The 72,089-nt window shown below is 39.1% G+C and overlaps 1 protein-coding gene and 1 pseudogene across 4 annotated transcripts in view; one reads left to right on the top strand and one right to left on the bottom strand.

The window, feature by feature from the left end:
• Nucleotides 1–7,753, top strand: part of LOC308627596 (DNA polymerase subunit gamma-1-like) — a 16,742-nt pseudogene extending 8,989 nt beyond the window's left edge. Inside the window, exon 2 of the transcript in view lies at nucleotides 5,397–7,753. The product of the transcript in view is annotated as a DNA polymerase subunit gamma-1-like (transcript). The remainder of the gene's footprint in view (nucleotides 1–5,396) is intronic.
• Nucleotides 7,754–11,442: 3,689 nt separating this feature from the next.
• ATL2 (atlastin GTPase 2) lies at nucleotides 11,443–67,612 on the bottom strand. Of its 3 annotated transcripts, XM_081253521.1 has the most exons (14): nucleotides 67,481–67,612; nucleotides 42,831–43,075; nucleotides 28,204–28,338; nucleotides 27,847–27,951; nucleotides 24,426–24,476; nucleotides 24,070–24,126; nucleotides 22,506–22,598; nucleotides 20,312–20,450; nucleotides 19,403–19,530; nucleotides 17,758–17,814; nucleotides 16,764–16,835; nucleotides 15,650–16,081; nucleotides 13,868–13,882; nucleotides 13,288–13,770 (listed from the first exon to the last, which is right to left on the bottom strand). In XM_081253521.1, exons 1-14 carry the CDS (start codon nucleotides 67,596–67,598, stop codon nucleotides 13,663–13,665), a joined length of 1,755 nt encoding a protein of 584 aa, XP_081109647.1. In that variant the 5' UTR covers nucleotides 67,599–67,612; the 3' UTR covers nucleotides 13,288–13,662. The 3 variants fall into 3 exon arrangements, with proteins under 3 accessions (XP_081109645.1, XP_081109646.1, XP_081109647.1); XM_081253519.1 differs by lacking the exons at nucleotides 13,288–13,770; nucleotides 13,868–13,882 and adding an exon at nucleotides 11,443–13,281; XM_081253520.1 differs by lacking the exons at nucleotides 13,288–13,770; nucleotides 13,868–13,882; nucleotides 15,650–16,081 and adding an exon at nucleotides 11,443–13,281.
• Nucleotides 67,613–72,089: the final 4,477 nt, after the last annotated feature.

Genomic DNA, 72,089 nt, shown 5'->3' with positions numbered 1-72,089 from the left:
AAATTCGCTGTGTTCTCTCTTTCATCCCTTTCTCCAGAGACCCCTCCTGCTACCAGCCCACTAGTCATTATCCATATATCTCTCAAACACTAGTGAAGGCAAGGACAAAAATAATAGGCGTCTTCCTTAGTTGGGGGTGGATTTATTGAATACGAAAGAAGTCACGTTAGGGCTAAGATTTAGACATTTGATATACCTCCATACCTACCCTGAAGGTTAGGCTTCTCCGGTGACTCAAAAAATCAGTGTATGCAGAACAATTCTAAAAGGAAGATAATTAAGTGCCAATGGATGTGATATAGAAGATGTCAAAAGAGAAATGTTTCCACCAGGGGAATCTTTCTACCAGTTGAGACTGGCACTTGGCCATTTCAGGTTCCTTGCACCACGCCACTAAATCAGCAAATAAGATGGGGTGCAGTGGGGAGTGCTGACTATTTCAGCTGAGGTCGTTGATCTTGGGTGTTAGGGAAAATAGCAGTGCTTCCTTAGGCCGGAGCCATGTTCACAAACTGAGGGGTCCTCCTTGTACCTCCCCACGGAATGCTGCAAGTTAGCAGGACTAGAGCAACCTTAGAGAAGTAGAGGGCCACCAAGAACTCAGATGCTCAGGAATAAAGGTTAGGGTCACTCCACCAGGTAAAGGCAGACCAAGTTGTGGCTGAGGGCAAAGGTAACATGGAGTGGGTAAATATCAACTATAGCCTTATATTTCCCCTTGCAGGTGAGTTATGTTATATAAGAATAGATGTTAAATTTTCCCCCTCTCCCTTCCCCACATATATCGTGTATATAGCCTCTGTGGATTTATTTTACAATTTATCCATGGCTAACAGGGCATTAAGAAAAGAGTGTGTTTAAATTAGAAGAATGAACATCAGAATTCTGAATATGGAGCTGAATGCAATCAACTGAAATTTGGGGCTTCCCCTTCTGAGGAGAGAGTAGCATATTTTGTATAAGGGATTGTTGCATTGTGCTCTGCAGGCTAGAGATTTAAGGATGGAGGGAGGGTGTACATTGATGTTGGGCCCCCAGAGGGTGACTGCGGTGGACATCTGTCCCTACCCTGAATCTTTTAAACAGCTTCTTCTCACTTGGATAATTCTCCAAGTATAAATCCTACCTCCCTCATCTGGAATAACTTTTTAAAAATACATTGAAATTTTGAAATTAACACAACAGGTGTGTTAGAGTCTACCAATCAGATATACATGTGTAAGACTTTGTTTTGAAAGTGAATTTTCTGAGAAAACAGAGAAGGTCCAGGCCAGCAAAGGCAGCCAGTTCTGAAGTCAAGTGGTGACGGGACTGTCTCCACCATCCACAGCAGAGTCCAAGTGTTTTGGCTGGGTTCCGTTACATGGTCAAATCTGAGGTGTGGTTCTGAGAGTTGTTCCTAGAAGCTCAACCTAGCTTCTCCAGAAATTCCACAAATTTCTAATCGCCTTTGCGAATCCCTTCCCAAGTAGACTAGCTAGAGAGGATTCTATTGTTAGAACTAAGACGTCTGATTAGAATAGAAAAAGTTAGTAGCTATGTGCCCAAGGCAGTTTGCTTTGCCTCTCTCAGCCTCAGCTTTGTCATCCTTGAAAACTTTCAAGCACTGTTGTAAAGACCAGAAATAATACAAAATGTCTTATATCTAAAAAAAACCCTATGGAGAACAGTATGGAGGTTTCTTTAAAAACTAAAAATAGAACTACCATGTGACCCAGCAATCCCACTCCCGGGCTTAATTCAAAAAGACACATGCACTCCAATGTTCATTGCAGCACTATTTACAATAGCCAGGACATGGAAGCAACCTAAATGCCCATGAACAGAGGAATGGATAAAGAAGATGTGGCACATATATAAATGGAATATTACTCATCCATAAAAAGAAACGAAATTGAGTTATTTGTGGTGAGGTGGATGGACCTAGAGTCTGTCATACAGAGTGAAGTCAGAAAGAGAAAAACAAATACCATATGCTAACACATATATATGGAATCTAAAAAAAAAAAAAAAAAAGTTCTGAAGAACCTAGGGGCAGGACAGGAATAAAGACGCAGACGTAGAGAATGGACTTGAGGACACGGGGAGGGGAAAGGGTAAGCTGGGACGAAGTGAGAGAGTAGCAGCTGCATAGCACAGGGAGATCAGCTGGTGCTTTGTGACCACCTAGAGGGGTGGGATAGGGAGGGTGGGAGGGAGACACAAGAGGGAGGGGATATGGGGATATATGTATACGTATAGCTGACTCACTTTGTTATACAGCAGAAACTAACACAACATTGTAAAGCAATTATACTCCAATAAAGATGTTAAAAAAAGAGAAAAAGAAAATGGGGTTGGTTAGACTAGGTAGTGGTTCTCAGTCCTAAGTGCACAATAGAATCACCTGGGGAACTTTTAGAAAATGGATAACCAACAAGGACCTACTGTATAGCACAGGGAACTCTTCTCAATGTTATGTGGCAGCCTGAATGGGAGGGGAGTTTGGGGGTGAATGGATACATGTGTATGTATGGCTGAGTCCCTTTGCTGTGCACCTGAAACTATCACAACATTGTTAAGCAGCGATACTCCAATATAAAATTAAAAGTTGTAAAAAAAAAGGAAGAAGGTATCAGTGTTTATCTCCAACAAGTTCAAAGTATTCAAGATAATTGGTTTTTATATTTTCTAAATTTCTTGCATTTTATAATGAAAGGAAAAAAAGATGTTTTTATTTGGGGGGATTGTTTAAAGAAATGAGTTTACAATATAGTCCCAATTCCCACTGTTCACACGTGGAATTTGGTCTGTCTGACCCAGTCTGTTTCTGGTGACAGGAGCATGACATAGGCCTTGAAGTATTAAGAAAAATCATCCAAAACTTGGAAATAACCAAAAGACAGTTACAGCATGTCCTTTCAAGGTCATACTGGTACATTGTTTAACATGCCTGCCAGGATATTTCTTAATCTAGGGCAGTGGTTCTCAAAATGTAATCTAAGGACCCCTGAGGGTTCCCAAGACACTTTAGGGATTTTGCAAGGTCCTCCCTTTCCAACTACATAACTGTGTGAGGCCAAATTTTCCTCATATACTTCAACCAAAACAACATATTGCAACATATGAATGCAGAAATTGATATAAGGCTTCAGCTGTCTTCTGATAAGCCAATTAAGTGTTCTATTTGCAAAAGTGTAAAACAATGCCTTTTTTCTCAAAATACATCTGAAGTTATTTTCCATTAAAAAATGTTAACATATAGTGGACTTGTTATTTTTATTTTTAAAATACAGTTGACCCTTGAACACACGGGTTTGAACTGCGCAGGTCAACTTATAAACGGATATTTTTCCTTAGATACCAACTGCTGTGCTACATGATCCATGGTTGGTTGAACCTAGAGATGTAGAACCCAAGACAAAGGGTGGACTGTAAAGCTATTCCTGGATTTTTGACTGTGGGAAGGGTGGGTAACCCTAACCCTCACCTTGTTCAAGGGCCCACTATAACTAATACTTAAACATTTGTGTTTTAGTTTCTAATAAAGTTAATATTGATAAATCATTGGGATCCTCAGTTTTTAAGAGTATTAAGGGATACTGAGAACAAAAGTTTGAGACTCGCTGAGCTACATGCTTGACTTTGCTATTCACTTTGGAGGGCTCAGATCACTCAGCACACTCATTTCAAAACACCCTTCCTGGTAGACTGCATAATTCCTGTTCCTCCGATTCTGCTTCAAACCAGCTTTGCCATCTTATCAGTTTCCTCATTAAGGAGGTGAATAAATTTGACTAATACTCATTATATATGTATGACAGTCAAGTTTGATCTTTTGAAGATGATACTTTGATAGGAGGTGTAATCTCTGCTGATTCATAAAGACATTTACGATTTAGCCCTGGAGTTCTTTTCTTTGCATTCAAATGTGGATGAAGCAAGGAACACTATGAAAATCTCTTACTCTTAAACATTTCCCTAATGAAATGAAATAAGACAACTGCGATGATCAGCTGTGCCTAAAACTACTTTGTTCCTCGAGGAAAGTATTTAAGACAGAACCAGTCCAAAGCTTGGGAAGCAGAGCGGCAGGGTTTTTTTGGTTTTACATTTTATTTATTTATTTATGGCTGTGTTGGGTCTTCGTTTCTGTGCGAGGGCTTTCTCTAGTTGCGGCAAGTGGGGGCCACTCTTCATCGCGGTGCGTGGGCCTCTCACTATCGCGGCCTCTCTTGTTGCGGAGCACAGGCTCCAGACGCGCAGGCTCAGTAATTGTGGCTCACGGGCCTAGTTGCTCCACGGCATGTGGGATCTTCCCAGACCAGGGCTCAAACCTGTGTCCCCTGCATTGGCAGGCAGATTCTCAACCACTGCGCCACCAGGGAAGCCCAGAGCGGCAGTTTTAAAAGAACACCTAAGGTTAAAAATGGGTCTATAATTTGGGAGAGACGATATTCACTTTAATATGGAAGAATATACTTTTTAAAAAAATTTTCTTCTATTTTTGGCTGTGTTGGGTCTTTGTTGCTGTGCGTGGGCTTTCTCTAGTTGCAGTGAGCGAGGCTACTCTTCATTGCGGTGCACGGCTTTCTCATTGCGGTGGCTTCTCTTGTTGTGGAGCACGGGCTCTCAGTACGCGTGCTTCAGTAGTTGTGGCTCGTGGGCTCTAGAGCGCGGGCTCCATAGTTGTGGCGCACGGGCTTAGTTGCTCCGCAGCATGTGGGATCTTCCCGGACCAGGGCTCAAACCCGTGTCCCCTACATTGGCAGGCAGATTCTTAACCACTGCGCCACCAGGGAAGCCCTGCAAGAATATACTTTTAATCTACTGTTAATAGCTGTCCTTTCCAACACAGGCTCCACCTCCCTCTCAGGTAAACAACATAAGAACATAATTTCAGCTGTCTGCAGAAAACTTTCCTAGTCAGTATAAAATCAGCAGAAATTGATCACCCTACTACCCATTAGGAAACACCTCTCAAATCCTTCAGCTCCAGTGCGCATCAGAATGATCTGAGAGGCCTATTAGACATACAGATTTGAGTTCATTGTACAGTGTGGGGCGGGGCAATACTGTGCATTTAAAACAAGCACTCCGGGTGATTGATTTAAAAATACATAAAACCACACTTTGAGAAATTATCTAGACAATTAAAACCTGCTGATCTCTTCCATTTTTCTAAGAATCACCGTGTATGCTTAACATCTACATGCCAAGTCTGTCTACGGGGTCCGTAAGGCACTTCACAATCTGACTGGTGTCTCACAACTTCCTCTCCCACCACTCCACCCATCTCTCCCCTACAACCCCCTCCCATCCTGGAGCCCAACTGGCCTACTGCTGCAGTCCTCCTTGCTGTTGACCTCTTTCCCTCTCCCTTCCCCTGCCTGTGCAGGACTGTTTATTTTTCACAGCAGTGCAATAGCGTGGACAGTTCCTGGCTCTTTGGACTCTAAAGCCAGTAGACCTGGCTTCCAATCCCAGAACCCTTTGGTAAAAGTGGCCGACCCTGGGGGGGCCTGCCCCTACATAGCCACCGAGTCCCTGTACAGGAAGCACTGTCTTGAACAGGGGAAGCAGCAGCTGGAGTCGCAGGAGGCAGACCTGGCTGAGGAGTTCCTGCTCACTGACAGCAGCGCCATGTGGCAGACGGTGGGAGAAATGGGCTGCTTAGAAGTGGAGGCCGAGGCCAGGATGGAGAACTTGTGAGTGGCAGTTCCAGGTCAGCCCCCCAGCTCTGACTGCTGCTGGGGGCCCAAAAGCCAGCCAGCCAGCTTATCACCACGGCAACGGACCCTACAATGATGTGGATATCCCTGGCTGCTGGTTCTTCAAGCTGCCTCACAAGGATGGTAACAGCTGCAATGCTGGCAGCCCCTTTGCCAAAGACTTCCTGCCCAAGACGGAGGACGGCACCCTGCAGGCTGGCCCAGGAGGTGCCAGTGGGCACCGTGCCTTGGAAATCAACAAAATGATTTTTTTGGAGGAATGCCCATAAACGTTATCAGGTCCCAGATGGTGGTGTGGCTGCCCAGGTCAGCTCTGCCCAGTGCTGTGACCAGGCACCCAAATTATGATGAGGAAGGCCGCTATGGGGCCATCCTGCCCCAGGGGGTGACCGCTGGCACCATCACCATCTACAGCCCATCACGTGGGCTGTAGAGCCCACGTGGCTCATTGCCAGCAGCGCCCGACCTGACCGAGTAGGCAGTGAGTTGAAGGCCCTGGTGCAGGCCCCACCCGGCTACGCCCTCGTGGGTGCTGACGTGGGCTCACAGCGGCTGTGGATTGCAGCTGTGCTTGGAGACGCCCACTTTGCTGGCACGCATGGCTGCACAGCCTTTGGGTGGATGACACTGCAGGGCAGGAAGAGCAAGGGCACCAATCTACACAGCAAGAGAGCTGCCCCAGTGGGCATCAGCCGTGAGCACACCAAGGTCTTCAACTATGGCTGCATCTATGGGGCGGGGCAGCCCTTCGCCGAGCGCCTCCTAATGCAGTTCAACCACTGGCTCACGCGGCAGGAGGCAGCTGAGAAAGCCCGACGGATGTATGCGGTCACCAAGGGCCTCCGCAGGTATCAGCTGTGAGATGAGGGCGAGTGGCTGGTGAGGGAGTTGGACCTCCCTGTGGACAGGCTGGAGGACGGCTTGGGTTCCCTGCAGGATCTACGCAAGATCCAGAGAGAAGCTTCTAGGCAATCACAATGGAAGAAGTGGGAGGAGGTTGCTGAATAAGCCTGGACGGGGGACAGAGAGTCAGCAATGTTCAAAAAGCTGGAGAGCACTGCGATGTCTGACACACCACGTACCCCGGTGCTGGGCCGCTGCATCAGCCGGGCCTGGAGCCCTCTGCTGTCCAGGGGGAGTTTATGAGCAGCTGTGTGAATTGAGCAGTGCAAAGCTCCACTGCGGACTACTTACACCTCATGCTTGTGGCCATGATGAAGCGGCTGTTGGAGGTGTTCGCCATCGATGGGCGCTTCTGCATCAGCATCCATGATGAGGTTCGCTACCTGGTGCGGGAGGACTGCTACGTGCTGCCCTCGCCCTGCAGATCGCCAGCCTCTCGACCAGGTGCATGTTTGCCTACAAGCTGGGTCTGAACGACTTGCCCCCAGTCAGTCCCCTTTTTCAGTACAGCCGATATTGACCAGTGCCTCAGGAAGGAAGTGACCATGGATCGTAAAACCCCTTTCAACCCAACTGGGATGGAAAGCAGAGACAGGATTCCCGAGGGTGAAGCACTGGATATTTACCAGATAATTGAACTCACCAAAGGCTCCCTGGAAAAATGAAGCCAGCCTGGATGGTAGCTCTGCCTGGAGGCTCTGTATTTGCTCCCGTGGAGTTTCATCGGGGCGATGCAGGCTCCTAAACTCAGGCTTTCAGCCGTGCTTTTTGCAAAAGGGCTTGCCTAAGCCCAGCCGTTTTTCAGTAGCAGGACCTGCCAAGAATGATTGCCTCTAATTGACGGTGCAATTGAGTTCAGAACCAAGATGCCAACGTTGGTGCAGGCTGTAGGACAAGGGGGCATTGTTGCTTGTTGGGGAAAAAGAAAGCAGAAGCCCCAAAGTTCCCATTAACTCAGGCATTTCACTTCTTTTTCCTTTTCTTCTTGGCTGGTTCTTTGCTCTGTCCCTCATGCTCTGATGCAGTGCCCTAGAAGGGGAGAGAAGTAACGCTCTAAATGGGGTAAGCCTGCTCGGAGGCAGTGGAAATAAAAACAAAGATCCTTTATCTTCTCACCAAAAAAAAAAGTGGGCAACCTCTGTGAGCCTCAGATGACTCCTCTATCAAAACGGAGGTTAAAATACCCACCCCAAGGTTATTATTACACCAGCACTGGCGGTATTTCGTTTAGATGCTAAATGTGTTCGTTTGGGGGTTTTGCCTCCTGTTAAACCTTCAATCCTCCCTGGAAGAACTAACTGCTCTCTCCTCTGTTCTAAGCAGTGCTAGCATTCCTAGAGATACTCGATGTATATAAAAACCCTTATCTCCTTACTGCACAGCTCTGTAAACCCAATTCTGTTAAGGACTTAAGAGCAGATACCTAAGAAGCTGCATTAGATCAAATCAGTATACTAAAGATAATCCAAATCCTTAAGGGTAACCTAACCTCACTCTCCCCCAAAGTTATTATACCAGATACTTCTTACTTAATGATCATGTTCCTTCGCATTTGGAGGCCAAGGGGAAATAATGCAAAACACTGGTACTTTCGGGCCCATAGCTGCCACGTAACCACCTCGCTCATGTATAGCGGACGGTATATGTTTAAATACAGAAGGTGGGTGAAGGGGATGAAGTTGAACAGTCCAGCCCATGTTAAAATACTCTGAGGGCTTCCCTGGTGGCGCAGTGGTTGGGAATTTGCCTGCCAACGCAGTGGACACGGGTTCGAGCCCTGGTCTGGTAAGATCCCACATGCCATGGAGCAACTGGGCCCGTGAGCCACAACTACTGATCCTGCGCATCTGGAGCTCGTGCTCCGCAACGGGAGAGGCCGCGACAGTGAGAGGCCCGCGCACCGCGATGAGGAGTGGCCCCGGCTCGCCGCAACTAGAGAAAGCCCTCGCACAGAAACGAAGACCCAACACAGCCAAAAAGAAAGAAAGAAAGAAACTTTCATTAAAAAAAAAAAAAAATACTGAGCATTTACCATATACAAAAATACTAGATAATATGAAAGATTAAAAGATGCATGAAGTATGGTTTCTTCTTTCCAAGGAGCTTAATCCAGTTGAGGAATAAAGAACTCACTGATACTGCTTTTCTCCACAGACAAAAAAACAATGACCACCACCCTCCAAGATTCATCATGTTTTTTCTCTTCAGGGAGCAGAGGGTGTAACATTAAGCGTAGGTATGGTTTGGAAGGATAGATGCACGTGTCACAAACGTCATCCCCAGAAAAGGGATTCAGAAGAATGTCTACCAGGATTTTGATACATGTTCTCGTCTCATCCTCCTCACAACCCTGAGAGGTAGGTATTATCTCCATTTTATAGATGAAGAAGGTGAGGCTCAGCTGTTACCTAAGTGTTTGCCCAAGTTCACAAAGCTTGGAAGTGGTGGTGCTGGGAACAAAGCTCTGTTTTTAACTCCAAGGTCCATCTCCTTTTCCTGGAGTTGAAATTCAAGTATTCATCCAGTTCTAGGTTACATAAGTGTTTAGGGAGTCTTCACACTTTGAGTTTGGGAAATCTGAACTATGCCATTTTAGACGACCTTTCTTGCTTGCTCTGTCAGTAGCTATAGACCCATTTTCCTCCACAATGATTATGTTGTTTGCCATATAAACGTATTTGTCAGAAAGCTTAAAATTAACTGTTATTTAAACAACAGCCCAAATTACTCCCATGCCCCACCAAAAAAAAAAACCATTATGGACAAGCTTCAGGAAGTCGTTACCAGCAGATGGAGACTTAAGACAAGCAAAACTGAGTACAAATTTTCTATGCTACCTGCTTCTTTTCATATTTGATTCTCTCACCAATCCTGTGAGGGCAGGAATTGTCATAAAAAGTAAGGAAACTGTTAGCAGAGATCCAAGGTCTAGTGCTCTCTCCTTAAAACCCCACTTACCCTCAGAAGGGTCAAAGCAACCATGTGAGCATTAAAGAATTACTTAATGGCCTACAATGTCAGTTATATGAAAAAAAATATATCATGTACAGGGTAATTCTATTTTTGTGTAAAATAAAAATTGAGTATGTTTTATGCAATATAGCGACGTGTCAACAAGCACAGGGAAAGATTTCCACAGCACACACACCAAATATATGGTTACCTCTGGGGTGTATCAAAAGGACCAGAAGATTTTCACTTCTTGCCTCATGTGACTTGTTTTTTTAATATAGTATTACGGGTAATTTTCACCTTGTTTCAGTATTAACAGAATCTTTTTTCTCCACATTTAGTACTTTTCAGAATGCAGCTAAGACAGAGCTTTGAGTTAGGAATGTTACTCATCTGTGTCTGAAACCTTCCACTGACTCAAACCCTTGGAGGTGTGGAGTTGCAGAATCCTGGTTTGCAAGCCTGAGATACCCGAGACACCTTTTTTGATAAAGTGGTTTCCTACCACAGGACTGTTGTACAAAAAGTGCTAATGTATATTTAAGTGCTTGATTGAGCTATGCAAAGGCTATAATCCCGTCTTCTCCTAAGCTTTTTTACACTCTTTAGGCACTTTTGACCTGGTCAACTGCTAGCTTTGGCACTGAAGAATCGAAAAAGTCACAAACCTAAAGAGAACATAATAGGAGCTGTATCACACTCAAGTATGTCAAGGGTAGATCAATTCTTCAGCCTAAATTCCAGCAAACTGCAAACCTGGAGAGAAAAATTCCTAGGATCTGATAGAAGACTTAGGTAGAGAAGGTGGCATTTCTCTGTCCTGCTTGGGAAAGCTCTAATGTAGCTTTGTTTGCCCAAAAGCCAAGTGGAAGGATTCTCTCTGACAGAGGCTCCAGACTGAATCCAAGTAAGACAGTCATTTGATTAGTAAACTCTGGCCAAGTAAGATGGCTGCCTGAAACAGCTGCCAGCTCTCCAAGCTGATTCTCACCATCACCCCACAATTAGGACATAAACGGAAAAACATTTAGGTGCACAGATCAATTATGGTCAAAGTATGGGAAAATTCAAGCCAGGAATGAAGCTGCTGAAACCTAAAAGTGTGTGCAACAGACCCAAGCAACCCGCACTAGCAGAACAGCAGCTCATCAGAAAGCTTTCCGTAAGGCCGTTTGACCTCAGTGGACCACTAGCAGCAACGTCAGTGTTTTCTGAAATTTCATGGTATATTTTAATAGGTTCTTAACCAAGTTAAGACCAAAAAAAATTTTTTAATCCCACAATAATGAAACAATGTAACTAACACCAGCAGCACTCACACCTACAGCAAGGGTCAAGTCCCTAGCTAGCCCAATTCTGGAAGTAAAATAACTAAAGGAAGCCCTGCTCCAAGTTCACTGAAAATATAAACCCTCAGAAATTAAATACTGCTCTTCAGCTTCACAAGTAGAATATGTTCAGTGAAGCAAGGATGACTAACTATCTTCATGAGAGACATACAAGGCATACTCAATAGCAGGGTCACAAATGATTGTCCCTTCCACAAAAGTAAATTATTTATGTCTTAATTAGGAAGATAGACTGTTTATTATTGTTTCTTTTTTAAAAACCTACCTTATAAATTACTAAAAAATTATACCACAGAAAATATACTAACACAAAACTTATTTCAGCAAACAGTTTTGAGTTTGTCTTTATTCCCTTTTATTGCTTCTTGCTTAGCAATGTCCAGAGTCTTCCAGCTGAAACCAAAGTACTTTCTTAGAATCCTTTATAGAATTGTATCTTTGGGGAAAACACTCTTTCCAACAAGAAATACTAAGAAATCCAATGGTTTAGATTTCACAACACTTTTGCTTAAAAATAAATAAATAAATAAATAACCAACCTGTCTTTAATTTCAGAAGAATCGCTATTATACAACAAACTTTTTATTTTTTCCATTCATAAAAACAGTCTACAGCATTCATAAAATAGGGTGGTAAAAGACATAAAGAGAGACACATTTCAGGTGGATTCTGTGTAAGAACAGATGAGTTGGTAGCAGTTTCATACAGATGGAAACAAATACAATCCGTATAAAAACAGGATTTGAAGCAGGAGGCAGATATATCAACCAAAGTAAATTGAGAGCTTTCGGCCATGCAACTCAACATCTGAGTTCTCTTCACTTAAAAACCAAACTAGACGCTTTAATAGGTGTTCATAGAAAGGGCTACAAAAGTATTACAGCATGTTAGCCTTACATACACCACAAAAGAGAGAGAAACAAAATTAATAAATCCCCTAGGCTAATCACAAGTTTTCCCTAACAGAGACAGACACAGAAAAATAACTTTTTACAAGCTTAGATTCGAGGTATGAGGTACGATACCTTACAGCTCTCACTTGGGTGTTTCCCACTCATGCTCTTTTCAGTATAAACAAATAGGTTTATGTAATGGAATACATATTTGAAGAATTCCTTAAAAAAAAATCACAAGTTCCATTTTATATATACAAATTTTTAATTATGTACTGAAAATAAATTACAGGAAGGAACTTTAAAATGCAACAGAGGACAAAGTCACGATAAACATTCCCATTGAATTCCCTTGGGGGGAGGGGGTGGGGGGAGGGTGGTGAGATTGCAGTGCTCAAGATAAATATCACAAATATATCAAAAACTTCAAATTGTCTATGCATTCACACACTGACATGAGCCACAAACATTCCTTCACAGGGACTGTACTCATTAGCCTACCACAGAACCAGATTTTGTCATAAACTACAAAACTTTTAATACAAAATCGTATTTATATATTTATAATTCATATACATGCCCTACCTGTGATTTTAGAAAATAAAAGCTACACACTGTATAGACACTCTTAACTCATAGCTGTAGGCAACATTTTTGGATGGAATTTCTCCCCCAATAAATTAACGGCATATTTTATGTACATGAAGGCTAAACTGCATAAAGACAGTTCAGTTTCCCAGATATGCATCTCCTTTTAGGGCAGGTTTATAAATTTAAAAAGGCAAGACAAATGTACACCTCAGAATCACTTTCTTAGCTATAAGATTTGTCATGTAATTTCTGTGAAGTTTCTGATACATGCATTTATGTAATACTGGTATTGAAGGCAGTAAAGCAATATATACTTTTAATGTCGTGGCTCAATAAAGGCTTCATTGTCATTCCAATCTGATTCTTGATACAGTGATTCATAACTTCTCTAAAAATTAAAATTTCAATGGGACACTGTGTTAAAGAGACTCTAAATAGACTTCTTAAAATATTTCCCTGAAATATCCTTTACATAAGACAAATTTCACTAACATTAGATTAAGTAAAAAGGGAAAAAAAAGAATTAAACATGGTACAAGTGTGCATGAAAACTAATGCTCCTCAGCCAGTCTTCATGTCTTAGGAGCCATGAACAGAATGCTTAAAACCAACGAACAACTTCACACTCTGTGGCAGCCATCTGTGAAGCCAGTTATACTAAACTACTTCTACAGTTGATTGTAAACTTTGGTTTATCTTTTGAGTTCTCATTGTACAGCAAGCATGAAAAAAAGAAAGAGGAGTCCATGAGGAGATGAACTGTCAGTCTGTCTTTAATCTGGCATGATGAGACACCTGGTCAGTCAGGCCTGCTTTGATAGAGTTTGTTACAGACTGCCTTATGTTTTCCTCCATCAAATTATCACCCAGGGGCTTCAATACCTGTGGTATGAGAAATGTGCAAAACAAATAAAAACATGAGGTAAAAAAAGAGTTACATATAAAAATAGATATAAAAATTCAATTCAAAGCAATGAAGAAAATAACCAGGAATGTGGGAAATAAAAAGGTGCTTCTCCCAAAAAAAGTTATGATGCTACAAATAATGCAGTTAGACATTTTATAATGCAACAAAAATTACTTTCCTCCTATTCAAACCATTTACAATTCCTATGAGATGGATGTGCAATTCCATACCCTATATGCAGCATCAAATCTGGTATGTATACAGCATTTATGCAGACCGGCCCAGACGGTCCTGCTTATTGTCCTACATGTGTAAGTGTGAACACTTCGGATAGAGAAAAAAGTTTAAAATACTGTCTAATTTTTCTTCTTGTTATTGTTGGATGACAGTCTCTGTCGCTGTGCTGATGAAAGAGCACGATGAACCATTCGACGTCTAGTAACTTCAAACAGTTTGGAAAACACCTAAAACATGGAGTGATTCGTTAGGAGAATGACTCAGAGTGCCTTGAAGTTAAAGAACTTAAGACTACAAGAAATTGAGACTTTGTAGGTTTCTCACCTTCCTGGGACTCCTCTGAAGCAAAAGAAAAGAGAAATGCAAAAAAATTTAGACAAGTGTTGACACAGCACAGATCTTCTGACTAGTGATCATCTTACCTCAACTATACTGAAAATAATTTTACACACTTTAGATTCTTCCATTTACATGTTTTGTAATAATGGCACCTCTAAAATCCTAGAATCAATGCTGTACGGGAGATGAGTGGTTTTCAAAAGAAGACAATGTACAACTATTGAAATTCATATTGCAGAAAATTAGTAATGGTCCAACATTTTTAAAGTAGGTAATATTTTTTTTTTTTTTTTTTCTTTTTGCGGTATGTGGGCCTCTCACTGCTGTGGCCTCTCCCGTTGCGGAGCACAGGCTCTAGACGCGCAGGCCCAGCGGCCACGGCTCACGGGCCCAGCCGCTCCGCGGCATGTGGGATCCTCCCAGACCGGGGCACGAACCCGTATCCCCTGCATCGGCAGGCGGACTCTCAACCACTGCGCCACCAGGGAGGCCCAGTAGGTAATATTTTAAGTGACATTGTGATAGCTTTTTTTTTTGAGGTTGTGATAGCTTTTAATCCATCTTCTGTCAGAAGATATCAAAGGAATATAAAGAATGAGATTATTTTTAAGATATAAAAATTTAAATTTTACAAACATCCAGACACAAGCTTCCAAATCAGATCTGAATAGAGCATTTCTATAAAGAAGAAATATAAAATCCAAATTAATATAGTGGGTCACTGTATAAAATAATAATGACATTATTAATAGAAAAGTCAACATCCAATCAACTTCTTCAGTCTTTGAGTTTAAAGCCAAAAGCAACATGGACCTGAATATCTTAGATCTTCAAATAAGTCCAATACTTCATCAGCCCAGAAATGGTATCTGAAAACACCTTTTCTAACTGTCCATCAGTAATAACTGTAGTTTTCATTCTGGTCCTTGACATGATGCTCAAGTATTTCACGATGATCATTTTAATGACAACATCCTTAAATGAAATTTTCTGAACACAGGCAATTCCAGACAACAGTTGGCTGATATACAACAAGGCTTTCCTTAGTAGATACTTGTCAGGCACAACTGTGAATTCTGGTTTGAGGTAAAAAATCATGATTTGAATTCTGGTTGAGATAATGGATTATGATTAAGAAAAGCTGGTTCTCTGTTTGTGGTGCTTTGCTTTGTTCATTAATATTTCCATAGTATAGAGGTCAAACAAAGTTTCTTTGATGTAAGAATTCCCTATAAGATTGTTCCTTGTAGTACATCAGTAAATCACTACTAACTTCATGGAAGGCAATGAAGACCCAATATTTTTCCTGGAATATAAGCATGCCTTGGTTCTTGCCAATATTAGTAAGAAACTTCTTTTGCTTTTCTAAAGCAAAAGAATTACACTTCCAAACTTCTTTCCTTACCTTCATAACTCTTGCACTAATTATATTTTCTTTTCTTAAAAAAAAAAAAATCCTTAAAGACTCTGGTCCTGCCCACTTGTCTGGTATAATCAGGCCTATGACTAAGAATCTATCCAAAGGATATTACAGATGTAAGCCAACCAAAGCACACTATAATTACAACTTTAAAGGGGAAAAAAAACAGTTCATACTTTATATTCAAATTATGCATCTAAACAAAAAGGAAAATATCCTTTCACCATTCTCCATATAAAGGAAAAGTAGGTGTGCAAATACTTGGGGTGGGGAATGGGGCACTGGAAGGAGGGGTAGGGAGTCACAGGGATAAGATTAGTCACTGAAAAACCAAAAGAGATACCAACCTGTTCCCACAGTGTTTCAGCAATCTGATCAATCACTGTTCCAATTTCTCTGAACTCCCCAGAGTATTTAACATATGCCCAAGTACAAAGAGACGTCAGTGCTAACCCCATGACAAGGTTACACAAGACGGCTATAGAGTTTAGGCCAACGAAGCCAGTCAGTCCTGAGATTATATACATAGCAAACATGACTGCAAATAGTGTGGCAGGGGTACGAGCAGCATAGAAGATATTTTTGCCATCATTGTGCTTTATAAAATTTGCATAGGTTTCTTCTATTTCAGCCTCAAGCTGGTCCTGATAACGACGGCAGAATTCATCTCCACCCATTTTTTTTACTGAACGAAACTGTTTAATCGCCACTTCCTTGAAATCCAGGTGTCTTCGCTCCAGATCTGAAGGTGCAATGTAAGGCTTGTCCCCACCACATACCTGTACAGGCAGGGTTACATTAGGACAGATTACATGCTGGAAATAATTCACACTTGAAAGCAATTCCCTGATCATAATTTTTAATCTCAAAAAGTCAAACCACCTACATGGTTTAGTTTTAAATCTGTTCATAATACTTTACCCATTATCATAACCTACTTATTTCTTATATGTTTAACTGACTCAAGCAAAATAAACTTTCCAAAATTAATTATATTGGTATTAATTATATACCAATAAAGACAAAAAGAATTATACTGCAATCTGTACCTGACTTCACCTGGCCCAGCAATACACCAAAAGAGTACAAAAGATTGCTGGCAAGAAAGTGGGTAAAAGATAACATAAAAAAGGTACTTTAATGTTTGAGTTAGCAAGCTTAGCAAAGAAATTGCTATTGCCCTTAAGCTGATGTTGCTTGCATCAGAAGCTACTAATAACAGCACTCTGAATCATGTGTCAGAAAATATTTCAGTGTGGTCTATGTAATAACTTACTACCCATATCCTGCACTCTAACCATGGAAATTATATTTTTAGTTTACTTCCAGCAGAGATGATAAAGGGAAATTTGGGAATGATGTAACATGACAATGTATAAGGAGCACAAATTGGTTCAATTATTTTAAATATAAAAATCTTCTATCTTACTCTAGTGTAAAATTTAAATTTTAGTTACAAACCTGCTCCATACTTTTGCAATAGATCTCTCTTGCTCCTGCTACTGCAGCAAGATTATTAGCTTCAGCTGTTGCCTGAGAAATAAAATAAAATGTGCCAATTTTATGTGAAATACCTGATAACTATAAATTCTGATTAAGACAATAAATTATGTACAATGACCAAGTCTGAAAATGAATCAGAGAAAATATTATCAACTTCCAGTTTTCCTTTCTAATTGAAGGAAACACCAGTATAAAGGATATAATAATTGCTTCTAATAGGACTACCTGCTTAATTTTGTTTTGCTTAGGTTAAAGTGGGTTTGTAGAAAATACCATATATGCCCAGGAAATTATAGAGAATTAAACAGCTACAACCCTAAAATGTGTCAAGTCCCCAGGTGCAAAGAATCAAGAATTACTCATATGGTCCTCTCTCTCGTAATCAGTATTACACACAACATACATTTTAAAATCCACAAAACTGCTTATTGTACGGGTTTTATGAAAAAACAGTTTAATCCACTATAAAACTGAGAAACTGCCCAAAGCAGCAAATTTTTTAAAAAATGAATTAGGTTAAAGTAACATTGTCCCTAAAGAACACCTTTTTTAAAAAAAGAAAAACAAAATCTATATTCACTAGAACCAGACGCGAATCATTATTATCAAGAGAAAATAAGCCTTATTTCAAACAACATTCATTGTCAAAGACTCAGAAAGCAGAAGCAAGGCTCTTGGTTTGGCAAGGCCCATATGAAGCTATCTTCTGAAGCAGAAATTCTCCTACACTTTTTGAGCAACTGAAGAGAAGGCACCGAGGACCCTCATTTCTGGTGTGCAAGGTGTGCAACCTGTAGTTACAAAAACTCATTAAAACTTCAGGACCCATGCCTTAAGTATCTAAAATGTATTTGCATGGAAAGAAACACTACCCCATTTCCAACATCTATCTCTAAAGCAAAGATTTTTTTTTCTCCTTCGTAAATAAATGTATGTACAACACACACACTACCTGAAGCATGGACTTTGGATGTGGAAGTTCCTCTCCTTGATAAATTTTAATGTAAGCCTAAAAATACAGAAGACTCATTATATTCATAGGTTATGCAATTTGGCTCCACATTCCCAAAGAAAGAAAAATCATTAAATAGAAAAATGATTCACACTATTATAAGGAAAGTCTAGGCTTTAAAAATCATACACTCTCATTCCAACAGAGTTAACCCTATTCTCAACATTATTGTGTATGTTGCTAAATAATATCCTAGAGAAATGTCTCTAAATATAACTCCAACTTGGCATAAAAGTTATGTCTCATATTTAAAAGTTATATATAAAATGCCATCTACTTTATGAAAAGAAATCCATAATTCTCCCCTAATGCCAACATTTCAAATAAATATGTAAGAAAATATTTTAACTCAGTATTTTACTTTGACCAGCTTAAAGTATACTTCAGTTCAAGGGAAAAAAAATTACTGAATTTGTGGTTTAAGAGTAAGAAAGAAAGATGAAAAATTTCGGGGTTTGGGTTTTTTTTTTGTTTTTTTGCAGTACGCGGGCCTCTCACTGCTGTGGCCTCTTCCGCTGTGGAGCACAGGCTCTGGATGCACAGGCTCAGCAGCCATGGCTCATGGGCCCAGCCGCTCCACGGCATTTGGGATCTTCCCGGACCGGGGCACGAACCTGTGTCCCCTGCTTCGGCAGGCGGACTCTCAACCACTGTGCCACCAAGGAAGCCCAAGATGAAAGTTTTAAAGTAAGTTCCATATAGGAATCTTTCACCTCAACTTTCTACTGACTCTAAATTCATAACTGAACAAAGATAGTATGAAAGTGATCAACTGTCCATTAAATAATACAAAAATACACTCTTAGTTAACTGTATTTCCCTTCCGTCTATTTACAACTACAATGAATAAATACAAACCTCTACAATAGTCTTGCTCTGGCAAGCAAGCTATAAAGACTAGAGAACAGGGCTTCCCTGGTGGCGCAGTGGTTGAGAGTCCGCCTGCCGATGCAGGGGACACGGGTTCGTGCCCCGGTCCGCGAAGATCCCACGTGCCGTGGAGCGGCTGGGCCCGTGAGCCATGGCCGCTGGGCCTGCGCGTCCAGAGCCTGTGCTCCGCAGCGGGAGAGGCCACAACAGTGACAGGCCCGCGTACCGCAAACAAACAAACAAACAAACAAACAAAACGACTAGAGAACAGCAGAGGGGGAAAAAAAATCTATGCATAGTTTACTTGAGCTCAAACCCAGTCTGGATACTTTCAGCTGCTCTTATCAAGTCCCAGACTCCGAGAGAAGGCTTTTGTGAGAACTCAGGATACAGAATTATGCTCCCAATACCTATTATCATCCTCAAATGATAGAGTGGTATTATAATATTATGGTGAATGGTTCTTCTTTCCATATCAGAGTTGGAGAAAAAGTAGGCTAACTCTACAAAGAATAAAATCACTGTCTAGAAGATACATGTTGTCTGCTACAATCTTAAATATTCTTAAATACTGATACATCCAATTCAAGGCAAAAAAAATATAAATTTTACTTTTTTGCTTTAAAATAAAGAAATTTCTTGTACATACAGATGAGTTTTAAGTCAGCTATATTTCTAACTTAGACAAAGCCATTTAATGTAAGAATTTTCCTACCTTAAAGTATTCTACAAGATCTCTACAAGTGACTTTAGATCCACTTATCTCTTTTTCTACCAAATTTTCTGGGGCAAGCAGCAATGGAACCAGATTTCGAAGCTCTCGTTTAAACTCTTCATCAATATCTAGTGGACACGAAATTAGTCAACATGTTAGTAAAAAAAAAAAAAAAAAAAAAAGTAAAGTCCCCATTGGTAAGAGTTAATAAAATTCTATTTCATAAAATAAAAATATGCTACTTAAGCATAGATTCATTTCAAAAAACTCATCCAAACACGTCACACTGTCACATCTCCTAGGAAAAAATATAACCACCCCCCCACTCTACTACCCCACTTCCCTCATCTCCCAATAATTCTTTCAGCCCAAATAATAAATAAAACTGTGGCCTACCAGAACAAATTCCATATCAAGTATTTTAACTAAACTATCCTTTCCAAATGCCAAGCAATTCATGAAATTGTATTAAATTTTAATACTAAATTTTGTTTCTCCAGACATACTGTTAAAAGTTTAGTCAATCCTCAAGCCTTTTGCCATCATGCTCAAAATAATCCTAAAACATACGCAAAAAATTACACCATCACCCCCAAACAGACTTAAATCTAATTACATCAATATAATATATTGGTAATGCTTTTTAGCAGACTGCAATCAGATGAAATACTGAAATGTTCTTAGCCTTCAGTATTTTTAGGACATCAGTGCTGAGCAGCAGACCACCTTATAAAATGTTAATCAATATGCCAGGTGTTTGCAACAAACCAATACATTACAATCACACCATTAATAATGCATCAAAATGTCCTCCAGTATAAAAGAAAAAATTTAAGGAACCATGTATTTTTTTTAACTTTCAGCCTCTAAAACTTAAGTTCTGATTTTAGCAAGAATGGGAATTCCCACCTTTCAATCTCCCATCAAAACTAGGATTAGTTGCAACTTTAAGACCAGGATGTGGCAAAAGGAAGCAACCAAGATTTGAGAAACAATTGTGAATGTGCTTCCTTACATTCTGTAGCTCTTCATGTTGATTTTGTTTTACCTGGGGACAGAAGGGGCAAGGTGAAGGTGCAAACAAGAGAAAAACACATTTTTTTAAGAAAACACACATACGTACTCACATGCATGCACACTAACTCAGATGCTAGTCTAGATGTGTGTTTCTTGACAATAAAGTTTACTAAAGACCTATTTCTAACCATTTGATAAGACCCCACTCTGTCTTAAACCAAAAAAGATTTTTCCCCATGTTAGCTGCCAAGGATGTGAATAAATACAAATAATAATTAATCATAATATCTAACACCAGAACAACAGGTGTGGTTGTGATTTATAAACCAGTAAATAAATTAAGAATTTGCCTTTAAAGTACTTATAATGGCAAAGAGAAAAACGAAGTACTAATTTGCCTACAAATAAAAAGGTCAGCCCCTGAGCAAAACAACAGATAAGGCGAAAAGCTCCAATGCAGTCCAAAGAGACTTAAGAATTTATTAGGATTTCGGCACTCACTCCAAATGATTATTTATGATTTATGCTAGTTTATCAGTGTTTTGCAGAAGAGAGACTGCTATGTATTTCTGGAAGGAAATCCTAATGTTAGATTTTTAATAACTACTTATCCCAATATAACTCACATATTCTCCCAAACTCTTCTCAAAAACCATTCTAAAAAACATGCACCATTCGTAATCAACAAAATCTGGAAACTACCTAAATCTCCATCAAGAGGAGAATGGAAAACCTGTTGCCTGTTCATACAATGGAATACTGCATAGCAATGAGAATAAGTGAACTAAACTACATGCAACAATATGGATTCATCTCAGAAATATAAGACTGGGCAAAAGAAGCTCGACACAAAAGAATACATACTGTATATGATTCCTTTCATAAAAAGTCCAAAAACAAAGCCTGTTGGAGGTCAAAAGAGTAATGAAGGGTTTGGGGTGGGGGGGCAGGAGTTAGTGGATACAGGCAGTTGCTTCTGGGTGGTTACATGGCTATGTTCAATTTGTACAACTCCTCAAGCTGCACACTTATGATCTGAGTACTTTTCTGTATCGCTTCAATAATATATTTTAAAACCTCCTTATCTTTGAAGTACATAATTCTGAATTTAGTTAGTATGCCTGATGTGCTGTGGGTTAATTTCTTCTGCACAAACCAGGGAAAACGCTGATGAATGAAATTATCTCTGACAAGTCTAGAAATGCCTTTCAAATAATCCAAGAAATGAGGAGTTGGTTTTGATCTCATTTTAGGATTAAGAAAAATTACATTATACCCTAAGTCTTTGAATGTGGCTGCGAAATTAAATGCATTTTTCCATAGGAAACAAACAAAATTTTATTACCCCAAAGAGCTAAACCTCCTACTTATGAATAAAGGTATTTTTATGTATCTTTTGTGGACGTCAGTAGGTAGGTAGTATCTGACCTGAGGGTTTCCCAAAGTACTTCCATGTTATTTTCCAGGAATGACTTGGTGTGGCATTTTGCATAGGCCAGGCCAGGGGTTTGGGTATTTGGGTCCTACTCCCAGTTATCAATGATTAGTTAAGTGACCAAAGGCAAGTCACTTTTCGCGCGCGCGCGCGTGCGTGCGTGCGTGTGTGTGTGTGTGTGTGTGTGTGTATAAAGCCTATACTAGATACTGTTTAAGATCCCTCCTTGGAAAGAGAGTCTCACATCATCTGTGTTCAATGCATCCACACTAGATTATCCAGCCTGTCCCAAATGCTCAGAAGCTCAGCTGGGCCAGAAAGAGAAATGCATGCAACCTGAGCAGATCAAAAAGTTAGTCTACTTCAAACTTTTATCCTTTGAATATTGATTTATTGAAGGGGCAGTTGGCTCTGGAGAGAAATATCCAGTCCTTAACTTCTACTTGAGGGCATTTCTATTGTGCTCTTTCACAGGAGTGCTACCAATTTACTTCTCATCAATTATGTATGCAGTTATCTGGGTTAACTTGGGATACTCAATTTGTTCCAATGACACTTAGAGGTTGGTAGTCTAAGCAGCAGTCCAGACAGTCCACACCTTCACCTGGCGCTTGGTGCTTATGCTCTCCTCTCTAAGAAATGGGGGCTTACCTGCAATCTCTTTTCAAGGAATTGTTTTCCACCTTCCAAACCATATGAATGTTCATAAGGGTAACTCCAGTCTCGAATCAAAAACATGAGTGTCTACAGAAAGGGAAAAAAATTGAAATCATTTCTTATAAAATTTTACCAAAAATTACTACTTTAATAACTGAAGCACCCCTTACTCCCTAAAAACAATCCTTATCAAAAGTTATAGTAACCAAATGGCTTAATACTACTCATAGTTTTATCAAGAGCCTACATAAGCCAACAATACTCCCAGCTCCTATACCAAGAAACTACCTCCATTTCAGAATCTCACTGTGTATAAAGAGTCACCACAAGCAATAATACAGGATATTTTAAAAAGAAACAAAAGACATATCAGGGTATACAGATCATAATTTGAAGTCAAGATTGTGTAACTAGAAGACCAACTAACCTAATTCTAGACCAGTTAGTTCTTTTCACAGAATTTTTTATTCCTATATGCTTAAGTTCCTCAACTCAGCACTACTGACACTTTGGGTCAGATAATTCTTAGTTGTGTACGGCTGTCCTACATTTTGTAGGATGTTGAACAGCATGTCTGGCTTCTATAAACTAGATGCCAATGGCATGAACTTCCTCCCCAAAACTGTGACAACAAAAAATGTCTCCAGACACTGGCAAATGCCCTCTGGGTGGCAAAATTACCCCAGTTCAGAAAAACTGATAGAGGCCAAATAGAGTATATTTCATCATATACACAAAATGACATCATAACCTGCCCAAATATTTCATAAAAGTGATCACCTGAGTCAGACAAGACTGAGGCAGAATAGAATCAATGTAACCCACTCACAGAATCACCAGGGATGCTATCACACAGGAAGGACTTCACACACTGATGAGCAAACAGGGTGGAGTCATTCTCACCTACTATAACACAACTAACCAAATAGTACGATGTCTACTTACAAATTACACTTATTTCAAAAAAGAATCTATCTGAAATTAACTCTGCTTTTTTAAAAAATCTCTAACGATAAGACTCCACAGAAGCAAGCAGAGCATATGCTTCTCAAACCAAGGTTAATTTCTGACTTAATACTATGTACCTAGCATTTAAAAGTAATGAAAAAACACATGGGGGAGAGATATAATAAATTCTGAAACTTTTCTATTTGAAACAAAAATAAAGAATAACAGGTCTAACCTCAACTTGTAATATACCACACACACACACACACACACATGCACATGTACAACCAATAACATTTTCTAGTAGTTTATCACATATAAAAGAAATTTACATGACTGTCTCAAGTTTTGGAAGTAATATCCAGTTAAGAGAAATGTTATTAACCTCTTTAAGTAAAAGTATTAAGAACCAGTCTATATTCATTTGTTCTATTTCCTACCCTGTAAGCTGCTACTGATAAGATGGTGATGACATTACCATAAATTAGTTTCAATTCCACTAGATCTGTTGCTAAAAATGAGTTTCACATAATGTCCTCATATCTCCAGAGATACAAGATGATAGCTTTTCATAGATAAATTTTTTTTTAATGATAAAATATTTATTTACCTGAAATGGCTTCTGGTAGATTTCTTCCATTGCAAGTCTGCCGTATTCTGTAAATAACTATTAAATCAAATTATTTAAAATAATGCCCCCGAAGAGGTTGAAAGAAGACCTGTGTAAAGCTATTCTATATCAGACGACTAGATGTCAGAGCCTTTAAAATCATTTGAAAGCCAAGCATTTAATTTTTTAAGACTGCGTATACTTTAAAATTTCTTCTAGTTAAGAAGTCGTACATCTGTTTAAAACCATATAATGGTCAATCTTCTTACAATATTACAGGTTCTTGGTGTAAAGTCACAACAAAGTGGGAATTAAATTTTCAATACTTTGGCACATATTCTTTGAGACATACATACTTGCAAGTGTTGAAGATCATCTTCTTGAATATTTTGAGACAAATTATACACCTGTTAAAACAAATTTTTGTTTTTATTAGTGTTTTACTTTGAATACCCAGCCGTGTATAACTTTACTTGTGGAAACGAAGGCTATTTTACACCTGAGCACAAATGAATGACTCAGTCACTATCTTAACCAGTGGTCCATGAAAAGAATTTTCTTTTTTCTTAACAGTCAGGATAAAACATTAAGGGGGAAGCAGTGGTGGTAAACTATGTAAAAATCATGAATATACGCATATGGGGCCAAGAAGGCAGCAAACATTTTTTTAAAAAAAAAGTATATTACATAGTAAGTTTCTTTAATGTTACGACATGATTTTTTTTTTTTTTAAGTGAAGAGTTTCCCCAACTACCCAACTGTTTTTCTAAGTCAATGAATGTGAAGGGCATAGTTCTCTTGGTTTGGCCAGAAAGTTCGTTCGGATTTTTCTCTGTAAGATGTTACAGAAATCCCAAACGAACTTTTTGGCCAACCCAATACAAAGATAAATTCCTCCCTGGAGCATTCATAGCATATAGTTTATGGTTTATTCAGTGGGTGCCTCAACTAACTTGACTCTAATATTACGGTTATCGTTTTACTTAAGCAAACTCAGTCTAAATAACTTAACATGCAAATTTTACCAGACTGTGGCAGCTAAAACACACACACACACACACACACACCCACACACCACCACCACCACCACCCGCCCCCGTAGGTAGCACTCTTCCACTTTCCAAGGCCCATAAGACCAGAGCTGATAACGGAAACTTAAGTACTCTCAAGAAACAGCAACTGGAGAAAAGATTCACTAGGTCCAATCCTTCCGAGTCAGGTCTTTAAAAGATGACCTAGACCACCAAAGGAGAAAAGTGGATGTCCACAGTGGTCACCTCTGCTAGGAAATAACTTATATCTAAGAAAATAGGGTTACTCCAAATATAGAACAATTTGTTCTAACAGCATATAAGTGATAATCTACCTTCATCACTTGGAGGTCAAGAATATAAACAGCCAATATAGCCCGGCAAACCTAAAATGATATTCTCAGTTGACTAATTCCAAACAGGTTCTTAAAAAGTAATTAATGATGAGGTGATTAAACTCTAGATTTAAACTTAAAAACTGAAAGAATAACCAACCTATTCTCACCCATATGGGCCTTAGCTTTTAGAAAATAGGACCAGATCCCTTCATTGTCAGGGCCAGGTTGTAAATAGCAAACAGAAAAGAAGATTTGTTTATTGTAGATCATTAGTACTTAGCATATTGTGTTGTACTTAATAGATGCTCAGTAATTATTTTTTGAAAGAATAAATGACAAAGGGATCAATTTGTCATTGATCTATCAGCCAGATAACTTATGTAAGGAAGGAGAGAAATCTAGCCTCAAGAATCAGGAAAGAAGCAATAATAAAAACTAATTTTAGGGACTTCCCTGGTGGTCCAGTGGTTAAGACTCTGCACTCCTGGGACTTCCCTGGTGGTGCAGTGGTTAAGAATCCGCCTGCCAATGCAGGGGACACAGGTTTGAGCCCTGGTCCAGGAAGATCCCACATGCCACGGAGCAACTAAGCCTGTGCGCCACAACTACTGAGCCTGCGCTCTAGAGCCCGTGCTCTGCAACAAGAAGCCACCGCAATGAGAAGCCCGCGCACCACAATGAAGAATAGCCCCCACTCGCCGCAACTAGAGAAAAGCCCATGCACAGCAACACAGCCATACATACATACATACATACATACATACATACATAAATAAATAAAAAGACTCCGCGCTTCCAATGCATGCGGGCACGGGTTCCATCCCTGGCTGGGAAACTAAGATCCCATACGCCGCAAGGTGCGGCCTTAAAAAAGAAAAAAAAATTAATCTTCTTGATTATTTAGTTTACAAACCGCTTTCTTATGCATTATCTCATTTGGATCTCATTTCTGACTGCCCACAAAACCACATGTGAGATAGGCAAGATGGGCAAAATCTTTGTTTTACGATAAGAACGTGGTTGAATGGCTTTACGTGTTTGTCCAAAACCAGTTCTCTTGCTATCATAAAGTTGAATAAACAAGAAAACACCATGGTATAAGTTTTAGGACAGAGAACTTATAATTTAATGCAAGCCACAGAGCCAGCTAATCTGAAGGGCTATAATGCGATAATATAAACACAAAGATGTGGCTTCTGCTCGCCTCAAGAAAATGGCAGTTGTGCTGCCCTGCAAGATCAGAGAAAAAGAGGTAGGACAAACTGAAAAAAAGAGACTCTGAGGGTCCCCAATAACATCACTTAGTTTGTAGTGACATATTCCCATCCCTATAATAAAAAGAAGCCACTTCTCTTTTATCTCATAATAATTCCAAAACTTGTTTCCACTCTGACAGCTAGATACACTTCAAATTGAGGAAGAAAGGAAATGGGAACTTTAATAGAAACTGGTCATACATTCCAGATATTAATGGAAAGCACAAAAATTCCAAGACACTGTGATGGTATCACCTATAATCTACCATCCATAAGAAATATTTATCTCAGGAGAAGCACATACTTTTTAAAATATCTGCAAATATACATCTTGATACATCACCAGCTGGACCTAACCACCATACTTCAATAATTCATTTTTCAGCCAGAGAAGTATCAACCACAGATGAGCTCAGGAAACAGAAAGTAAAGAAATAAAAAATGACCTGTGGTGGTTTAATTCAGTGCAATTAGTCTAAATTATACAGAAAAGAGATGGCCTAGCTTGAAGAGACTAGAACTTGACAGAACCCAAACATAACTCTAGGGTACAGTGTAAGTGAAAAAAACAGAAAGGATTTTACCCCTTTCTAAATGAAACAGGTGCTCTAAGTCCTTAGTTTATTATATAAACATCATTAAGGTTTCCTAAATACGAATTATTATGCCTCTACCTCCATTAGTTCAAATAATCATGTACTAGTTGTCATACATATCGAGTAGAAAACTAAATTTAATTACTTGGTTTTGTTGTTTGTTTGGTTGGTTTAGCCAAAAAATAAAGAAACACTATATTTTACTGTATATGACTGAATTCAATTGAATTCAATATCAACTGAATATCCTTGAATTCAATTAAGGATAACATGCAATAATATATATTCCTTTAAAAAGAAAAAAGCATAGATGCTATGATGAAATACCAAAGGGATTGGCTATTGGTTCACTGCTTCCCTGGTAAGCACTAAAAGTATGAAATTTCACATTGTAAGCCAGAACAGCAAGCATAGAAATGTAAATGACCAATACTAAATGTAAATAGTTTCTCTAATTTTAATCCTTTTTTTTCCTTCAATCAAAAGGCATTTTGAGGAAGAGCAAAGGTATTAGGATTGTCTGACCTGATCATACCACAGCATCTCTGTATCTCACCTGGACAGAGCTAGTCATAGTGCTCAGAGCAAACACTGTTGCACAATCTTTGATAGTTGACTGGCTATCAAAGGCACCCTGGGTATCCATTAGCAGCACAGCCACCTAGGAATTTAAAAGTTTAAAATACTAAGTAAAAAATTCACCACTAGTGACTATAAAAGTCAAATATAAAATGGTTAATATCAAAATCAGTAATTAAGTCAAGAAAAGTCCTCTAACTTAAGTATCTCACACATTTTGACATAATAAAATCCACATATGTTAAAGTTATCAAATATTAATAGTTCTGTGTTGTCTTGCTCAAGAAAGAATATGGAAGAAAAAAACAGTAAAAAACTATAAAGAGAATCTCACTTTTGTTCCATTAGGTCTGTCGATCACAAACACTTCATTCCAGACTTGTATGCCTGTTGTTTCTCTTTCGCAACCACCTCGCCACGTAAAGCCAGTCAATGGTTCATTGTTTCCACCAATCCAACTTTGAGAATCCTGTTAAAGTCAAGCATAAATAGAAAATAAAACACACAAAAATAAGAACTCAAAAGGAATATAAGAAATCACCCGCTCTTTACAACATTGTAAATCAACTACACTTCGATAAAAATTAAAAGAAATCATCCATTCATTTTATAGATGAGGAAGGTACATCCAGGGAGATAAAATATACTGTAACATTACACAAGTACTTACAAAAACAGTCCCAAATCCCATCTAGGGCGTTTTGACTAAGAGAGATGTGGTCTTCCTCCAAACCTGAACCTTCTTGAATAGCTCTCATTTTCATACTCTAGGTTTCTAATAAGTGGGGTCACACCCACTTCCCTCATTTTGGGAAGATTTCCTATGTTTAAAAATCATAAGAAATAGAAACTAGGGCTCCTCTAGTGGCACAGTGGTTGAGAGTCCGCCTGCCAATGCAGGGGACACGGGTTCGTGCCCCGGTCCGGGAGGATCCCACATGCCGTGGAGTGGCTGGGCCCGTGAGCCATGGCCGCTGAGCCTGCGCGTCTGGAGCCTGTGCTCTGCAATGGGAGAGGCCACAACAGTGAGAGGCCCGCGTACCGCAAAAAAAAGATACTAGCTATTTTGATACCTCCTTGTACAAAACTAAGTTCCAGACAGAATGGCTGTCAAAACAGCGTTGCTCTCTTAGAATAGCTTATACTAAAATGTTTTCACACTGCCTTAATTTTCTCTTTAAAAAATATCAACTTTAAAAATAACCACAAGACTTGTTTGAAACCTGATTCAAACAATCCAGCTATAAAACTCTTTTTCGAAATCAAAAGGGAAATCTGAATCCAGACTGGGTATTATATTAGATGGTGTTAAGTTGGGGTAAAGATGATTGCTTGGTGTGATAATGGTTTTGTGGTTGTATTAATAATAACAATAAAGCCCTTAACAGTTAAATATTCAAGTATTTATGGTGAAAGAATATGCTCAGCATTTGCTTTAAAATATTTCAGCAAAAAAAAAAGAATAAAAGGGCAGAGAGAAAAACAGATGAAACAAGACCAGCAAAATGTTGATAGGTATACTGGGGTTCATTATACTGTACTATTTTGGGGTATATTTAAATTTTTCCATAATAAAATGTTTTAACGTACCTCACAGGGCTAGACTGTTATAATTAAATATAAAATTATATAAAAGTTACTATACCATAAGGTAATTTATCTAGAAAATTAAATCTGGACTATAATAAATGAGTTAACTTTGACATATATTAAGAGCCCTAGGGAATTCCCTGGTGGCACAGTGGTTAAGAATCTGCCTGCCAATGCAAGGGACACGGGTTTGAGCCCTGGTCTGGGAAGATCCCACATGCTGCGGAGCAACTAAGCCCATGTGTCACAACTACTGAGCCTGTGCTCTAGAGCCAGCGAGCCGCAACTTCTGAAGGCTGCACGCCTAGAGCCCGTGCTCCACAACAAGAGAAGCCACCGCAATGAGAAGCCCGTGCACCATAACGAAGAGTAGCCCCTGCTCACCACAACTAGAGAAAGCCCGCGCGCAGCAACAAAGACCCAACACAGCCAAAAATAAATAAATAAATAAAAATTTTTAAAAAGAGCCCTATACTTTAAGTATACTTAAAGCCCATATACCCTTTTCTCAAAGTACCTCCCCCCACAGGAAAAATTCCTTTGTTTCAGAAATACTTCTAATAAGCTTTACTGGATAGTCCAAAATAGATATCAAAGCTCAAATTAGGGGTGGAAAAAAGATGGGTATGGTAGGCTCAATGAGGGATGAAGCAATTTATGAAAACGAGATACAAGGTGGGGGAAAAAAGTGTTGTCCAGACCATCACTACCTAATGTGAAGATCCGTCTTAAACTTCAAACCATCTATAATTATTATTATCCCAAAAAACTCCCATCCCCAGTAGGTTACCAATCCTATTAACTACAAAATTCTCTTGGATTCTCTTCTTCACTTTCAGTATCTTCAACTTTTGACCCTCATCCCTCGGTTGGTCACAAGGCTGCCTGCCACATGGCACAATTCTATTCACATTATATACTATGCACTTGTGCTTCAGGAGGCACCCTTACAGGGATTATGGTCTGCCCCTGGGCTATACTTTAGATGCCCCAAATAGCCTGGAACCTCCCTGTCGTACTCTTCAACCCATCCTTCCCATAGTCACTTAATTTTCTCAACAAGAAATGTAATCTTGCCACTGTCCTACTAAAAAGTCATCTGTGGCTCCCCAATTATTTACAGGACCATCTAGAGACCTGCTGCATACAATCCACCTTTAACTTACTTTTTCTATCTCTGCTCCTGATAGTACTCATAAGTTCCCCCAACACACACACACACACACACACACCACACACACACCCCTCTTCCAGTTTCTACCACTCCAAAAAGGTCACTATTCCCAAATACGTATGTTGTTTAGCATCTCTATACCTTTGTTCCACCCGCTGTCTGCCTAGACTGAGCCAGCTGTCAAGAAACTCCCTCGCTTTGTCACAGCTGTGACAAAGCGAGAGAGTGGCATGGACATATATACACTACCAAATGTAAAATAGATAGCTAGTGGGAAGCAGCCGCATAGCACAGGGAGATCAGGGAGATCAGCTCGGTGCTTTGTGACCACCTAGAGGGATGGGATAGGGAGGGTGGGAGGGAGGGAGATGCAAGAGGGAAGAGATATGGGAACATATGTATATGTATAACTGATTCACTTTGTTATACAGCAGAAACTAACACACCATTGTAAAGCAATTATACTCCAATAAAGATGTAAAAAAAAAACAAAACAAAACAAAAGAAACTCCGACTTTTGTGGACTCTTAAAGCATATTACCGACACTGCAGGTGGTTATCTTTAAATAGCTTTGCACTGCAGTTCTTGTGTGAATACCGAGAGCAAGGACTGTAAACTCCATTTTTGTTTACAAAACTGTTCCTACCAAAGTGCCTTGCCCTATTCTAGGCTCTCACATGTGGCATCTCATTCCCCAACCATGTCAAAGTGGTATTTAATGAACTGATTATTTTTAAAAGGTCCAACCTACACAAGTAACTTAAAAGAATCTACCCTATTAGAGAAATGTTTTTATTCTACATCTTGTTTCCCTATCTCTCCTATGAGAATGTAAGTTCCATGAAGAAAGAAAGTTTTGTCTTTTTTTTTTCTCTCAAAACATAGAATAGTACTCCCAGAAGAGAGAATAGTGTCTGGCTTGCAGTAGGCACTCAAAATATTTGCTCAATAAATAAATACATTAAAATTTTTAATTATTAAGCTTCAATGTGTTCCCTTTTGAGCATGTGTAAGAGATACCTAAGAAATATGATCCTTTTGGGGACTTCCCTGGTGGCGCAGTGGTTGGGAGTCCACCTGCCAATGCAGGGGACACGGGTTCAAGCCCTGGTCCAGGAAGATCCCACATGCCTCAGAGCAACTAAGCCCGTGCACCACAACTAGCCCATGTGCAGCAACAAAGACCCAATGCAGCCATACATATATACATAAATAAATACGTTTACTAAAAAAAAAAGAAATATGATCCTTTTAATTATTCCTATAAACAATTACATGAACAAGAGAGTAAAAATAAATTTTAAAAAGTATAGATGACTGATATCATAGGCTAAGATGTTTGTAAACCTTACCCTCTCCAAAGAAACTTTAAAAAGAACTGGTGTCTCATTTAAAAAATCTATTGACTATATATCATCTCTTCTTAGTTTACCCTGTAATGGAAATGTTTACTAAACTGATTAGTCAAAAAAAGGATGAAAGAAAAGGTAAGTCAGAGAACCTAGCTAATTAAAACCACTAAGTTTTGATATTTCAAAACATGAAATTAAGAAGTCTTGCTATTTCTCTAACATATTGAATACGGATAAATTTAATATATTCATATATACTCATTCAACAAATATTTATTGAACCCCTACCATGTGCCAGCCACTGTTTTAGATTCTAGGGATACAGCAGTGAAAAAGAACAAACATTCCTGCCCTCAGGGAGCATTCTAATGAATTCTAGAAGCAGCCTTGCTGATAACAGATACTATTTGCTGTCATAAGTTAGTAAAAGCAAACTTAAGAACTTGAAAAACAGTAATCTGATACCATTTACTACTGTAGGGACAAAAAAGGCCTTAAAACTCGAAATTTCTAAAATGATTTTAATCCTCCAGTAAAATTAAAAAATCTTATTGAATAAATCTCAGTTGCAAAAGGCAATATGAAAACACCTGAACTTTAAATGTAGTCAAATATTATAGTGAATAAACATAAACCCTTGCCAAGAAGACTTACCAGTGTAATATAATTATCAACAATAAAGAACCCGGGCTTCCCTGGTGGCACAGTGGTTAAGAATCCACCTGCCAATGCAGGGGACACAGGTTCGAGCCCTGGTCCAGGAAGATCCCACATGCCGCAGAGCAACTAAGCCCGTGAGCCACAACTACTGAACCCGCGTGCTGCAACTACTGAAGCCTGTGCCCCTAGAGCCCGTGCTCTGCAACAAGGGAAGCCACCGCAATAAGAAGCCTGCACACTGCAACGAAGAGTAGTCCCCACTCGCTGCAGCGAAGGTGAGGTGTTTTTTGTTTTGTTTTGTTTTGCCATGGCGCACAGCTTGCAGGATCTTAGTTCCCTGACCAGGGATTGAACCTGGGCCACAGTGGTGAAAGCACTGAGTCCTAACCACTGGACTGCCAGGGAATTCCCTGCAACCATTTTCAAATAAACTCAGGAAAGTAAGCACTGATAGCAGTCCCCATTAACAAAGGCCTGCCCTCCAAGACAAACTACCTTATCAGAGCTTTATCTAAGCCTGGAAAGGGCAATTCATCAACTCCAGCCCCCTCTATCCTTCCTGTCTCAAGTAAGGGGAGAAAAAAAATTGTTAAGGCTAAGAAACACTGCTGAAGGTCACAGCCCAGGGACTCAGGCCCACTTACAAAACTGAGACTTAATCATAAAATGATATAGCTTTCCTCTCCCACACCTTACCACCACATCAACCAGGCTCCACTACGATGACAGTGGATTACAGCTGAGAGAGCTGCAAGACACATTCTATTTAAGGAGTTCTTAGAGAAACCCATGGATAATGGGGGAGGGGGAGAAAACTGAAGTCTCTGGGACCTAAAGCAGCAGGAAACATTAAACACATCTCTGAGCTAGAGCTAGATTAACATAACACCTCACACTAAAAACTTAACTGTCAGTTCCTATTTTGATATTTCATGCCTGACTTTCAACAAAAAAATTACAAGCCATGCCAAAAGGTAAGGAAAAACAGACTGACGAGACAAAGCAACCATCAGAACCAAACTTAGATATGATGCAGATTTTGAAATATGAGGTAGTAAATTTAAAATAACTAGGATTAATATCTTAAGGGCTTTAATGAGAAAAGTAGAAAATGTGCAAAAACAAGTAATGTAAGCAGAGAGATGGAAACTCAAAGAATTAAAAGAAAATGCTAGATATAAAAAACACTGTAATAGAAATAAAGAATGCCTTTAATATACTTATCCACAGACTGGACACAGCAAAGGAAAGAATCAGTGAACATGAATATATATCAATAGAAACTTCCCAAATTGAAATGCGTAGACAAAAAAGGATAAGAATATCAGAACAGACCACTCAAGGACTGTGGGACAATTGCAAAAGGTGTAATATAGGTGTGATGGAAATACCAGAAGGAGAAGGGAGAAAAGCGTAAAAGAAACATCAGAAGTAATAATGGCTGAGAATTTTCTAAAATTAATGACAGATACTAAAAAACAGATCCAATAAAGTCAGAGAACACCAAATAGGATAAATACCAAAAGATCTATATCAGGCATATCACAGTCTAACTGCAAAATAACAAAGACAAAAAGGAAATCCTGAAAGAAAACAGAGACAAAAAACACTTTACCTGTAGAGGAACAAGGAAGGATAAGAATCACTTTGGACTTCTCACACACAAACAGGAAGAGAATAGAGTGAAATATTTCAAGTGCTGAAAGAAAAAAGCCACCAACCTAGAATTCTGTATCCAGCAAAGTTATCCTACAAAAGTGAAGGAGAAATAGTCTTCCTTAGACAAAAGCTGAGGGAGACTGTCACCAGTACACCTGCCTTGAAAGAAATGTTAAAAGTTCTTCCAAGGGAAAGAAAATAATATAGGTCAGAAACTCAGACATATATATAAAAGAATGTCAAAGAAAGACAAGAAAGTAAATCTTTTATTCTTCTTTCTCTTAATTCATCTAATAGACAACTATGTGTATGAAGTGCTAATAGCAACAATGTATTGGGTGATTATGGTACATAACACAGAGGATATTAACAACATCATAAGACATAGGAGGGAGGCATTGGGAATACTCTGTCATAATGTACCTGCTCTACCCATGAAGCAGTATAGTAATATTCTAAAGCAGACTTAGACTAGTTGTAAATGTATATTGCAAACTCCAGGAAACCAGTTTTTTTTTTAATGTTTAAAGAAGTATAATAGATATACTAAGAAAGAACAGAATGTGGAATCATATAAAATAGTCAATTAAAGCTAGAGAAGGCAGAAAAAAATAAAAAAGAACAAACAAGTACAACAAATAGAAAATTACAAACATAAGAAATAACAATCCAATCCTATCAAAAATCACTTTAGATGTGCATGATTGAAATAAACCAATTAAATGACAGAAACTGTCACTGTGGATTAAAAAAAAAAGACCCAAATATTTGTTGTCCACAAAAAAACCAGTTTAAACATAAAGAAAAGGAATGGAGGAAGATATACCATACTGACACTATTCAAACAATAGCTGGAATAGCTATACTAATTTCCAACCGAGCTGACTTAAGGACAAGGAAATTATCAGGATAGAGTGGTATTACATAATAATAAAGGGGTCCAGAAAAACTTAACAGTTATCTTTAATGTGTATGCACTTAACAACAAAGCATCAAGATACGTGAGGCAAGAACTGAACTGCAAGAAACAAGACAAATCCACTATTATACTTGGAGACTTCAACACACCTCAATCAGTAATTGACAGACCCAGAAGACAGAATATCAGTAAGGATATAGTTGAACTGAACAGCACCAACAATCAAGTGGATCTAATTGACATTATATTGGGTTGGCCAAAAGGTTCATTTGGTTTTTTCCATAAGATGGCTCTAGTAGTGCTTAGTTGTCTTTAACTTCATTCGAAACAATTTCGTTAGACTGTATTGTGACAGCTGTCATACCAGCATGCCTTTAAAAAAAAACTTATCAAAGTTGGTGAATTTTTGTGTAGCCATTTTAATACTGAAGATGGAAGAAAAAAAGCCACATTTTTGGCATATTATGCTTTATTATTTCAAGAAACGTAAAAATGCAACTGAAACGCAAAAAGATTTGTGCAGTGTATGGAGAAGGTGCTGTGACTGCTCTGACGTGTCAAAAGTGGATTGCGAAGTTTCGTGCTGGAGATTTCTCTCTGGACGATGCTCCATGTTCGGGTAGACCAGCTGAAGTTGACAGTGATCAAATTGAGACATTAATTGAGAACCATCAACGTTATACCACACGGGAGATAGCCGACATACTCAAAATATCCAAATCAAGCAATGAAAATCATTTGCACCACCTTAGTTATGTTCATCTCTTTGATGTTTAGGTTCCACATAAGTTAAGCAAAAAAAACCTTCTTGACCATATTTCTGACGTGATTCTCTACTTAAACATAAGGAAAATGTTCCGTTTTTAAAACAAATTGTGACAGGTGATGAAAAGTGGATACTGTACAATAATGTGGAACAGAAGAGATTGTGGGGCAAGTGAAATGAACCACCACCAACCACACCAAACACCATTCTTCATCCAAAGAAGGTGATGTTGTGTATATGGTGGGATTGGAAGGAAGTCCTCTATTATGAGCTCCTTCCGGAAAACCAAACGAAAATTCCAAAAAGTACTGACCAAATGAAAGCAGCACTCGACGAAAAGCAGAATTAGTCAACAGAAAATACATACTTTTCCATCAGGATAACGCAAGACCGCATGTTTCTTTGATGACCAGGCAAAAACTGTTACAGCTTGGCTGGGAGGTGCTGATTCATCCGCCGTATTCACCAGACATTGCACCTTCGGATTTCCATTTATTTCGGTCTTTAACAAAATTCTCTTAATGGAAAAAATTTCAATTCCCTGGAAGACTGTAAAAGGCACCTGGAACAGTTCTTTGCTCAAAAAGATAAAAAGTTTTGGGTGGATGGAACTGTGAAGTTGCCTGAAAAATGGCAGAAGGTAGTGGAACAAAACGGGGAATACGCTGTTCAATAAAGTTCTTGGTGAAAATGAAAAATGTGTCTTTTATTTTTACTTAAAAACTGAAGGAACTTTTTGGCCAACCCAATAGACTCCTTCATCCAACAACAACAGAATACACATTCCTCTCAAACTCATACAGAACATTCCCCGAAATAGGACATATACTGGGCCTTAAAACACACCTTAAAATAAATTTTAAAGAACAGATCATACAAAGTATGCTCTCAGACCACAACTGAATTAAACTAGAAACCAGTAATAGAAACATAGCTGGAAAACCCCATAATACTTGAAGTTTACACAACACACTTCTAAATAACACACGGGTCAAAAAAATCTCAACAGAAATTTAAAAATATTTTGAACTAAATGAAAATGAAAATACAACCCATGAAAAATGCAGTGAAAGCAATAGTTAGAGGAGAATTTATAGCATTGGGTGCATATATTAGGAAAAAAGATCTAAAATCAATCATTTAAACTTCCACCTTAGGAAACTAGAAGAGTAATATAACCTAAAGAAGCAGAATAAAAATACAGCAGACACCAATAAAGCTGAACACAAGAAAACAGCATAACAACACAACAGGGAAAAAAAATTAATGGAACCAAAGCTGGTCCTTCGAAAAGATCAATAAAATTGATTTGACAGAGGAAAGACAAATAATAATATCAGAAATCAAAGAGGAAATATCAGAAATCAAAACTATTAATTTCATGGACATTAGAAAGATAGTAAAAGAATATTAAGAACAACTCTATGCCCAAAATTTTGATAACTTAGTTGAAATGGACCAATTATTTGAAAGACACAACCTACCAAACCCACACGAGAAAAAAATAGATCTGAATAGACCTGTATCTACTAAATAAATTTAATCAATAATTAATAACCTTCAAAAAAGAATGAACCAAATTCAGACAGTTTCACTTGTAAGTTCTACCAAACATTTAAGGAAGAAATGATACCAGTTCTCTCTAAGCTCTTGCAGGAAATAGAAGTAGAAGGCACACTTCCTAACTCATTCTATGAGGCCAGTGTTATCTCAATACCAAAACCAAATAGAGACATAACAAGAAAGGAAAACTAAAGATCAATATATCTCATGAACATAGATATAAAAATACTCAACAAAATATTAGCAAATTGAATCCAACATTGTATAAAAAGAATTATACACCACAACTAACTATTCCAGGGACACAAGGTTAACTCAACATTCAAAAAATTAATAATGTGATCCATCACATCAACAGGCTCAAGAAAAATCATATGATCACATCAATAGATGCAGAAAAAGCATTTGACAAGATCCAACATCCATTCATGATTAAGAAAACAAAAACCCTCTCAGCATGCTAGAAACAGAACTCCCTGAACTTGATTGAAAAACATATACAAAAATATTCTACAGCTAACAACATACATAGTGTGAAAACCTAGATGCTTCTCCCTAAAGATTAGGAAAGAGATAAGGATATTTGCTCTTATCACTTTGTACTCAACATTGTACTGGAGACTCTAGCCAGGACAATTAGCTAAGAAAGAGAGAGATAAGAGGTACTCAGATTGGAAAGGAAAAAGGAAAACTGTATTTACAGGTGACATGATCTTATATATAGAAAACATTAAAAAGTCCACTAAAAAACTATTGGAACAGAAACTTCCTTGGGGTGCAGTGGTTAAGAATCTGCCTGCCAATGCACGGACACAGGTTTGAGCCCTGGTCGGGGACGATCCCACATGCCGCGGAGCAACTAAGCCCGCGTGCCTAGAGCCCATGCTCTGCAACAAGAGAAGCCACCGCAATGAGAAACCCGCACACCACAACAAAGAGTAGCCCCTGCTCGAGGCAACTAGAGAAAGCCCATGCACAGCAATGAAGACAAAACGCAGCCATAAATAAATAAATAAATAAATTTAAATAAATAAATAAATAAATAAAAATTGTTCACTTAAAATGATTAAAAAAACACTACTGGAATGAATAAATGAGTTGAACAAGGTTGCAGGATACAAGATCAATATAAAACAATCAACTGTATTTCTGTAAACTTGCAAAAAACAATCTGAAAATGAAATTAAGAAAACAATTCTGTTTATAACATCAACAAAAAATGAATAAATTTAACAAAAGAAGTGTAAAACATACTCTGCAAACTACAAAACATTTTTGGAAGAAATTAAAGAAGATCCACATAAATGGAAAAACATCCCATGTTCAAAGATTGAAATGCTTAATATTAAGATGGCAACACTACCCAAACTGACCTTTTAGATTCAATCCAATCACCAACAGAATCCCAGCTAACCTCCCATAGAAACTGACAGACTAAGTCCAAAAATCATATGGAATTGTAAGGGACCTAGAACAGACAATCTTGAAAAAAGAACAAAATAAGAGAACTCATTTCCTGTTTTGAAAACTTACTACAAAGCAAAGGGAATCAAGACAGTCTAGTACTGGCATGAGAACAGACATACAGACCAATGCAACAGAACTGAGAGTTCAGAAATAAAGCCACATATCTATGACCAACTAGCTGTCAACAAGGGTGCCAAGACCATTCAATGGGGAAAGAATAGCCTTTCCAACAAATGGTGCTGGGACAACTGGATAGGCACATACAAAAAAAAATGAAGCTGAACCCTTACCTCATACCATTATCATTCATTATTATATATTAATGTATTATATATAATTAGTGAATATATGTTACATTAACATATTCATAGAATTATAGCATTATTCATAAGCCAAAAGGTGGAAACAACCCAAATGCCCACTAACGATGAATGGATAAATAAAATGTGATGTATGTATACAATAGAATATTATTCAGTCTTGGGCTTCCTGGTGGCACAGTGGTTAAGAATCCACCTGCCAATGCAGGGGACACGGGTTCGAGCCCTGGTCTGGGAAGATCCCACATGCCACAGAGCAACTAAGCCCATGCGCCACAACTACTGAGCCTGTGCTCTAGAGCTCGTGAGCCACAACTACTGAGCCCATGTGCCACAAGTACTGAAGCCCACGTGCCTAGAGCCCATGCTCCACAAGAGGAGCCACTGCAATGAGAAGCCCACGCACCACAACAAAGAGTAGCCCCCACTCGCCACAACTAGAGAAAGCCCACACGCAGCAATGAAGACCCAACGCAGCCAAAAATAAATAAATAAAATAAATAAATTTATTTTAAAAATAAATAACCGATTAATTCCAACATGACATGAAGGAATTTTATTCTAGAAAAACTTGTAATTCACTTCTCAAGTTTACAAAAGACTGATTTCTTTCCTTCTATATTTCAAGCAAAAACAACCTATTTTCATAATACAAGTAGCAGCTTAAAAAAAAAACTGTGTAGGAAGCTATTTACTTTGCAAGAAAATGAGACCTAAAAATCAGAATTTCCCCTGTAATTTGGAAATGTTTGGTAACAACCTCAGAATATTCTTGGTTTTAAGAACTTAGCTACTGAAGTTTTTGTTTTTATCCAACAGAAAAGAGCTCACATTCAGCTGTTATGATTCCTTTACTAACTAATCAAAATTAAAACACATATCTATTTCTAAATCATGAAGTAAAATATTTACATTTGGCTCCTTTAGTGAACTGCTTTACATAAATTGACTCAGGTCAATACCGAAGACATACGAAATCAGTACAGTAGGAGGTCCTCCTGATGTGAAACCCACAGATACAGTGGGCTGACTGTACTACACCATTTTATATAAGGAACCTGGACATCCAGGGATTTTGGCATCCACTGGAGGTCTTGGAATCAATACCCACCCCAATCCTGCCCCCACTCTGGGATACCTAGGGACGACTGTATAAAGCCACTATTCATCTCCTACCTTCTTCAACTACCAACCCATCTTTGCAGGCATAAAGGTTAATGAAATATTCCAAAACTATCCCACTGGTTTTTCTCCTTTACTTTCATCTCCTAGGAAAAGCATGACCCACCACTAAGTCAGTATAAGTAGAAGCCTGTTATTCCTCCAAATCAAACACTGTTAATGTGATTTTCAATTGACAGAATAAGATTATCTACATCAGGAATCCTATATGGAAACCTTATGAATGAAAATTAATAAAGACATTTAGCTTAGAAACCACTAACTAGGTGTGTAGCCTCAGGTCCTCCTTAACATTCTGTGGCTTCAGTATCTTACCCACAAAGGAGGAAATTCTATTAGTTCAGAGATTACAAATATATGACACGTGTGGGCTGCTACTCCCCCTCTGAACAGCCACTACTAATTGATAAGAGATCAAATAAGAAATGGCACCTGGGCTTCCCTGGTGGCACAGTGGTTGAGAGTCCGCCTGCCGATGCAGGGGACACGGGTTCGTGACCCGGTCCGGGAAGATCCCACATGCCGCGGAGCAGCTGGGACCGTGAGCCATGGCCGCTGAGCCTGCGCATCCGGAGCCTGTGCTCCGCAACGGGAGAGGCCACAACAGTGAGAGGCCCGCGTACAGCAAAAAAAAAGAAAAAGAAAAAGAAAAAGAAATGGCACCTAAGGTGAAACTTGCTAGACAAGTGATCTAAGCTTCCTTCCCCTTCTAACATTGTCTGTGACCTACTTGGAATCAAATACATTTGCAGTGAACAGCTCAGACACAGATAGAAACAATATACACAAGCTAACTTAAGGAGTTAGAGCCTCAAAATACAGAAATTCTTTATCATCTTTAAACGTACAGACTTTATTTTTTTAAAGAATAAGTCACTATTTATACATTTCTCTATTTCAGATGTAAAATTCTGGAAAATAATCAAGTCTAAGTGGAAAAACCTTAAAATACTATATCTTTCTCAATTTCCAACTTGTGTAAAATAGTGTTCTTTATCATGAACTACATTCTTGATACTCAGGCATGCTTGAACATGCCTGAAGAGATCCCTATGGAAAGAATATTGAAAAGCTTCCTGAAAATCAACTAGGAATGTTTGCCTTATTACTTATCTCAAGTAGGATGCATATCCAGTTACAGATTTACACAGAACTTGTAAAGGTGAACACCCTGACAGACATTTAGACAATTATATAATTCTGTCAAAGTGTTATTTCTAGCACCTTCATGTGGCCTTCTGAATGTCTAAAGCCTCCTCCTATAAAGCCCTTCCCCCTAAGTGCTCCACTACAAATTTCCAACTCCTCCTTCTTGGTTCCTATCAAACTCTCATTCCCTCAGCCCAACTTTCAACTGTTAGAAAACTACTCTGACTCCAGCGGAAAAAAAAATTTTTTTTTTTTTTGCTTTTGTTCAGGGGAGAAAGTCAAAGTCAGGGAGGGGGAGGGAAATAATTGTCTGGTACCATCAAAAAGTGAAAATGTGTAGAGAAAGGGTGATTCATCAGTCAAAATAGAAAATAAGTTCTTACTATGGGCCAATTATCGTGCCAGGCATGGGAGATATGGTAATCAAGATAAGGCCCACTCCTGACAGTAAACTAGCCAGGAAAAATAAGTAACTAAAGTAGTATCAATGAAACATAGGACCTGCGCCATATGGTCATAACACAGTCTTAGAAACCAAGGAAGGCTTCCTACGAAAAAAGATTAGCCAACAGTACAGCAACATTTGACAGATAACACGACATACTCGAGGAACTGCAAAAACTATAGTATACCTGACATACAGAGACAAGGGATGAGACTCAGAGATCATGGAAGACCATGGAAGTCACTTTAAGGAACTGAACCTTATCTCAAAAAGTAAGTCTCTGAAGGAGACTTATTTGAGGAGCATAAGTATACCTTTACAGAAGTCTCTATCAGCCTACTTCACACCCACTGTTGTAAAGGCGATTGAGAAGGGGAAGGTGTGAGGAAATAACAAAAAGCAAGAGACTGAACAGTGCTTCAGAGACTTTAGAGTATACTCAGACATCTTAGGTTAGAGCTACAATGCTTGGAACACAGGTGCTCAATCATATGCCTCAATATGTACTACATGCAAAAAGGAATTATGGAGATGAAGAAGAATCAAGAGCTCAAACAAACTTACATTACTGTCTTAACTGAGAAGTCTTATCAAGAACTGTATTTTCATAAAATTAAAGATACAGCTCTTACTGTTTTTTGTCTATTATTTTTAAACAATATTGGTTGGTAATTTTTGTTTTTAACTCAGTTCAATTTAAAAGACACTATTCACCTTGTTATACATATATCTAAGCATGAAGTCCAGTAGAAATGATTTCCCTTTACGAAAAGCTCCTGCCACGGATACCACTACTATGTTAAGATCTCGTATGTGCTCCTGTAGCAATATCTGCTCCAAAGCTTCTTCATCAAGCTCAAAGTTATGGTCATCTTCATGTGCAAGAACAATCTGTACTGGACATGGTTTCTTCATAACCTCATCAGAGTTTACTAGGTCATCATCTTCATAATTCTCACCTAGAGTTAAAAAAGAGAGAAACAGGTTACCTTAATTCCTGCATTCTAAACTTTTCCTAAAGGATCACAACTAAAGCAAAATTTCAAATAACTTCTCCTCCATTATAGGTCATTTGGAAATAGTTACAAAAAGGGATGCTCAAACACACACTGGATTTCTCACTTCCTCTATAATAGGACCAAGAATACCAGTCAGTTTCCTACTATATATAGAGATAAGCAGGAATACTAAGTAAGGCCTCTATCTCAATCAGGTCTTAACAGCTAAATGTGAGCAGCAGCTGTTTTTGAACACCGTATTATTCTATAAACAACTTTTGCTACTGTATGCACACACAAACCAGATGTAGTGAGTGGAAAATCAATTTCATCTAATAATTCAGATTCCAATTTCCCTATAGGCATCACCTGGAAATTACTCCAAGTTACAAAGATTAAAATATACATATAAATTGTAAACATTATTTTTCATTCTGAAACTTCAAGGGTTAAGGTCCTAAGAAATTTCCAAAAATGACACATGATAAAGCTAATGGTTCCCTAATTTAATAAGAGTTACCTAAAAGTATAGCATTCCTTATTAAAACAAAGCACAGGATTAATGTTTTAGTGGAAGACATAAGAAGAACAGTCAACGAGGTGCAGAGATTCATCTGTCTCTAGGGCCCTTTTTCACCAACCACCACAGACACCCCTTCAAAATTATATAGCTCCTAAAAAACAGCTATATAAACTCTTTTGTTCACCCAGCACACCAAAAGAAGTTAACCTTTGCAGAAGAACTTTACTGAATAGTGATGAAGAAATAACTATAGACTATGTAACAGGTGAGAGAGTTTTTTAAAGTTTAGGTTTCTGTTTTGTTTTGTTTTTTTGTTTGTTTTTAAACCCACTTAATAGCTAGTTTCACAGACTATGTACCTTGTCTGCCTTTCTTCTCTATCAATTGCTTGATCCCACTAGCAACACTCCTGGGGACTTTATCCTCTCCCGCATCAACATTTTTAAGACTCTCCCCTTGAGGTTGTCTACTAAGTGCCAGTCTCCAATCTAAGGAGACATACGGTATCTACTGTGTTCAATGCAGTGACAGCCCCTCCTCACCGAGGAGACAGCCAGTCCACTGAGGAGTGGCACATTATTAGTGCACCAATACCTTATCCACACAAACACTATTCTCAGCATGAAGATTATATACCTACATTAATGAATTTTTAATTTCTTTACAGAAAGAAACATCTAGCTTATTTGATTTGCAAAGACTATTAGAGCCTTTACCTTCACATCACAAGGCACATTTAACTGTACAAAGCAAAGTCAACACTATTTCAAAAGGTGTTGCGAACAGTAACAATATAATGTAATATAAAGAGCAGTCAGTTTCAAAGGAGAATTTTTGAAAGTAAAAGCAATCAGTATTTAATTAAAAAGGATATTATCACTGCTTGTTTCAATGCTATACAGATATAGCCAGGTATGCTATTTGAATGCACAAAAAGTAAACCTTCCAGGAAAAGTACAACATAGTTAAATTCCAATTTAATATATTACCAAACAGTATGCAAATTGTGTGATTAAAACCTTCCAAACCTAATTAGTGGTTAAGAATGAACCAGGAGGGGCTTCCCTGGTGGCGCAGTGGTTGAGAATCCGCCTGCCAGTGCAGGGGACACGGGTTCGACTCCCGGTCCGGGAAGATCCCGCATACCGCAGAGCAGCTAAGCCTGTGTGCCACAACTACTAAGTTTGCGCTCTAGAGCCCACAAGCCACAACTACTGAGCCCACGTGCCACAACTACTGAAGCCCGCGGGCCTAGAGCCCATGCTCTGCAACAAGAGAAGCCACCGCAATGAGAAGCCCGCGCACTGCAACGAAGAGTAGCCCTCGCTCGCCGCAACCAGAGAAAAGCCCACGTGCAGCAATGAAGACCCAACAGAAGCAATAAATAAATAAAATAATAAAATAAATTAATTTAAAAAAAAGAATGAACCAAGAAGCAAAACTGCCTAGATGCGTGTCATTTAACTTCTCTATGCCTGCTTCCTCATCTGTAACATGGGAATAATAATAGCACCTACCACATTAAGTTGTCATCAGGATTAAATGATTTGAAATATGTTTGATACATTGTAAGCATTACAGGTGATTGTCATTAAGGTGACAGTAATTTTAAAATAATCAATCCTACAGAAAAGCTTTTATTTACACCTTAAAATGCTAAAACTCTACAGTGACCTTCAACTGACCAGTATAGCTGTGTAACAACATCACCATCTACCTATTTGCAGGCACAAACCTGAGGGCTGTCCATGATACATCCCTCCTTTTCCTGACCCCTAAATCTAACCAATAACGAAGGTTTTATATTTGTCTTCATTCAAAATCTTCTGATACCATCCCTATTCTCATCACCACCATCTTATCTCACTTAAGGTGGTAGTGAACTGGTCTCCCTTCTTGCCCCCTCCTCCAAACCAATCCTCACAGAGTAGCAACTGAATAATACAGTTAAATGTAAATGTGATTAAGTTACTCTCCTTAAAATCACTGCTACAGAGCATTAACAACTAAAATCCGACATGTACCTCATAAAATCCTGTACTCACTGCCAAATCTCTCCTGCCCCATTTGGTGCTATTTTCCCCTGTGTAAACTACAAATAGACAAGCTAACCTTTTTTCAGATCCTTATGCTATTAAGCTCTTTCTAGACTCTTATTTCACCCATGTTATTCCTCTGCCTGGAATACTCTTTCCCATGTTATTCCCCTAATTAATTCCTTAAGTCTCAGTTTAAACGTCATTTTCTCAGGAATATCTTCCCCCAAGGTTCCTAACCAAATTTAGTCCTCCTACACTCCCCCAATCTTAATCCACCCATCATTTGAATATTTATGTAAGTACTTATTTATTACATGTCTCCCCTCCTAGACTGCCAATCCTCTGCTTAAAACCCTCAATTAGTTCCCCACCATAACCAGAAAATAGAGGGGAAAAAAAATCTTCTAAATTCCTTACCATAGCCTCCACAGTTCTGTGTGATCTGGCCCCTGCAATCTGCCCCTCTTGCTGTTCCTTGAACAGGCCAAACCAGAATCTTTGTCCTGTGTTCTCCCCTGTCTGGAATGCTCTGTCCCTAGAAATTTACGTGGCTTGCTCCTCCATCATCTAGGTCTCAGTGCGAATGTTATCTCCTCCATGTGGCTTTCCTCAACCACTCAGTCTAAATTACAGACCCCTCTCCATCACTTTAACAAAACAGGGGTTTTTTCCACAGCCCTTTTCAGTATTTAAAATAACTTTTTTCATTTGTTTACATGTGTGCCTTATATCTCCCCCTTCATAGAAAGTATGTGCCACAAAAATAAGGACCCCAATCACCCTACTGACCACTCTCTTAGTACTTAGAACACGCGTGGCACCTAGCAGGTGCTTAATAAACATTTCTTGAATGAATGAAATTTACATATTTTATTCAGGAGTTTTACACATGTCCCTACCTATTTTATAAGCAAATTTGACAATCACATAATTAGTTTGGGGAAATACTTCCAGCAACTCAAGAGTAGTATATTTATCGCAAAATTACAATTAAAAGTATGAAGTTCTACCAAGCAACAAATTTTAATTAAAAAGAACTCAAAAGTAATAAGTGCTAATGTATCATAATGACCAAATTTGGAGATTGCTGATTTTGTTAAAACCAACAAGTAGTCTTATTCTTAATGTAAAGAAAGCATTAGTTGGTTTCTTAAAAGTAAAAATAAAAACAAAAACAAACCATTTGGCAGGAAATCTTTGCTACCTCAAAATTTCACCTAAATTAATTGACTATAGTGGCCAGTTTTCTTTTATTAGCACGAATAAAGATAGATACTGCAGATATACAGGCAGCATATTTGTCACTATTTCTAGTCAACAAACCTCTAAAGGGAAGTGTAGCGAATATGTTTCATGGGTATCATGGAGTACAATGACATGATTCAGCTAAATTTACTCCCCCATCAGAATTTCCCTACTAAATTTGGACTAACTACAGATAAAGTACTTCATTCATCAAACACTGATATAGGCCACCATATAAAAGAGAATTATATGCAAATTTCTTTAGAATACCTATAAATATTAATACTCTGTGATCACCTACAATTGGAAGTCTTTTTAAATTTAGCATTACTTAAGATTTTAAACTGGAGTTAAATTCTGTATAGAGAATAGTGATTTTATTTCCACTCTTTAATGCCAAGAGATTGCTGGAAAAAGAGATTTCAGTCCTCCAATAGATTTTCCTAATTCACTGTTCCAAGTCAGTTCTCCCAGACGTGGATCTTTCAGGGTCAAAGCTGAAAGACACCTACAGACAATCAACTGTTCCTCAAATATTTCTCCATACCTTAACACTAAGTATACTTAACCTATTCACCACAAGGCCTACAAAAAGACACCGTCTTAGTAAAAAAGTGGGGAAAGAGAGATGACTAGGTGGAACACAAGAGGATTTTTAGGGCCATGAAACTATTCTCTATGATGCTAATGGTAGAGCTGTATCATCATACATTTGTCAAAACCCATAGAACATACAACCCCCAAAATGAACCCTAATGTAAACTACGGACTTTGGGTGATAATAATGTGTCAATGAAAGTTCACTGATTGTGACAAGTGTACCACTCTGGTGTGGGATGCTGACAGGGCGAGAGGCTGCAGGTGTGTGAGGAACGGGGGTGGGGGGGGGTCAGGGGTTGGGGGGTGCGCATGCGTGCGGCCAGACTCTACTTTGTGCTCAATTTTGCTGTGAATCTAAAACGGCTCTAAAAAATAAGTCTATTAAAAAAAAAAAGAAAAAGACACCTGTCTTTTTTTATTGCTATTTAATCAAACTTTATCTTAACTCATACATTCAGCACATATTCCAACAGGAAAATTTACACTTCAGGACTGACTAGGTACATTTGCAAACTTCAATCTTAATCATAAACTATGACAATAAAAAGGTGCTACAAATCTGCATTACAATGTTACTAACATTAGATTACATCAACCCAAAACTAAACTTGTATAAAGAGAAACAAAAGTATTTCACTTTTATTATTCACATTCCAAATAAAAACTTGTAACAAATTTTTATGGATAGTAGCCTGGACTCAGTGCACTCAGTCTATCTATAAAAATTAGCTATTCAGGGCTTCCCTGGTGGCACAGTGGTTGAGAGTCCGCCTGCTGATGCAGGGGACGCGGGTTCGTGCCCCGGTCCGGGAGGATCCCACATGCCACGGAGCGGCTGGGCCTGTAGGCCATGGCCGCTGAGCCTGTGCGTCCGGAGCCTGTGCTCCGCAACGGGAGAGGCCACAGAGGTGAGAGGCCCACGTACCGCAAAAAAAAAAAAAAAAAAAACAGCAAAGTGATATTTTGATGTCTGGTACTTGGACCTCAACATTTATACTCCATAACAAAATGAAAATAGTATCTAAGTATTCAAAAGTTTAATCCAGCACATATTTTAAAAAGGTTATACCATGGTAAACCTATTTGTAGATATTTATTGTAAGAAACAAAGATGCTAACACAGATATATAAGTTGGTTTATCAGTGTTATTTATGGTAGTGAAAATTAATGTTAGATGTCTTTTTTAATATTTATTTATTTATTTATTTGGCTGCGCCAGGTCTCAGTTGTGGCGTGTGGGATCTTCATTGCAGCATGTGGGATCTTTTTTTTTTTTTAGTTGTAGCATGCGGGATCTAGTTCCCTGACCAGGGATAGAACCCAGGCCCCCTGCATTGGGAGTGCAGAGTCTTAACCACTGGACCACCAGGGAAGTCCCTAACGTTAAACTTCTTAAAACTGGAAATTGGCCTAATATATTTTTTTTAAATAAATTTATTTATTTATTTTTGGCTGCGTTGGGTCTTTGCTGATGAGCGCGGGCTTTCTCTAGCTGTGGTGAGCGGGGGCTACTCTTCGTTGCGGTGTGTGGGCTTCTCATTGTGTTAGCTTCTCTTGTTGTGGAGCATGGGCTCTAGGTGTGCGGGATTCAGTAGTTGTGGCCCACGGGCTCAGTAGTTGTGGCCCACGGGCTCTAGAGCGCAGGCTCAGTAGTTGTGGCGCACGGGCTTAGTTGCTCCGCGGCATGAGGGATCTTCCCGGAGCAGGGCTCGAACCCGTGTCCCCTGCATTGGCAGGCAGATTCTTAACCACTGCACCACCAGGGAAGTCCCGGCCTAATATCTTAACTACATGTTGACATGCAGCTTTAAACCACACACACACATTTAAAATATCAAAGATAGTCTTCAACTCAGTATAAAATAAGTGGGGAAAAGGCAAATCACAAAGTAGTACAAATATTCCCCAATTCTGTTTTGCCTTGTTTTTAAAAACACAGGTACACTTGGGAGTTGGGGGGGAGAGAGAAACAACATTTGAGGCTTCTTCTTCCAGTCATTAGAGTAACTGCTACCAGACTGGCCCTCTGCCACAAACTATAAATCTAAACAAAATATATGAGGCACCTGTTTTCAAGCACTGGACAACAGGCAGAAGAGAGTAATCCTTGAGAAAAGGTCACACACACACACACACGCCTCCCATCCACCGCCACACTCTGCTAAGAACAATTTCTTAAACACAGCATGGGGAACCAAAGCACAGGCAAAGATCTGAGTTCAGGACTGCTAAAAGCAGTTGGAAGCTGTGCAGCAGGACAGAGAAAAAGGAACTATGCAGAGGTAGAGCCCAGAAATCCTTGGCCAAGGGTGATGAGCTTCACAGGTGCAGGGGAACACACTGTGCAAGGCTTACCAAAAAATAGCAACTGGGGGCCTCCCTGGTGGCGCAGTGGTTGGGAGTCCGCCTGCCGATGCGGGGGATGCGGGTTCGTGCCCCGGTCTGGGAGGATCCCATATGCCGCGGAGCGGCTGGGCCCGTGAGCCGTGGCCGCTGGGCCTGCGCGTCCGGAGCCTGTGCTCCGCAACGGGAGGGGCCACGGCAGTGAGAGGCCCGCATACCGCAAAAAAAAAAAAAAAAAAAAAAAAAAAAAAGCAACTACAGGGTTGTAAGAGGAACAGAGATACCACAAGTCAAACAGTACTGGGACACTGTGGCATTTTGGCCCAGCCATGATGAATAGATGAACACTTCAGGCATCAAGCTAAAACACCAGAAAGGCCACATCTTCAAATCAAAGACCATGTTCTAGAGTAAGGACTACTGAAGATTCACCCAAACAAAGCCTAATACTAAGACTTGAAAAGAGGGGAGACAGTTTTAGTCCCCTTTAGAGATGTAGTCCCCTCCAGAATCTCCACAATGTGGAACATAAAGTGTATGAACAGAAATTATTAGAAATGCAAAGGAAGAAGAAAATGTGGCCCACAGTCAAGAAAAAAAAGCAGTTGATAGGGTTCCCTGGTGGCGCAGTGGTTGAGAGTCCGTCTGCCAATGCAGGGGACACGGGTTCATGGCCCGGTCCGGGAAGATCCCACATGCCGCGGAGCGGCTGGGCCCGTGAGCCATGACCGCTGAGCCTGCACGTCCGGAGCCTGTGCTCCGCAACAGGAGAAGCCACAACAGTGAGAGGCCTGCATACCACACACACACACCAAAAAGCAGTTGACAGAAAGCAATCCTGGGACTTCCCTGGTGGTGCAGTCATTAAGAATCCGCCTGCCAACGCAGGGTACAAGGGTTCAATCCCTGATCTGGGAAGATCCCACATGCTGCGGAGCAACTAAGCCCGTGCACCACAACTACTGAGCCCACATGCCACAACTACTGAAGCCCGCGTGCCTAGAGCTTGTGCTCCACAAGAAGAGAAGCCACCGCAATGAGAAGCCCGCGCACCGCAACAAAGAGTTGCCCCCACTCACCACAACTACAGAAAGCCTGCGCACAGCAACAAAGACACACACAGCCATAAATAAATATATAGATAGATAGATAGATAAATAAATAAATGCAATCCTGCAATGGCCCAGATGTTCAACTTAGCAGATAAAAGCTTTTAAGAAGACATTGTAAATATGTTCAAGGATTTAAAGGAAAATAAGTTCTTAATAAGTGAATACTTAGGGAGCCTCAGCCAATAAATAGACTATTAAAAAACAAATGAATATTCTAGAACTGAAAAGTACAATAATTAAAATGAAATATTCACTGGATAGACTTAACAGCAGATTGTAAACAGCAGAACAAAGTGTCAGTGAACTTGAAATCACACCAAAGTTCTCTAATTCAAAGAAGAAAAAAAAAAGAATGAAGAAAAACTAACAGTCTCAGGGACCTGTAGAGCTACATCCAATATGCAGTTAGAGTCCCAGAAGGAGAACAAAGAGAAAAAATACTGAAAAAATATTTGAAGATATAATAGTCAAAATGTTACTAAATTTGATGACAGAGACTTACAGATCCAAGAAGCTCAGCAAACCTCAAGTAGGGTAAACACAAAGAAAACCACATCAGTCAGACTGCTAAAAACCAAAGGTAAAGGGAAAATTTTTAAAGAAGTGGTGTGGTGGGGACTCCCTGGTGGCGCAGTGGTTGAGAGTCCGCCTGCCGATGCAGGGGACACGGGTTCGTGCCCCAGTCCCGGAAGATCCCACATGCCGCGGAGCGGCTGCGCCTGTGAGCCATGGCCGCTGAGCCTGCGCGTCCGGAGCCTCCGCAACGGGAGAGGCCACAACAGTGAGAGGCCCGCGTACCGCAAAAAAAAAAAAAAAAATCTTTAGTCTTTTAAAGACACAAAACATTCATACAATCTGTTATTTGCTTCAAAATAGTCTGGTAGGGAGGCTGGCTATGGAAAATAGATATAGCAAAGTGGCCATTACATTGATAATTGTTTAATTTGGGAGATGTATATACACAGGGTCCTTATGTTGTTCTCTTTACTTCTGTACATATTTGAAAATTCCATAAGAGTAAGTGTGTGTTTTTTTTTTAAGTGGTGAAGCTAACAAAGGCTTTATTAGGAAATGAAGTAGATCTAAGTTCGAAAGATAGAGATACAGGCTACAGCTATTAGAAGCGAGTAAAAGTCTCTCAAATATTCTAGAACACTGCTTCTCAATCTTTCTTCTGCTTCCACAGCATTTTAGTGATTGGGAGGGGCAGGAGGGTGCTGTGAAGGATCAAAAGAAAATGTTATCAAAATATACAAGGTCAAGTGACTATAAAATTCTGAACCCTCCCCATCACTCCCCTCACCCCACTTCTCCAGAAATACAGTTCTAAACACATATCAATTCTTGCCTCCTAAAAGCTGGAAGAAAAAACCCTATCCTAAGAAATGTATTACTAGTTGGCTAACTAAAAGAATATACTCAGTCTTTAGAAGGGAGAACTGAAAAAAATCAGGTTTAAAATCAAATGCATTAAACCCCTAAAAAGAAAACTTTAGGCCCAGATGGCTTCACTGGAAATTTGGTGAACTACCAACCATTTAAGAATGAAATTATACAAATTCTACACATGCTTTTACAGAAAAAAAAGGAAAGGAACATTTTCCAACTCATTTTATGTAGCCAATATAATTATCCCAATATCAAAACCAGACAAAGACATTACAAGAAAACCAAACTACCGACCAACATCCCTCATGAACAGACATAAAAACCCTTAATCAAAATCCAGTATTCAGAATACATAAAGAACTCTTACAACTCAATAAGAACAATTTTTAAATGGCAAGAGATGCTTCAAAGAAGATACATGAATGATCAATAAGCACATGAAAATATACTCACACCATTAGATGCTAAGGAAATAAAAATTAATACCACAATGATATACGACTACATACTCACTGAAATAGCTAAAATTTACAAGACTGACAAAAACAGAATTGGTGTGAAACAACTAGCACTCACATATATTTCTGGTGAGAGTATAAAACGATACAACCAGTTTAAAAAACTTTCTGGCAATACATTATATAAAGTTAAACACATACCATACAACCAGCAATCACGCTCCTAGGCACTTAAAAGAGAAATTAAACATATGACAACAAATAACTCAAACACAAATGTTTGTATATTGGAGAAGGGGACATTTTTTAACTCCTACAAGAGTTTTAAGTTTTAAGCATCGAGAGACTATGCATACGCTCCCTAGAATGTCAAGAAATTTTAGGACATTCAAGTTCTAGTACAGATGCTTGAAAATTAGCCTCAATAGAGCTGGAAGAACTGAGGCCTGGATATTGCCCCACACCGCCCAGGTGACCCAGCAGATCTGTGACAATGTGCATGCTGTGAGCCACAATAGTGCTTGAGTCTCAGCCAGACTTCCCAGCATAAACATGGCTGCTGCTTCCCTTTCCACCTTCTAAATCTCGAATACATTTCTCTTTCAGCCAATTCCAACTCAAATCATTCAAGGAAACATGTTTCTGGCTCAGCTGATCTCACACAACCCCAAGTCACCATAGTAAGTAGCAGACGTTACAAAATCCTATAATCCATAGTCATAAACGTATATTTCTTTGAAGCTCATTGATTCCAGATAAACCTGGGTACTAATTTAGACTTTACCGGCAACCAGCATGTCAACTTTAGGAAGTCACTTAAACAACTTGACTTTAAGATACTGCACTGGCTAATTAAGGACATTTCAATGATATCTCTAAATTGCTTTCCAACTCCATTATGTCCTGACTCTAAGATCTACCTTATTATTTTTTAATTTAAAAGAACTGAGTATAGAAAATTCAACCAATAAACATGATCTTTGATCGTTGTGCATACCTGTATGTTAGTTCTAAATGTATGAAGTTTCACAATACTTATTTTTTAGAGATACATACTGAACTCTTTGTGGAGGAAAAGACATGATGTGTGGGATTTGCTTCAAAATAATAAGTGAAAGAAGGAAGTGCCAGGGAAGAAAGGGAGTAAACATGAAACATAATAGGCCATAGGGACTTCCCTGGTGGTCCAGTGGTTAAGACTCCACACTTGCACTGCACGGGGAGCAGGTTCGATCCCTGATCGGGAACTAAGATCCTACATGCCACACAGTGTGACCAAAATAAACAACAACCAAAAAAAGGCAAAACAACATAAAAGGTGAATTCTAAAGGGCTTCCCTGGTGGTGCAGTGGTTAAGAATCTGCCACGTCCGAGCCCTAGTCCGGGAAGTTCCCACATGCCGTGGAGCAACTAAGCCCGTGCACCACAACTACTGAGCCTGCACTCTAGAGCCTGCGAGCCACAACTACTGAGCACGCATGCCACAACTACTGAAGCCCGCGAGCCTAGAGCCCGTGCTCCGCAACAAGAGAAGCCACCGCAATGAGAAGCCCGTGCACCAAAACAAAGAGTAGCCCCCGCTCACCACAACTAGAGAAAGCCTGCGCACAGCAACCAAGACCCAACACAGCCAAAAATAAATTTTAAAAAAAAATCAATAGGCCATAAATTAATAACTGCTGAAGCTCATAACTGTTGAATGTGGGTAATGGGCTCATTACACTATTCTCTCTACTTCTGTATATGTTTGAAATTCTCCATAGTAAAGTGTTTATAAAAAAAATTAGCCTCAATACTTAAAATTAAATTTAATATATCACTCACAGGGGCTTCAGAGATTATGCAGCCAAATTCACTCTTTTTAAAGATAAGGAAAACACAAGACTAGACCACTGTTTGGAGGGAGAACTGGGCGTGGTCTTATTAATTTAATGTTATTTCCTCTACATTAGTGCTTCTCAAACTTTTAAAATGCATACAAATCACCTGGGGATCTTGTTCAAATGAATGTTCTGATTCAGGAAATCTGGGATGGAGCCTGAAACTGCATTTCTAAATAACTTCACGGTGATGCCAACATCAATGGTCCCCTGAACAGAGTACCAAGGATCATGATATTTTACAGGTATTTAGTACATAAAGATCGTTCAGTTAATTTTACTTCATGTAGTTTCTAGTGATGCTGTTTTCATTGAAGGAAAAAAAAAAGTTTTCAAGCTAAACTATAGTCCTCCATTTTTCCTAGGAGACTGCTAATACTCTGATAAAACTAACCACTCTATTCGAAGTACTGTGGATTCTGTATAAAGTGAAAAGAGGCAGTGTACATAGACATCCCTACTTTAAGAATATAAATGTACAAATTTGGTCTGGAGTCATCATCAGTCACCTGGGTGAGCTTTTAATAGCAGGCTTCCCTCTCCCTGTCCAAAAAGATGCCACCTGGAATAAGAATACTGACAAAGACACAAACTTGGACTTCAAAAAAATTTAAGGAGAGAAGCAGCTACTACAAGAAAGGGTTTAACTATTTGCTCCTATAAAATAATGTTATTAATAACTTAAAAAGTTAAATTTCTCTCATATAAAACTGGAACTATGATGCAAACTGCAAAAATAAAAACTATAAAGACTCCAGAAGACCTACTAATAATGTCAGATATCAGATACTTTCCCCCATCAGTTTTGCCCACTTGACCAACAAGACCATCCTACGTAACCCAAGCTTTAAAAATACTTTAAAGAGCATATAATGTAGTTCATATTTCCTTCCTTCATTACTATCAAATCAGGAGATAAACAAAAAGTTGTTTCCTATAAGATTCAAACATTTTTCACTTGAAATCTACTCTGTTTCCACAGTAACCAGCACTGATGTCACAGAATCTTTGCTGTTCCCATTTAAAAAATACTGAAGATAAAAATGCTTTTATGCATTTATCTAAACAGATGAAGAAAATTGTAAAATAGATTACAAAATATTTTTCCCGAAGTTTATCATCAAATATTAACTAGCTCTTAAAGCATACATTTAAATAAGAAGTAAGTATACTCCATAGAATAAATAATGGCTCAGGACACTCTAAGCAACAAGACAGAAATTCAGAAAAATTCTATTTAGGTTCCGCAACTTAGAGTCCTCAGTAAGGTTCTTCTCTATTTTCTTCTAAAGGAAAGTCTTGCAGAAAATCTCACCCAAGTCACCCAAAGGGTCCGGTACCTTTTTTCAAAGGCACAATACTGAAACTTTTTGAATTTAATTTTTAGATAAGTTATTTATATGCTAGAGGAATTCTTACACAAATGCACAGAAGAGACAAGGTTCCTTGTTCACTGAAGTATTGTTTGTAACTGCAAAAAAAAAAGATTGGAACCTAAATATCCACGGATAAACCATGAAATAGAGAATTAAAATTAATGAATACGATTAAATGTGTACACATAGATAAAACTCAAAACCAATGTTGAATGAAAAAACAAATCAAGCCACAAATACACAGTTTGAGCCACTTTCTAAAAATTTTTAAATATAGCATTATACCATATATTGTTTATGGAAAAAAATAAATATATATATTATAGGACTATTAAAAAATCAGGAAACATACATACTAACTTCAAAATAGGTGTATATGTACGGAGGGAGGGAAGAGGAAAAAAGAAAGATGTCAGGAGAACACTAACTTAGAGTAACATTTTCTTTCTTTTTTAAAAAAGGATTCAAAACAAATATGGCAAATATGATGTATTAGATCTATGCAAGGGCACTTGGGCATCTATTATATTTTCCTCTGTCATTTTTGTAAGTTTGAAATACATTACAATTGTTTCTAATGAAGTATTTTAAGTTGCTTAAGAATTTACTTCCATAGGGAAAGGAACTTATTTATTGAATGACTCTGTAACTTTATGCTGGGCACTGTGAGAGGAATCCTCTCAACAACACTGTGACTTAGCAATTATCCCCATTTCAGAGAAGAAATGTGGACATTCAAAGAAGTTTAAAAAAAAAATTCTTCCAAGACTCTACAGCTAAAAAGTAGTATAGGAATCAAGATTTCTATTTAAGTCTTTTTATTAAGCCCATGCTGTTTCCTCTATACCAAACTGCCTTTCAATGTTACAGGATAATTCTTATAAAGATCAATCTTTGTCCCCCAGTGGTATAGCCATAGAAAGAAGATGCAAATCAGTCCGTATTTTTAAATGATGCTTATCACTTAAAGTAAATCCCTGATATTAGCTCATCTATTCTTATGAGTAAAAAATAACAAGTACAGATTATGTATGGCTTTAAAGGGTTTGGTTTTGTTTGGGAAAGGTGGACTGATAAGCATCCTGTATTTGAGATTTTAAGGTCCTGATTAAACTGGATTTCTGGACAAAAACTAGAGTAACCAAAATAATCAAAACTACAAAAACACATAACTATTCCTTGACATAGCAACAGGAAAAAAAAATGTTTGCTACAGAATAGTCGATTCATCTGAAATTTAATTATACATGGGTCTGAAACCAAGTTATACTGTCAATATTTAATAAGCCCCAGCCACATCGTAAAACAGTGAGTCCCATGCACACTAAAGCTTAAAAGAACCACCTGGGTGGCTTGTTTGGAATACAGACTCTTGATTCTCATCTCCAAAGTTGATTCAGCTCAGATATGGGGTCCAGGAATCTACATCTGTAACAAACACCCCACTAACAACCACCAAGGCAATTCTGATGCAGGGGTGAAAGGACTAGAAGTGGGGATGCATAAGCCTTTATTCCTTCAATATTCACTGAACACCTACAACATGGTTCTAAGAACTGCAGATTCAGTATCAAACACAATAAACAACAAAGAAAATCCTTCCCTTAGGAATTTATTACATCCAAAAGGTGAGGAGATAGAAAACAAATATATGACATCAGCTGGTGTTAAGTGCTATAGAGAAAAATAAAACAGGTTAAGGGAAATGAAAGCCGGGGTTGCCATTTTACAAAAGAACAGTCAGGCAAGCCTTCTCTAATAAGGAGACATTTGAACAGAGAACTGAAAGAAGTGGCTATCTGGGAGAAGAGGTGAAAACATTATTAGGAACTTTCTCATTCCTTGAAATAATTTACTGTATGAAATAATTTTAGGTGTTGTTCCTTTTACTATAGAAGAGAGAGAAACACTTAGAGTGCTTACTCTGTACTACTGACTATATAATCCTCAAAATCACTTTGTGCGATTAGCTAAGAGTTTCCTTATTTGTATAAAGGAGGACACTGAGGTTTAGATTAAGCAGTTTGCTTAAACAAAGTTTAACATTTTGTAAGTAATCGGATCATGATGTACATCCAGGTCTTTGTAACTGCCAGATCCATCATTTTCCAACTATGCACGTTCGTTAAACAAACTCAGAAGTGAATTCTTATGTGCTCAAGATTTTTAGAAAGCTTAAAAAAGTTATCAGAAACAGTTCGTTTAAAAGCAGAGAAGTTTATTTCTCATCTTTATGACAAATCTTGGCAACAGCTTTTTTTCTCTTTATTTTTTCCAAAAATCTCCTTGTCAAAACTTAAGGATTTATAGTCAGCAAATCATTTATACAGTCCCCCAACATTTGGGAAACACTTTTTTCTTCATAAGCTATGTAGAAGGGCAGGTTTTAAATCGCAGACTTTTAAGACATAAGATGCAATAAAATTATACTTTCCCATATTTAATAAGATATGCATATATATGTAAATAAATGTGCAACTCATTGTTTCATATTCACTGCTTCCAACAAGGCTCAGCACACCTATACAATGTGTCCTGAACTGAGGAAGGTTCTCCCACCCTATCTACTTCAAACTAGTAATCAGAGAGCAAGGCACTATGCTAGATACTGAAGTAGTACAATTTGCTACTAATAGTCCTTACTCTCAAAGTTCTGACACAAACAAGTATAAAAGGACAGTACAAAGAAAAAGAGCTATATTGGATTATTTAAACTAGGTTTATCAGTAAAGACACCCTGGAGAAGGCTGTATCCATGAGACTCAGATTCAGCTCACCTTAAAAGTTTAGGCTAAGAATGCGAGGCATTATCCTGAGGAGAGCCATGGAAAATTCTGAAGCAGAGTGATAGGATCAAAGCTGTGCTGCAGAGATCAACTGAAGGTGATGAGTGAGTAAGAAGTATAATGAGAGTCTAAAAACAGGGAAATCAGATATAAGGCAAATGGAAGAGCCTGAATGTAAGGTGAAAAGCCCAAAGTCAAGATGTCACAGTGAAAACAGGAAGCGATGCATACAAGAGCTAGTTCTTCAACACCCTCCTTTGGAGTAGTCAACAGATAACACTAAATTATTCCGTATACATTCTCTTTTCTATAGGCCTTTATAAAGCGACAATGTACTAAATTTCCATTTCCAAAAGTATTGTTGGTACAGTGACTCCAACGTTTTCTAACACAGCAATCGGGAATCCAACAAAACCAGAGTACATACATTGCCTCAATTTAGGCAAATAGTTTAACCATTCTCTCTGTGGCGCCCAAATTAACTCTGTAGTAAGTTAAAAGATATTAAACTCATAGAAGAGCTATTGAAATTTGGGATAACCAGTTAACAAAGGAGTTATTTTAAAAAAATACATACAAGCTTACATTTAGAATAGCGTTTTCATGACAAATCTCAAATAGGTATCTGCCAAGACTCTGGAAATAAGACACTAAGTTCCACTTTGCTCCAGCTCTCAACCTCAGATGACTTGTTACAACTGCAGTTTAAAAAAAAAGGAAAGAAAAGTAGAGTATATACTCAAATCCCAACCTTGGCTCAATACAGGCAAAAATCCTACTAAGAGAGCAGTTGTAAAAAAGAAATAGTGCCAAAAAGAGACAAATAAACATCCTTCCAGCTAGATAAAATGTGACTAATTTGAAAAAAACAAATGGGATAAGAGAATCAGAGGCTCTCACTATACTCTCCTTTTGTCCTTTCCTAAGTTTGGCAATTCTAGAGTACGTGTCAGGATTCCTTGTGGCGGAGAAATACACATGCTCAAAAATAGGGGCAGGGAGCACACATCTTTACAGTTTTTAGTCACATTTGGGGGACTATTCAGTTTCTCTAGGAATTATTCAGTTATTTAAATCAATTATTTGCTCTACTTGGCTACAGGAAAACTCATATTCCTTTTTTTAGTAAACATGCTCTAACACATTTGATTTTTCAATTGCTTCACCTAATTGCTTTCAAGTACTTTTTAAGCATCCCTTTTAGAAATATTCTTAGAAAGCAGGAACAAGGGCTTTAACTAAAGCTTCCCAACATACTGCCTATCTTTCTATCTTCAAACAAGTGGTATATCCTACAGCTCTGCTAAGGCCCACCCATTCTTCAAGGACTGATAAGCCCAACCTCCCCCATGAAGTCTTGCTCAACAATATTAACACACATTAATTTCTACTTCTGAAATTATAAACTTAAACTTCACTCACAAATATGCATAAGGTCTATCTGATCTCCCATCTACATAAAAGCTTAGAAACAGGGATCTGTTCTACACTTTTCTACATAGGCATTAATTACAAGCAACAGAGAAGCCCTTTTATAAGGCAGGTGCTCAATACAGCAACAAAACATCAAGGGGACAAAAAAGGTAGTTCTTTGTCCAAGTATGGTCCTCTATCTGCCTGTCCTACTCCATCTCTTTACTCCCAAAAGAAAACTAATCTCAGCCCCTTCACGTTCTCCTTTACCCTTGAGAAGGAATAACTTTCTTTGTACACTCAATACACGTCAGGTGTTTTAAGACATTATCTTTTAACCTTAAATTTCTAAAGTAAATTTTTTTTGTTAAGAAAGCCAAAGCTTGGTGGTGGTGGTGATTTGAACCCAGCTCCTCAGCTTGGAAGCTTCTACCACACTACTGGGCACTAAAGCAGATGCCCATACTCTGGCATTATAAAGAGACAGGAATAAACAATCAATATCTCACAAAGAATTTAAAACAATAAAAACAGAAAAAGAAAAAAAAAAAAGAAACTCCCAACAGCATACCTAAATATTCAAAAGAGACTAGCACTAAGTTAATAAGTTGAGAGTTGCCAATTTATTTAAGAAAAACACCCATATGGAACCATTTTAAATATTTTTAAAACAAATTATTCTATTTTTATATACTAGTATACTATTTTTAAAATAATAAATAATATACAAATAATAAATATAATAATAAATATACCATTTTTAAAACATACTATTCATATGTTTGTTAAAAAACAGACACAAAAGAGAATTTCTTGTATACAAAAGAGCTTTCACAAAGATAAGAGAAACACTGAGAGCTGGTCAAAGAATACAAAAATGCAATTTAAAAAAGAATTCACGTTCAATTACCATATTAAAATTTCAACATCAACTGTAATTGAAGAAATGCAAATGAAACAAACAGTGAGATCCCCATTCTTCCTATGTGTTGGCATTTATTTTTAATTAACACCCACGTGTGAACAAGCACAAATCTAACCTTAATGGAGACAGAATAAATGGATACAACCTTTTTGAATGGATTTGCTGATGCGTGTCTTCAATTTTGAAAATGTACAGGCCATTTTACCCAGAAATCTACTTTTAAGACCTTACCCTATACGGTCAAGGTTTATCTATAAAGATGCTTAGCTAGCATTATTCACGAGAAACAACTCCATAACCAAAAGGAAGATTAGTTAAGTAGTAGAATAATGCCATTTAAAAAATCATGTTGTAGAGATTTAATCATATAGAGAAATACAATATGAAATGAAAAAGTAAATTATAAAATTACAGTAAGGGGCTTCCCTGGTGGCACAGTGGTTGAGAGTCCGCCTGCCGATGCAGGGGACACGGGTTCGTGCCCCGGTCTGGGAAGATCCCACATGCCACGGAGCGGCTGGGCCCGTGAGCCATGGCCACAGAGCCTGCACGTCCAGAGCCTGTGCTCCGCAACAGGAGAGGCCACAGCAGTGAGAAGCCCACGTACCGCAAAAAAAAAAAAAAAAAAAAAAAAAACAATTACAGTAAGATATTAATCTAGGAAAAATTAAACTATGCATTTTAAAAAGGATGTATACTAAAATGTTAGCAGTGGTTACCACTAGTTGGTATGATTTCTACTTTCTTCTTTTTTCCTTTATTTGTATTTTCCAAAGTGTCTACAAAGATTTACTGCTTTTGGAATTAAATTTTAAACTTTTATAACAAAGCATAAATTATCGTATTACTCAATTAGGTTAAGAGCTGTGATCACAAGTCCTGTTAAATCACAAGCTTAGCTGTAACTTAAAAGGCAGTAAATTTCTGTCTTAATATCCAGTTGTAAGACATTTGGTATCTGGTATATTGCTCAACCTTCACAAGGACTTTTAGCCTACTTCAGGATTTTTTGAGAAACAACATCCAAGTGTATGCAATAAAAAGCTTCTTGACTCTAAACAAAAATTCCACATAGCCTGCTCATATTGTCAAATCTATCTTAAAATTAAAGGGCTATAAAACAGCATTTTCTGATGATTAATAACTGTTTTTGTCAAAAACACTAAGAAGAGGGGTGATTTTCGTGTCAAAATTTCTCTCCAACTTATCACTCAAAATTCAACTTCCCCTCCACCATTTCAATAAAAGTGAACTTAATCCAGCTTTTAATATCTCATAAACCCATTCATTCAAATACAAAAAGAGCAGCTCGCTGAATGTGCCAATTTCACCCCCTTTACAGAGTTTCTTTGTAGAAGGCTTTGAAGTTTCTAAAGTGCCTTCATAGATTATTATCTATTTAATAACCCAAAAAAAGACCTACAAGCTTGCTAGGGTAGATATTAACCATCAGGAAGGAAAAAATGTTATTCCATTCTGAAGGCCATAGGAAGTTTACAGTACTCAAAATTAAGTCTTTAGTTAAAATAAGTATGTTCTTATCACTACCCATGACTCTTCTATAAATGACAATTACATGAAGGGGAAAAAAAGCTTTTTATGGGATTCATGATTAGTGTGGTTTCAAGTCAATCACTTTTTTAGGCATTCTTGTGCATAAGAGATGTAAATTAGATTTTGTACCTTTATTGTTTGAAAACCCAATGTTCTCTACTGGAAAACTGCCATGACCTTAACTAAGAAATTAATTCACATTGAATCCTGTAACTGAAAGACTATTTTGCCACATGATTAAATGATTCTCTAAAATGAAAGTTTATTAAAATAAAGATAGCTGAGAAGCATGAATGCTTATTTTTATCTTATAAAAACTGAACAAAGACCTTTTAAATCACCTATTTTAAAAATTAAATGTTTAGTTCAAAATCTCTTAAATAACCACATATTATAGTAATAAGTACCATCAAATAGAATGTTTGCCATTGGGTTAAGCACTTTAATCACATTTAATACAATAACTCTAATCATGAACACATTATCAGCATTTTACAGATAAAGTTAAAAATTTACCCACCATCCTTACCCACATTAAACCTTTGTCCACATTATAGGAAAAAAAAATTAGAAGAGACTTTCTGATTGCAAATATACACATATATAATAGAACAAGTAGTCAAACTGGCACATTCTTACATATATATTACTGTGTCTTACACACAGCTCTACAATTTACAAAACACTTGTACCCTATCACCTCATTTGTTTCCCACTACAGCCCTTATGGGATTATTATCACTACTGTATGTGAGGGGTTTCAAGCTCAAAGAGTTTAAACCAAATCACTCAGCTTTTGATTCCTCATTCTTTTTCTACTACACGATCTTGATTGCCTGTGATTAAAGAAACACTGCCCCCACAATCAGAGTATTACACAATAAACAGGTAAAATGTGCTACAGAGCCTAGATAAACAACATCAGTTACATATTTCCCCAAGTTATTAGTTACTGCTTATTCTGATGCCAATCCCAGAAATACAAGTTATACAAATAATTTTATTAAACTGGTACCTTAGCAAGGGAACCCCCTAGATTCTACTTGTATTGCCCAGATTAACCCCAAAGCCTACTTTATTAATTCTTCTACTTCTTTCTACAGTATCCATCTTTTGCCTTCCTACTTTAAAATTTCCCACTCCACTTAGTGACCTGCCCTATCTTTACTTTTTAACTGTCCCATCTTCTCATTAGTATGATTTCAGACTCCATTCAACAAAGTTTTACCCAGTCATCCCTAATGATATGCAATAATTTGCAATGAAGAAAGGCCCATACCCTCCTCCAAGTCTGGTGAGGAGCAGTAAGAGTTCCTCTGACTAGTTTCTGTGACTTAGACCAGTCACAATCACTCCCTTCAATGGGAATAACTTAATTCCCTCACAGGAAGGTTTTAAGAATAAAATCAAAGCAAGGTGTTTAAAGTGCTTTATAAAGTATCAAGTATTATCCTACTGACATATTTTCAGCTTGGTCTTTTTTTCTGGATATCCACTTTTAAAGCTATGGAGAAAACCCTCAATAGTTCTTCTGTATTATGGGTGGTGAAAAAGAGTAAAGGATAGGAAGAAACTTACATGAGTAATGAATTAATTGGGGGATCAAGTTTAGTTATTCTATATTCACATCTCTCTTCCTTAAGTTAAATAATACCCAAGAGAGTAAACAATACAACCCTAAAATGGCTAGACAATCAGAATACGATTACACTTAAAAAAAAAAAAAAAAAGAAAGAAAAACAAAAAAACTGTTTCCCTACACCCACTCTGGAAAAAACTCCTTCTGTAAAGCTATAAATCACTATTACAAAAAAGTTTAACTCCTATTCCCATCCCTTACATTTCTGGCTCTTTGACAGCCTGCCAAACAGTTTGCTTACAATCCTGTGTGTCAAAAAGGTCTTCCAATTGAGCATAAACAACTTTTTAAAATGTATCTTACTACTAGGTTTCACAATTTTAAATATGTCTTGAACTCCAGCATCAAGCTACATGACAGTCCTCCAGGTATACTCTTAGCAGCTGCTTAATAGCAGATGAATGGAAAAGACACAATTTTGGAAACAGTCTAACAATTACAAGAAAGTTACTTTCACTTGTGAATACTCAAAAACTTTATCCTAAAGTTAAAACACAGAGGTAAACTAAAAATGAATCCGAAAATAGGTGCCTTGGACTTAAGGCCAGAATCTCATTTTAACTCATGGTTTATTTGCCCTATAATAAGTACCTCTTTACTGTAAGCTCTTTCTTCCCCAACTAAAGAATTTCAAAGGATTTCAAAACACTTTACTAAATACTTAATCACATCCACAGATTCTTAGCATCCGACAAAGTCATTAGAATAGAAGAGTTCATAAGTGCTTTATAAAGGTCTTACAATATAACCCTAGAAAGAGTAAGTAAGCACTTCTCTTTGAGAGACACAAAGCACCTTCCTAAGACTAAACTACTAGAGTGGCACCTGACTCACCCCAACTCAACTCTTATGACTTTATCCAGAAAGCAGAGGGAGACAAAGAGTTTCTTCAGCCAAAATCAGATGAGTCCCTACTCAATCACAGCCTGTTTGCTCTTACTTTAAACACAAATCTCAAAAAGTTTACTTGGTTTTTAATGTATTAATGGGTGACTCAGAGCAAATTAGCAGGGAGAGGGACTATTTTAGGCAGTCATTTGATAGGAATGGCTATCAAATGAAGGACTAACTCCACACACACACACACAAAGACAAAAACCTGTGAGTAGCAGGCGGAGCATTTAATAAATGATGACCCCTATTTATCAAGTCTTAAGAATAGCATCTCGGGGCTTCCCAGGTGGCGCAGTAGTTAAGAATCTGCCTGCCAATGCAGGGGACATGGGTTTGAGTCCTGGTCTGGGAAGATCCCACAAGCCGCAGAGCAACTAAGCCTGTGCGCCACAACTACTGAGGCTGCGCTCTAGAGCCCGTGCTCCGCAACAAGAGAAGCCACCGCAATGAGAAGCCCACCACCACAATGAAGAGTAGCCCCCCTCGCCGCAACTAGAGGAAGCCCGCGCGCAGCAACAAAGACCCAACTCGGCCAATAAATTAATTAATTAATTAAAAAAAAAAAGAATAGCATCTCTTCTCACTGTGCCACAGCCTAAAAACGATGTTCATAATCCTGAGTCATAAAGCAATGCTTCTCCTAATAAGGCAAACACATAAAACGCTTTGAAACTACATCTAAAACGGCATAAGTAGATAAGTAAATAAATACGCACCCCCGCCTCTCCAGGGTCCAAAAGGGCTAAATTAACCAATCCATCAGCATTCCAGAACAACTTATTACTTGAGAATTCCAACCAGAATAGGTCTCAGGCAAACCTCTCTCCTCTGGCAGCATTTTCTTCTGTGTAAACAGTTCTGTCAAGTGCTTTGGTTGGCAAGCAATAATAAAATCAGCTTTATTTCCTGTCTTTTCCCTTAGCAAAACTTATAGTTTGTCATCACCTCTGACATACATTCCACACGTCCAAGGTCTACCATGAATGACTAAGTATATTTCACATAAACTTCTTCTTTTAAAGTGAGTCTTTTATCAAAATGTTTTACATTTTACCTCACAAAACCTTTATCAGATTGTGGAGAGAAATTTGAAAAACACAGTTCATACTTAGTATAGTTAATAAACTCTTATCTATGCCATGGCCATACTTACCTAACCGTAGGCTTTTACTATTTATAAGCCTTGGAAAAACTTTATGCCTTTAAGTAACATCAAAATTCTCAATCAGGATTTCAGGCGTTCAATTCACACCACAGTGAAGGATCAAATGCTAAACTCCTAAAAATAGGGCGTTGTGAGTGAGAGGGACACACAACACTCCGCCGCCAAGGCAAATGCGTCTTCCAGGGGGCAGGGGCGCTCCTTGTACACGTACAGTAGGAGCTCACATTCAGCAAAACCGGGGAGCGAAGGATCAGGTGACTTCACACCACGGACACTTTCAGTCCGATCGGACCTTACTGTGATCTCAATATTAGTAAACAGCTCATAACCCCAGTTTTGACAATTAAATCTGAACTTGCATCCTAAACACGCGCTATCCGCATGAATGGGTTCGGCAACCAAGGGTCCCCGGAACCCGAGCCCCCGGACACAGCCCTGGCCTGCGGACCGCGGTTCCCTCCTGGAAGGGTGTCTGGAGAACCTTCCAACCTGGCAGCGAGGTGTCTCCTCCCCCCGCGAGCTGCGCGTCCTCCTCCTCTGCTGGGCCCATCACGACCTGGTTAACCCTTCCTCCCCTTCCGCGCGAAGGACAGAGGACAGCGAGTGCCGGCCGGGTGACAGGTCGCCCGGAGCTCCCTAGGACCTCCCCGCGCCGCCGCCAACCTCCCCGCGCCCCGGGTCTGCGACCCCTGCTCCAGGCCGCCCCCTCTGGGGGGGAGGACGCCGCTACAGCCACGCGGCGGGCGGGAAGGCAGGGGGCCGGGCCGGGCGCAGACGCGCGCGCCGCCCGTGCACCCGACAGCTGCTGGAGCCGCGGCCGGAGGACCGCCCTTTCAGGCCGCGCGCCGCGGGAGCTCGGGGGCGCGGCGGGGGCTAGGCCCGGCGACCAGACGCGGCGGCGGGAGGAGAGCCGAGCCAGCGGCGGACGACGACCCCACAGCCTGCGGCCGGTGCCAGCGAGCCCAAGCGGCCCGCACCCTCTCCCCACCCGGGCCCTGCAGCCTACACCTCACCGGCCCGTACCTAGGAGGGTTGTGGACGAGACGTGGTTAACCCCGGTGTTTGGGTCGCTGGTTCGCCTCCGGCGCCGCAGCCCCTCGTGCGACTGCTGCCTCCGCGCTGCCTCGTCCCCCTCCGCCATCTTGTACCGATTTAAAATTAACTCCCCACTGACGTCAAACGCCGCCGCCGCTTTATCAACCTCCCGGGAGCCGGCGGGGCGCCGGCGGGTCCTAGTGCCGCCCTTACCAGGGCCTCCTTGTCCTCCCCACGCCCTCCCTCGTCCCGCCCCTCGGCGCCCTCGCTCCGCCTCCGCCCTGCTTGCCTTGCAGCCTGCCGCTCGGTTTTCCCAGGCTTCCACCTTGGGGAGAAATTGGGCGGCGCCCCCACCGCAATCATCTCACACTCCCACCGCCCTAAGTCCGGGACCGCACCCCCTTAGCGCTGAGCGGGTCTGTGTAAAAGCCGAAGGGCTCTCCAGAGAACCAAGTCCCTCCTTCCCAATCGAGTAACACAATTCTCTTTGCAGCTCTTCATAATCGTTGACTCGTGCACTGCACGTGAGGTTGCTTTCATGCTCCTTTCCTTCTCTCCTTTTTATCTCCTCCTCCACTGCTATTCTCCCCCCTCCCTCCTTCGCTCCCCCCGCCCTGCACTCCCAAGCTATTGCTGGTGCCCTGCTTTTCCTTTTGATCTTTCTTCGCACAGGTCTCTAATATTGTTTCCCATCTAGAGACCATCCTATGCTTTGTTTGGCATAGCTTCCTTCTACTTATGAGGCCCTCCTCCTGTCTTCTTACTGTGCATCCCCTTCCCCTGCTGCTCCTAGCCCCTTACAGGTGCAAACCAGAAAGCACTCTAATCAGAAAATGAATTGTAGCTGGTCCTTTCCTAACTGTGATGAACCTTCTTGTGGGGATCCAGTGACATCCTATAGAAAGTTCAGGTCACTTTTAAAAATAAATATCTGCCTGTGGAAGCTTCTGTGAAACATGGTCCCTATTCTTTTGGATTTTTTCCATTATCACCAGCTGCACTAGAAATTCCTTCTCTCTGATAAAGGCATGTGTCCAGGTGTCCAAATCGCTGCCTTGTGCAGGTCTTCTCACAGACTTTCATCCAGCATGACCTCTAGGAAAGCACTGTGTGTCGCCAAATCTTGCAAGGTGCCATTCTAGAGGGGTTTTGGGGGCTGTTTATTCATCTGTTTTCTGTATTATTGGAAAGGGATTTGGAGCTCCTCCTGGACTTCCTAAGTCCCTGCATCCTGGTTTGATGCCCCGGGACAACCTAAGCCCCAAGCCATAAGCCCTGCTTGATGATGGATTTCCTTTCATAATCTCCCTATGAGACATCTATTTAATATTGCCAGTCTGCTTTATGCAGGGTATCATCTAAGGTGTGAGACAAGATGCAAAGATGAGTATTTTTGCCATCAAAGAATAAACTTCCAGTTACAAATTAGCAGTTAACTTAGCCCTGAGCACACCCCATTAGGGACCCCCCAGAGGGTTAAGGCTGCACTACTAGTCAAGTGACCTCCTAACCAGTGTCCTTTCCACTATCAGACAGTTTATCCCATCTGCTACTACAGTGCCCTGACAGGTCCAAATCTCCTGACTCCAAGGAGGGTAAAGAAGCCAAACGCAAATACAGTCAAGAGATTGAGCGTTGTCCCATGGTCACCTCAAATCCATATGTTTAAACGGCCTTCCTCCATTTTCCCCCATCAGCCATCCCTCTTCAATTGCTTATCACAGTGAAACCTCAGTGTTACTGCAGACTTCTCCCTCCCTCTACACCCATCAAGTCCCAGTGAAGTCAATTCTGACTTCTAAATGTCCCTCCAGCTCATCTCCTCTCCATCCCCTCAGCTTCCCTCTTGATTCAGACCCCATTATCTCCCACTGGACTTATTACAACAACCTCCCTGCTGTTCCCCCCTTCTCCTGTGGGTCCTCCACACAGACTGGCTTGAGTTTTCTTAGATGCAAATCTATTCATGTGATTTCTCTGCTCAGGATAAAGTCCAAGCTCTTCAAAATAGTTGACAAGACCTTTCATGATTTGGGCCCTACCTATGCATCAAGACTCGTTTTTCACTACTCTGTCATTTATTCCTTTATTTTTTCATTTAACAAATGAATTTTGACACTGTTGTGTGTGCTGAACAGACAAGGACAAACAAGACAGACAAAATTGGTTTCCTTGGTTTTTGTTTCTTTCCACACCCACACAGGCCGCCCCACCACAAAAAAGTGAGCATCCAAGAGCTCAAAGATCTGTCTTGTTCAGGCTATATCTCCAGCACCTAAGCCAGTGCCTAGTACATAACAGGGTCTCAAAAAATAGTTGTGGAATAAATGAATGAATAAACGAATGAATGAATTAATGAATGAATGGGTTACAACCTGATTCTACCACTGATTCACCTAATGTTTCTAAACTTCCAGGTCCTCATTTTTATAACTAACTATATAACAGGATTCTTATGGGATCAAATCAACATATTGAGAGCATTTTCTTGGCTCTAAAATAGCCAACATTTATGGAATGTTTACTGCTCAAAGTACTTTATATATGGTAAGTCAATTAATCCTAACAGTAATCCTAAGCGGTAAATGCTAATGCTATTCTCATCTTACAGATGGAGAAACTGAGGCACCAAGTGGTGAAAAACTTGCCTAAGTGGCAGGACTGGCATTTGAAGGAAGGCAATCTGGGTCCAGAGATTATGCTCATATCCACCATAATAGTGTTCAGCTTATAGACTGTGAATTCCTGGAGGGCAGGATCCATAGCTTATCCACAGCCAGGTCTTTGGGATTCTGCTTTCAGTTAATGTAAATTGTATTAAAAGCTATTTCTACCAAATAAACAGCTTAAAAATTTTTCAAATCCTATTAATAATTGGGCAAAGACATCCACAGACAATTCACCAAAAAGAATTATCAAAGTGGACCTTAAACATATGAAAAAAGGTTCAGTTTTACTCATAATAAGAGAAATGTAAATTAAAACGACACTGAGACACCATTTCTCACCCGTCAGGTTGGCAAAAATTCAAAAGCTTACGATTACACTCTGTTGGCAAGGATATGGGGGAATGCAGGCACTCTCCTACATTGCATCCTCACTGGGAATGCAAAATGGTATAACCCCTGTGGAGAAGAACTTGGCAACATCCAACAAATTTCATTCCCATTTACACTTCAACATGCCAATCCCAGTTCTGGGCATTAACCCTGAAGATACAACTCCAATAATCAAAAAAAAATTTTTTTTGCATTAGGTTATTCACTGCAGCATTATTTGCAGTTGCAAAATATTGGAAACTATCTAAATATCCAAGTGTAGGTGATTAGTTATGTAAACTATGCTAATTACTCATGATGAGCACTTTTTAACTGTAAAGAAAGAAGAGGAAGAACTCTATGAACGGATATAGAGTGATTTCCAAGAGACATTCTTTTTTTTTTTTTTGCAGTACGCAGGCCTCTAACTGTTGTGGCCTCTCCCGTTGCTCCGGACGCGCAGGCCCCGTGGCCATGGCTCACGGGCCCAGCCGCTCCACGGCATGTGGGATCCTCCCAGACTGGGGCACGAACCCGCATCCCCTGCATCGGCAGGCGGACTCCCAACCACTGCGCCACCAGGGAAGCCTCCAAGAGACATTCTTAAGTGAAAAAGCCAAACTGCAAAAGAGCCTATGTAGAGCCTACCTTCTGTGTGAGAGGAATACGAAAACATACAATATCTACTTGCCTATCCAAAAAGAAACTCGGTGAGGTTAAATAATAAAGTTAGTGGCCTCCAAGGAGTTGGGAGTGGGGGGAATAAGATGGAAGTAACACAGAACACAGTACACCTTTTTATCTCGTGTTGACTTTTGGAAACACGTTCTACATGATAAAAAAAATAAAATTAAATCAACAAGAAAGGGAAGGGGGTACTAAAACTGAAAGCAAACCAAATAAATGTTAACTGTATTTAAATGAATAACAGAACCAAACTGAAGAGGGAAGAAAAGAAAGCCAACTAATCCAAGTAACCTACACACATAGTATTGAACTACAAATATTTCTTGGTCCTGGTCAGGGTGGAGGGAGAACAGCAAACAAGTCCTGAACTCTTTTTAGTGGGCTTGTTTTTGTAGAGGTATGGGCAAAGCAATTCGGAACCTATTTTCAACGTTTTATAGAAGTAAACAAATGAGTAAGTGTGTTTTATTGTTGACAGCCAGGGTTCTTGATGGGAAAGAAGGGACACCCAAATAACAAAAGGGGGAGGTAAGATAAACTATATGGGATGGATTAAGTTGGAGGTATTGATACTGACCAAAGGTTTCTAAAATATGTGTCTGAATATGTGTGTGTGTGCAAGTGTAAACATTCATGTATATGTGTTGCATATGTACAGATGTGTATATACATGCATATATTTCCTAGCTCTGTCCACAGAAAAGGCCTAAGCAAAGACACCCGGGTAGTAATGATCATACCTAGTGCCCACTCTTGATCTCTAATACTATTCCCTTCTAAAAAGAAGTGGAGTCATGGGAGAAACGGCTGGTTCCAGAGCTGGGGTAGGGTGGGCACAAGGCGAACCATGAGCATCAACTTTGTGGCAGAAA

This window comes from Mesoplodon bidens, assembly GCF_964165515.1.
Source record: "Mesoplodon bidens genome assembly, chromosome: 14".
NCBI lineage: Eukaryota > Metazoa > Chordata > Mammalia > Artiodactyla > Ziphiidae > Mesoplodon > Mesoplodon bidens.
The sequence above is the reverse complement of the archived record's forward strand: the minus strand, read 5'-3'. Positions and strand labels throughout refer to the sequence as shown.

Coding starts and splice junctions, on each gene's coding strand:
- ATL2 (XM_081253521.1), bottom strand. CDS start 67,598: ATGGCGGAGGGGGACGAGGCAGCGCGGAGGCAGCAGTCGCACGAGGGG. Junction 24,127..24,425: donor ATGATCTTCAACACTTGCAA/GTATGTATGTCT, acceptor TTGATTTAATAG/TTATTTACAGAATACGGCAG. Junction 20,451..22,505: donor TCCTTGAAAAGAGATTGCAG/GTAAGCCCCCAT, acceptor TTCTGTCCCCAG/GTAAAACAAAATCAACATGA.